Below are 60,948 nucleotides of genomic sequence, written 5' to 3'. Positions count from 1 at the left end.
TTGATATGAAAAATATATTTTGAATTAGAAAACAGGGCTGTCCTTAGCTCATTGCATGCTTCTTAAAAGTTGCAAAAACGCATTTTATTTAAAGAAATTTAAATATAGGTATTTTTAAAAAGCCCAGGATTACAACAGAATATATGTAGGTTATTTCTGGAATCAAAATTTGACTGAAAAATGTATTTTCACACTGCACATTAAATTTTTTTTGGGAATTTTAAAATTTAATAACTTATATTTTTTTGAAAACTTTAAGAACTTTGGTCAATTTTTGTTTTATTTGTAAATTTAATCAAAAAAAATTTCATCCAATTAATAAGGTTTAAAAACTCAATATTAAGAACTTTTTTCCTTAAAATTATAAATTTGAATTAAGGGGATTGAAATTTGTAAAAACTACAATTTTTAGAAGAATTACCAATCTTATAGAAATCAGGTTAAAAAGAAATTAGTTATACATCCTTACTCCCCAAGATTGTTTTTTGTTAAGCAACTGCTAATAATTATTACAGATTTATATTCATAATTGATTCCTTGTCACTAATCAAACATGAAATTTTGCTGTAAAACTTTACAAGCGACTTTTTTCTTTAATTAATTAATAAACCCAATTATTGCTTACGTTCAAATACTAAATAGTGATGTTAACATAGAATTAATATTAATTAAATTCCATTTCAATTACAATATTATTCATTCAAATTTTTCGTTGAAATTATATTAATTATTTTTAAAATTTATAAAAACTGTAACTAATGTACTAAAAATACAAACATTTTATGTAAAAGAAAATATCAAATTTGCAACAGGTGTTTATATATTTTCAATTATAATTCAAATCACACCTGTATAAGTTTATATGCATATATACACGAATATCAACTTATATGTACATTTATGTGATTGTAATGTATGCACAAAGTGCTTGCAATATAGCAGAGAAATCACCAAAAGCAAAATCAAAATACAAACATTTTCTTGGAAAATTTTCAAAAGTGCAACATACGTAAATTCTTTTACATTAAGTCATAATACAAGACCTCTATTTTTTCGTAAAAATTTACGTACATGCTATGCAGATAAATATTTTTTGCTACCAATTTTCTTTTTATTACAAAGACAAATTGTAGCACATTAAGTATCAAACTATAAAGATTTACATATAAATTTGTTTAAATACATATTACTCATTTATGTATATAAAATAATTTTGACATTTGTACAACAATTAAATGAAGGATATTAAACATAATTTAAATATATCCTATAATATTCATTCTTCTTATTTTTCATAAAGATACTTACGCATTTCGACTGCACAAAAAAGAAATTGAGCAACTTTTTCAACATAAGAGTCGCCATCACTTCGTTCGGGTGCGGCTCAAGCAAAGTGCATGAAAAATCTATAATTTGCATTGGGAAAACATCACTACACGGAACTAATGTGCACATTTCAAGAGTAATGAACTCTTTAAAAAATAAGGCAATTTTCATACAAAAAATAAAGCAAAACTTACGACCTTTTTAAAAAAACAAGCCCTTAATATACTCTTTTAGCACTTTTAGCACTTTACTCCCTCAAAACCCTAAAAATGGGCATTTTTAACTATTTGCAGCAATGAAACCATAAGCATTTTTCAAATTTTGCAAACGCAGAAAGGCAGTGGCTTGCTTCTCCTATCGTGGCATACTATAGTATAGTTAAACAAAATGGACGTTCAAATTTACCGTTATCTAAAATTCGGTTTTTTTCCAAATTTTTGATGCCGTTTTTCTTCCAGACCCCATGTTGTAGGAGCCGGAAATTTAAGCAGCTTTTAGAATCTAAATTTCTCTTACTTTCTCTTATGTTTTAGTTGGATTATTTGATTTTTTATTCCATTTTCTAATTTAATAACAAAAAAAGGAAAAAAATTAAGGGATTTGGAAGGAATATAAATAAAGTTGGGTTAACATAAATCAATGGTTTGTATTGTAGCACTTTTCCCTGCTTTTAAATACAGTCTATGTATACCTATTCAGCTAAAAATTTCAGCTATCTATCTTCAAGGGTGTAGAAGTTTGTAAACATGTCCAGGGACGGACGGACGGACAGAGTAAAACTGATTAGCACTTTTTATAAAATTTTTTTTGGAAAAGTGCTAAGAAATGACATGATATTATAAAGAGTAAATATCAAATGTAAAGTATGTATACAATATTTTCTTTCATATTGTGATGTTTATATGTACATATATTTGATGCGTATAAAAGAGTACTCATCTAAAAGATTGTATGAAAGTGGCTTTGTTTTCTTTCATTCTTTCTTTAATAATATAAAATAGAAAAAGGATAAATATAAATAAAACAATAAAAAAATTCAAAATTTAATTACAGATAACAGGTATGAATTGTAAGACTGGTATATTACTTTTTGGAACACAAATTACTGAAAATGATGACGTTATCATTTTCATAATATTTAAAATTTTTTCAAGTTTTGTAAAGTAAAAGTTAGTGCTTTAAAAACTTTTAGCTGTGAAAAGATATGTTTTTCTTTTGTATTCACTGTCTATGTTTGATAAATATTTTGACATGATTTATAAAACTTTTATGAGTTTTTAGTTTTTTTCAAATTTTCTCAATTTAGATAAAAAGCAGACCTGCAAGAAATAATGATTCTGAGAAATACAGAATTTAATTTAGCTATTTTAAATAAGAATATTATATATTGGCAACTAATTGAAAAAAACTGAAATAAATACTAAATATATTACGATTTCCAATAACGTTTTATGGAATAAAACAGTTTGAGTCACTTCATTGATAACACTTCAACACAAAATGAAACATAGTTACTATAAATATTGCAAAAATTTATGCACCTACATACATAAGTATGTATATGTATATGTACATACAAAATTTGTTTTGAAAGCTACTCACAACCAAAATTACATTTTTTTTGTTTTAATTATATTTAATTATTATTTATTTTATGTAGAATATTTTTTTTTAAAAGCGTAATAAAAACCGAGAATTATTGTGTGTTTCACTTGTTTATTTTTCATACTTTTCTATTACCACCATTTAAACTTCTTCACCTATATGAGTGTTTAAATGTTTATTAATACTTATCCATATATGTATATATATATACGCATATGCATACAACACATTAATAAAACCGGCAAAAAAACAAAGAAAAATTGCAATTACAAAACAAAAGCAGATATGTATGTATAGGTTTACTTCGATTATTAATTATTTTAAAAGAAATTTCTTTTTTTAATTCCTACGCATATGTTTTCAAAGTCCTTTTAAAATCCAACACTTAAATGTTTTTTTTATACTTAAAACTTTTAATTAACTAAAACTAAAAACTTTTAATTTGTATAAAACATTAAAATATTTGTTTATGATATTATGGCATCGACTGCGATTTTAAACTTCACGACAGCAGCACTAAACAGTACTCTCTCTACTCTGACTTGCTCGTCTCATATACACGACAAAGTAGTATGATTTAAGTATGTATGTACACAACCATATATAACCAATTTAACTCCAAATCTGGATTTTAATTCCATTTTATATACAAAATCACAAAAAACATACTCCTGATTTTGCTTTTGACAACTCAACTTTAACTTTTTCTCTTTAAAAATAAATATGGACGTATTTCAAACTACTTCGTTCATTTTACTTTCGTTTTATTCTTCGTTCAATTTGGTTAATAAAATGAAGAAACGCTTTATTTCATTTTAATTCAACAATGGCAGGCATCACTATTTAAAGTGAAAACTTAAAAAAGAGATGTCGCAGGTCAGACTTTGAAATTTCGTATTATGCTAATAATTATAATAATTTATGTAAAAATAATGAATAAACACAACTTTTTAATCAATAATACAGTAGATGTCGCTGATTTGTAAACGAATATTATAGTTCATGTCTAAACTAAAAAACGCTTCAATACAGATGTCACTCCGTAATTTCGTGTTTGTTAGAAAACTTAATAACAAAGAGAGGGCGCTGATGATGTTAGAATGATGATTGAGCAGATTATAAAGGTCCATTGTATGCAAAAAAACACTTGTTCACGAAAAAAACAAAATCCATACATTCTCGTTGTATACACAACGAGAGGGAAACTTTAAAGCAAAACAACAAAATTATTTTGATATTTTAATGTTTGAGAAATTGGTTGACGGTCACTTTCCACAAAAATACCATTCAGTTGTTTAATTTTAATGGGCTGTTTCGTATTTTTGTGGGAATGGTCGTTTTGTGGAAACGGTATTTTTTAGGGACATTAAACTTAAATTTGATAACATTTTACATTTTTTATAATTTTATCAAATACAAAATAATAAAAAATAATTGATGATTTAACTGCATAAAGGCCAAAATTTAAATTTAATTCGTAGTGTAAGTCCGGTGCTGACACCTGATATCCGCTTTCCTGGTGTGGAAAGTGAGGTATTTTGCGTTGTCAGACAAGGCTTATATATAAAATTAATCTAAAGTTAGTTTGTTACATATTTTCTTAAAAATGATAAAAAATATAAAATTGACTAGTTGTAAAATCTTCCAATTGTCGATGATTTAAAGAATATTTGTGAAAATCGGTTCAGTCTAATTTGACATACTGATCTGCGCAAACAGACAGATATTTGTGATTTAAAAGAAGTTTGTTTAAAATTCTCTGTCAAGGAGAAATGAGTTCCAAATGAAAATTGGATTTGCAAAATTCGGTACGTGTTAATAAAATTGACAGTCACTTCCCACAAAAATATCATTCAGCCCATTAAAATTAAACGACTAAATTATTTGTGAACCAACAGATAAACTCAATTGCTTTGAACAAGCAATTTTGCATTAAAAAATCAAAAACAAATTACAAACACTTTGTGCTTCAATTATTTTTAAGTCACTTTATAACTTTTTCTTTTTATTTTTTGTTATTCCTTTTACTAATTTTTAACAAGAATAAAATTTATGGAAAAATAGAAAACTTATCTTAAATGAGGAAAAGAAAAACTATAGAACATAAAAAATTTTTGTAGTTTATTCAGTAATTTTTATTTATTATTTTATAATTATGATAGTTGTGTTTTTTAATCAATTAAAATCCTCTTAAAATTTAATGTTATTCAAAAGTTTAAAAACTTAAATAAATTTGCTTAGAAAAATATTGAAAAAATAAAATAAGATATCAAAATTAATTTTAATTTAACTTTTACAACCTTATACTTTAACTTTTTTTAAATTTATGTGTTAAAAAAAGTGTTCAGCCTTTAAAATATGGTTTTTAAGTAATAAATTAAAAATGTTTCAAATTATAGATTACAATGGTTATTTAAGTGATTCTTCTATATTTTACATATTTCCAGGCAATATAACACTGGTTTGCTTTATTTGGCTTTATTAAATATGAAAACATCTTTGGATATCAATTCTTCAACATTCTTTGGACATGTTCGTAAATTCTAAGCATAAAATGTAAAACAACATTTTAACTTAAAAAAAAAATGCTTACGATTTGAAACAGATTTTAAGAATATTTCAATTGTATTGATAATTATTCAAAAAATTCTCAAATTTTTATCATTTAAATTCGCTTTTCACATACATAATTAATTAAATAATTCAAATGTTATTGCGTCACGTTCTTTGACTAGACCTAATATTTGGTTTACTACTATTTTTACGCTTTGATGACATCAAAGGTGCGCAACCACCTCCAACACAAGCAGCGCCGCCAACTCCACCATTGCGTCCTGGCTTATTTGTCCTACAAAGTAATAGATTCCAATAGGCTTGACGGTATTCTGATGACATTACAACATAAATAATTGGATTGATACATGTTGTTAAATAAATTAATAAATATCCCATAATATTGACAATATGAATTTTTGTAACATCTTTCCATATTTTGGTAACCGTTATTGGTAAATAACAAATAACAAAAGATAAAAATATAACTAATATCATTTTTAATAATCTTCGATCCTTTTGACTCATTCTTCCAGGATATAAAATTGATGCTGCTGATGTATTATTCAAAAATGTTGATGCTTTACGTTCAGATTTATTAGTTGTTAAGCGATTGATAGAATTTTTTATTGATTTTCGTATAAATCGACGCCTGAAATAGAAAAACCAGCAGAAAAAAATTAATTCTTTGTTTCAAATTTAATGCATTAGAATAAAATTGTATTTTTATTTAAAATGCCAACTTATTCTTTACAGCTATAGTAGCTTTCCAAAACCAAATTATTTTAATATTCACAGTTACATTTGTAAACATTTAAACATTTTGAGTTCCAGCTTCTGTCAAATAGGTATTTCGCTACAAATCAAGAAACAGTCTTCAATAAAAAAATTTGATCTTTTTCAAAAACTTTAAAAACAATGCCAAAGCAAAGAAAAATTGATACAAAAGATGAAACTTTGATTGTTGGCATGTTAAAATATGGCTTTTTATGGATACGCAACAAATTTTACTACAACAAAAGTGCGATGGGAACTCACTTCTCCATGGTAGGGAAACCTAAATAAACTATTTTTAGCAACCTGTCGGTCTATCGATCTGTCGGTCTATAGGTTTGTGTATGTGCGCGTGTACCTTAAGTTCAGCTAAAACGACTTTTGGAATATATCAGGCCTTGGAGACTGAACTGGAACGTATGCGAAATTTCCTAACTTTTGGAAGATATCAGGTGTCAGCACGTTCACTATATTTCAATTCGGGGTGTTAAACAATGAACTTACAAATTTTTGAAAAGACCAAGACTCGGAGACTGATCTGGGGGCCAATTTTAGATTTTTGTCATAATTCGGACGGCATAAAATGAAATTTTACTAAGAATCATATTTACATTTTTCTAGGTATGTTAACTAAAAGCTTATTAGTGTCTTTAAAATTATAAAGAAGTGTTTAAAGCACATTCTCATAATCTTCCGAAATACTTTTACTAATCTAGACAATAGCCTTGCGGTCGGTTATGTGCTGAGCAGATCAGATTTTTTTGTATTTAACTTACACCTTTAATTTACAGGATTATAAAATTTTTACTAAGCACGGCAGAAAAATATTTAAAAATTTTATTTTTAGTCAGGCGACGATTAGACGCCCTTATTCTTTCCAAATTACATCTGAGCTGGTTTTAGAATAACCGCAGAATTTTGTCGAACTGGGTAGGAAGAATGAAGTTGTTCCATTGAGGGTCCCGACTTAAACAGCAATGAGAAGGCTGATGGTCTTGCAAAGGAGGTCTGGAAACGCTGTTTTAATCCCAGAGCCTGTTTTTGGTTTGTCAAAATACTATATATGTAAGACAAATTTACAATTTCTGAATGTCTTTTCTGAGTGTCCTTTTGAAAAAAAAATGTTAAAAATTATATCATATGAACTAAATAATGTTATTCCAAGTTTTTAAAAATTTTTGAAATATATATTATTTATTATAAGTAGTATGTGATGATGTGTATTTCTAACAAAAAATTTGTGTTTGTGTTTTTCATAAATATACGCACTCTTAAAAATGCTTTTTATTCAAGCGAAATTTCTATTTTTCAGTTTTTTAAAAAGAATATTGGGTCAAGTCAGAAATTATAAATTTACTATTTGGTTTTTGTACCTACTTGAATATTTTCATTTACTTTGTAATTTTCAGTATATTTTTCTTATAAACTGAAAAGTAATCAAGTTGGGTCAAATCAATGGTTTGTATTGTAGCACTTTTCCCTTCAACAAGTGAAAATGCTGCTTTTAAATACAGTCTACGTATTTGTAGATTTGTATAACGGGGCAACAGTGCACTGCGACCAGTATAAGGATCTATTGTGCGCCCCCATCCGAGTGCGGGGCATGCCCTACAACACAAGCTCGAGACCCACCCTCCTGATGAAGTGAAGCAACTTGTGGTGAACTGAACCAGAAGACCGTAACTTCGCCACCGTCAGAGCAAAGCCTCCCAGCAACACCCCCCTCCTACGAACAAGAGCGTCACACTTCCCCAGGAGGTGCACCGAGGTCTCTCCATACTCCCCACAGAATCTGCAAGCATCCTCATTTTCGTTCATATAAAATTATTTTCGTTCATATACGAATTTCAATTCTATTTCTAGAATTGCAAACATTTAGGATGAACGATCTATGCAGTCTTTTAAATAAAGCTAAATTAAATTTAAAGAAGGGTTAACATAATGCTCGATTTTAAGGGTTAATTGTGTGATTTAAGAAAAATAATTATGTTTTTTAATGGCATGGAATTTACCGTTAGCTTTCAGCGTTTATAGAAATAATGAAAAAGCTTGTGGTTTCGGAAATAAAGGATGCCAAATATTTAGATTTTATAAGTTTCTCGAGCTGATAACTTGAGAGGGGAAAAAATTTCCTTCTAACGAAATAAATTATTTGTGAAACTAATACGTACTTTTTTCAAAAATTTTTTGGTTAAATTCAAATTTCTTATCCAAAAAACTGCAAATTTAGAATTTAAAAAGCTGGAAAGCAGAAAAAATAAAATGTTTACGTTTTTTGTATGAATTTCTAAGTCTATATAATAGTTTCTGGTATTGTTTAGGAATATTTTAATTATTTGTTTTCGATTTCTAAGAGTTGTATTACAGTAGTTTTTTGTTCAAAATAAAGTGGACAAAATTTATTATTTTACAACCTTTCAAAATGTAAAAAAACTCACTTATTTTGACTTTTTTCAGGTGAATCTAATGGCAATTCCCCAACACCAGATGTTGATGATGGTTCAATATGAATTGGTTCACCTGTATCAGTAATGCCGCCACACCTTTCACCGTTTTTACCACTACTACTATTTGTAATGTGATAGACATTGTTACTGCTGCTATTTATTAAACTATGAGAAACCGTTTCATATGCTGAATCGTCATTTTTTATTGCAATATCTTTATCATCTCCACTAATATCTTGCTGTATCGACTCAACACCTGGAGTACCTTCACGTCTTTCCCAATATTTATTATTATTAAAATTTCCGGAAACAGAATTATTTTGTGATGGATTTAAACTTTCAACACTTGTATCAATAAATTTTAAATCTTCTTCACGTAATTTTGTTAAATACGGTCTTATTAGGGGTATCTTTTGTTGCTGATGTTCCAGATTTTCTTTAATAATATTGTGGTGATTTTTATATTGTTGTTGCTGTTGTTGTTGTTGGTTATGCAATGATGTCATTAGAGGTGGTGCATAACCACTACCGGTACTAGTGCCACTGCCACTAGCTCCACTGTTTGATGTAGCAGATGATGATGACGTTTCTTCTTTTGATCCTTTACCAACTTTTTCTAATAAGTGTCGGTCGGCATCTTTATTTAATGATTGCTGTGATTTACATAATATCTTCACAGAATTTGATGTTAAAACGGGATCATGACTTTTCATTGCTGTTTTTCGAACAATATAAAATATTCTGGCATAACAAACTATTATAAATATGCATGGCACAATGAATGCCATAACAAAGAAGAATTCTTTTGGTGTAACACCATTTTTGTCCGGTAATATAGTACATGAACCAATTTCTTTATCTAATCCGAAACGACCCCACGCACCACGCCAGGTTGGTATCAATGAAAGAAATGCACACACCCATATTGATATTACCATAACACCCAGTTGCCAACGTCGATATATTCTGCAAATAGTTTGAAAATTTAGATTTTTATGAAAAAAATCAGGTTAATAAAAATAATTTTGATTTAAAAAATTTAATTATTTTATGCATTTCATCATATATACGCAACTACAGGAGCTTGAAAATTAATTATCTTAAAAATTAAGATTATACAACAGGAAAGATTAACATGCTTGGTATTGCAACTTTATAGTAATTATATGTATACGTTTTTATTTTTATGACATCTTATGAAATGTACATAAGTTCATCTTTACAATTAATATAACCATATAGCTTTTCATTTATTAAAATCAAAAGGGAGAGAACTAATTGATTGGCTAGCAATTAATCAAACTGCTAGGCGACTAATAAATGACAATGTGTTAAAATTATGTAAATTGCCAAAATTTCAACAATGATGAGGAAAACCCTAAAACCCTAAAAATGCCATTTTTGAACTATTCAGTGCAGTGAAACCATAAGCATTTTTCAAATTTTAGAAACGTAGAAAGACAGCGGCTTGTTTCCCCTAGCGCGGTATACTATAGTTAAACTTTAGAAAAACAAAATGGCCGTTCAAATTTACCGTTATCAAAAGTCTTTTTTCCAAATTTTTGATGTCGTTTTTATTCTAGACCCCAGCCTGTAGAAGCTTGAAATTTTAGGAGCTTTTATACACTAATAAATGCTTCATTTCGTTAGAAGAAAATTTTTTTCTATCTCCACCCCCTCTCAAGTTATCGTGTCTTGTTATATTTCCGAAACCGCAAAATTTTTAAAATTTCTATGAACGCAAAAAGCTAACGGTAAATTCCATGACATTAAAAAATATAATTATTTTTCTTAACTCACACAATTAACTCTTAAAATCGAGCATTATGTTAACCCCACTTCATATTAATTTTTGCTTTATTTCAAAGACTGCATAAATCGGTTATCCTAAATATAGGCAATCCTAGAATTAGTTTCGTTTATGAATGAAAATAATTTTAATAGTGTAGTGGATATACATAGACTGTATTTAAAAGCAGAATTTTCACTTGTTGAAGGGAAAAGTGCTACAATACAAACCATTGGTTTGATCCACCTTTATTATAATGTAAAAAAAGTTTAAAAAGAAACGGCAAATCCCTTGAAGCCAGCATAGAATATGATTTATATGCTGCAACAAAAGTTGTTTCCAGCATAAACCAAAAAGTAATAATATTTTTCTACCCATTGAATTTTTTGTGTGAAATTTTGTACAAAATGTATATTTATATAATTTTATTAAAACTGATATTTTTTATTTTGTCCATTAATTGAATAAAAATTTGAATTTTGTAAAAAAAAATGTTTCTCCACAAATCATACAAATTTATCATTATTTCGTTCTTTGTTGCTAGGGGATGTTTAAAATTTTATACTAATATTGGTAATGCAAATTTTCATGAAAATTTACGTTTCGTTAGACGATTTGTAAAATGTGAAAATTTTTTTTTTTTGTTTTTGAAAAAAAAATATCTCGCGGCGTTTTTTTTAAATATAATTTTTTTTAGACCAAGTAATTTTCGGTGGCGAAAGTGCAATAAAAAAGTGCAGTAAATAAAAAAATCTGATGTGGTCAGCACATAACCGACCGCAATGTATATTATCTAGATTAGTAAAAGTATTCCAGAAGATTATGAAAACGCGTTTTAAACACTACTTTACAATTTTACACTAATAAGCTTTTATTTAACATACCTAGAAATGTGTGAATTTGACTCTTAGTAAAGTTTCATTTTGTGACCTCCGAATTATACGAAAGGTTCGTTAGTAACTTCTGGTGACAACCAGAACTCAAATATTAAATTTCAAGATAAATTGCATCAATTCGTTCCGTAGATATGGTAAAAAATTGAAAACTGGCACCCAAATCAGTTTCCAACCCCTGATCTTGCCAAAAATTTTATAGATTCATTGTTTTAACACCCCGAATTTAAATATTAAATTTTAATGAAATCGATTGATTATTTCTCTTTATGCAAAAAAGTATATTTGGCCTGTAGCAAACGTATAGTTTCTGCACTTGATTTCTTCCAAAAGTTAGGACGTTCCGCGTATGCAAAATTTGTTGCCATCACATGACCTATCTTAAATGTGCACACAATGTGGTCGGTAAAAATATACGTAAGTGAAAAAGTGGTTTGTTTTTTTTTTTTTAAGTTAAAAAAGTGTGGCCGTAATATGAAATTAAAAAAAATATTTATCGTTCGATACAGTTAATAAAGTTTTTTATTATTTTCTAAATAAGTATAATACAAATAAATATAAGTAATATATAAGGAGAAGAAGTGTTCGTCAAAGTTTAACGAAATTTATACATTTTTCTGGTCAATGATTTTTTGCACTTTGTACTTTTTTTTCTTTTTAATTTTATTTAATTTGATTTGGTGTGTATAATCTGTAATATAGTTAACTACATTATAACTACATATTGTGATTTAGTATTATAACTACATTATAAATATTTAATTTAATATTATAACTTTATTTATTAAAATCTTTAATTCATACCATGTTTTGTAAATTATAAAATTAAGTATGTATAAGTAAATAGTATGAATGAATTTTAAAATTTTTAATTTTTCAGAAAGTTAAAATTTTTGTGGTTTTAATAGTATTAAGCAATTGTAGCTTTAAAAAATAATTCACGGATAAATAATTTGTGGCATTTACACTATTTTTTTCAAAAATAATAATGCCATATATCTTATTCTCTTAGTGTAAGCAAACTTTGCAATAATATAGGGAATAAAGTATGAAATAAATAATAATAATAACGAGAAAAATAGAGTTCACCGTGTCAACTCTGTAATACCCGTCACAAATATGTCATACCTATGGAACTATGAAATAGTCTATCACTTTAAGGGTCCATATTACCATATTAATTTATGCAAAATTTCAGTACTGCGTTTTCAATATTTTCTGAGATACAGCCAAATAACTTTTGAAATTGTATGGTAGCTACCAGAAGGAGCCAAGCAATTTCGACGACGTTTATCAAACACATTGGTCCTACTAATATATTCACTTGTGTGAAATTTCAATAACACAGTTTTTATAGTTTTTGAGATATAGCCAAATAACTTTGAAAATTGTTGCTGTCAAAAAAAGTGATAAACAGAATCCTCATTGAAAAAAACTTCTACACAAAAAAATTATCATTGCCAAAACTTAAATTTAAGTCATTTGTGTTAAATTTTGAATAATAGTTCCTGTAGTTATTTATTATTGTTATTTTTCTAGTTGTCTGTTATTATTATTCATATAATTTTTTTTAACAATGAATAAGTGTTACATATTGTTCTTATGTATTAGTTATAACAAAAAATTTAATGTGATCAACACACCATATGTATTAACTAGTTTAGTGAATTTGTAACAGAAGATTATGAAAATGCATTTTGAACACTTCTTTTCAATTTTGTGAAAGTTAGCAAGGTTTTAGCTGACATACCTGGAAAAGTGTAAATTTTTCACATTACTCGAAGCCACTGAAAAGTTCACCAGCGAGTTTCGATAATAACCTGAACATCAATCCGTTCCGTAGATATGGTAAGAAATATAAAATCGATAACCAATATGGTTTCCGAGCCCTCGAGGCCTACTCTGTAGTGCCACTTTCGCTAAAGGATTCACGCATTTTAAATTTTGACACTCCGTGACTTCAATAATGCTTTATAAAAAGTTTAAGTACGGTATTAATATGATTGTATTACTGTCTCAGAGCTTTCAATACCTTTTGATACAATTTTACCAGATTAATACGTACTTTGACGTTTGCTTGAAAATTTTAATTTAAAGCTCTGTGCAAATATTAATTTTTAACAAACGTTACCACTTCATTAAAAACATAGTATTTTTATGCTGCATTTTGCGAAAAAACTTTGGTATAAGAAATGCGTGCTCAATTTTTTCGATACCCAATTTACTTTTATTTTACGTCTCCATTACGTATAGAACGCATTTAAGAAAAGTGTACAATGTCAACAGCTTTTACTACACTTTTTGGAATGTGATACTTTGTAAAGTTTACGTATTAAGCACATCACGGACTACATATGTAAATCGAATATTGCAAATTTGTGTATGCGAATGTAGCAAAAGTGGCTTAAAAGTTTTTTGTTATCCATATTTTTTTAAAATATTAACAATAATTGCCTACTTAATACACATACATTTACATGTACATTTATATATTAAGGAGGTGATTTTACCACCGAAAACTCGACATCCAAAATTTGGTGCTACCACACAGAGACGGATCTCTCATATATGCCAAGTATGCATTTGCAATTCTAAATTAAAAAAAAAAAAGAATTTTTTTATCCAAAACAAGGATTTTTTTATATATTTATCAATTTACAGCGAAATTAACTTGAAAAAATGTACCTATATACAAACATAATAGACCTTTTCATAAAGACAATATTATGTCGTGACATGTAGCGAGCGCTCCGATATATCTGTGTTCATAAACAAATGTTGCTAATCAAGTTTGTTCGCAAACATTGCTAACCTATCACAAAAATATGTATGTATTTTTTATCATGGCTAGTGCAGTTTTCTTTTTTCATTTTTTGTTCATGAACACAATACATACTGGAAATTGAAAATAGAAAAAGTTTTTAAACAACTGTTGAAAGTATATTGCGTATGTAACATTATTGTTATGCAGTATTGAGTTTATTAAAATGCCTAAAATGTCAGTTACGCAAAACACTAAGTATTGATTGATCTACGTATATTTTTCTTTCCATACTACAAAAAATGTTCATAGAATTAAAATTATTCATACACATTTTTGCTCTACATTACTCTTTCATTTTCATTTATTGTACGAATCATAAACTCCTATAATGTAATATATAAAGATATCTGTTGTACTACAGAGCCTTTAGAATAAAGATGTCCGTGAAGATACGCAAAAAATAAAAATATTCAAAAATACACATGTACACATAATTTATATTGTCTAATATGTATAAGATCAACACTCATGCGTACACATATAACTATACCACAAAGCAAGATTTTTATTATGCTGAGTGAGCGACCAGTCAACACATGTCCTATATTTAAATATATACGAGCCTTTAAATTATTTAAATTATTGTTTCATATATGCAAAATTTCATTTATGCTGAGTTGTCGGCTGTCGCCCAGTCAACAAACAAACTTATATACATTATTATAATGTATTACATTTTCTGTATACTATTGCATTAGTAAAAAATAAGAACAAAAAAAAACAAAAATGTAGAATGAGAATAGAAAGAAAATAGCGAAAGAGAATGAGAACAATATTCTAAATAATGGAATACATAGTTTTGTATTGAGATGTGTATGCCAATATTTTTTTATCGACCGTATTGTGTATACAACAGGTAGGCCATGCGATGGCAACAAATTTTGCATATCGGTCTGTTGGTCTGCCGGTCCGTCGGTCTGTCAGTCTGTCGGTCTGTGTGTACGCGCGTGTATTTCAAGTTCGGCTGAACTGATATTGATGAAATTTTATATGTAAGTTTATTTCGAGTGTGGCACGGATTGATCAACTTTTGGGATATATCAGACTTTGGGAACTGCAGTTTCTAGCGAACCTGTTTTACATTTTTGATCATTTTAAGGAAAATATTCAAGCGATTTACTTGAAATTTCATATATAAGCTTTGCTCGACCGTCCGCGAAATTTCCTAACTTTTGGAAGAAATCAAGTGTCAGCAACTGGACGTTTACTACGGGCCAAATATAAATTTTTGCGTATACAAAGAGAAATAATCAACCGATTTCATTAAAATTTAATATTTAAATTCCTCGTATTAAAACAATGAACATATAAATTTTTTGGAAAGATCAGCGCTCGAAGACTGATCTGCTTGCCGATTGTACATTTTTTACCATATCTACGGACCGAATTGACAGCATTTCTTGAAATTTGATATTTGAGTTCTGGTTGTTGCCGAAACTAACTGGTCAGCATTTCGGAAATTTCGCACAAAGCGAAACTCTACTAAGGGCCAAATTTATATTTCTTTCTAATTTTACTAATACACTAAGAATTGGAAAGATATATTTAAAAGACATTTTTATAATATTCTGTAACACTTTCACTTAACTAGACAATACACATTGCGGTCGGCTATGTGCTGATCACATCAGATTTTTTATTTAATAACCAAAAATTTTGAATGAATTTCAATTAATTTTGAATTAGTTACATGATTGTTATGAATTTTTACTACCACGTTTTGCTTTCGTATGAAAAAATTGTTATCAATTACAGAATTGAATAAAAATTGGCAATATCTACTGCTTATATTGAATTGAAGAAATTTTGCTTAAGAATCAAGTTAAGAATGTTATGTTGAATTGAAGTTGTATTTATCACACAAAAAATAAAAATAAAATGAAATGGTGCATAATTTATTTCATACATTTATCTCCAAAATTAAAACAGTCTGAGCGATTTTCCGAAATTTCAAAACCACAATTTATCATAAGCTCATGTAGATAAAAAATATAATGAAAAATATAAATAAAAACTTATGAAACGTATGAAATGCAAAATTGCACAAAGTTAAAATAACAAATAAAAATTAAGTTTCCATTGCAAATATAAAATTTCGTAATGTATACAATCATTTAAGTATACAAGTAAATAAATTTTTACTTTCTTTTATATTCAACTAAGTTTTGAAAAAGTTCGTTTATTGATATTATTTTTTTAGAGCAGTTTATAGTTTAGTTTTACTTATGCCAAAAAGTAAACTTTTGGTTGTTAAAACCAAAAATTCAAGTTTAAATTATTGAAATAAATCTGATCATAATTATATAAAATATAGTTAACTAAATTACCTTGTTGTTGAATTTATAAAACAAAAAACTGAAAGTTTAGTTCCGGGCTTTAATTCTATAATTAATGCTGCATTTAGCATGGTAAGGTTACAAGAGAGGGATTTATGGTGCCCAATATGCTGTGCTAATTACATTTTGTTCTCAGTATTAAAAGAGGTGGAACGATGCAAAGGGGCGCACTTTTTAGAAACCGTTTAGGACGACGAATAAATCAGATCCGGGCCTGCCAACACATAACCTACCTCATGGTATACAATGCGGTAGGTAATAAATGAATCGTGAAATGGCTCGTTTTTATTTTACTTTTTCAAATGTAGTTCCAAAATTCATTTCGGTTAAGCATTCCTGATCTAATTTAAGATCCCTATGAACACTCCTGATCTAATTTAGAATTTTTTCCTTAGACTAGAATTTAAGCTAGTGCAGACCTTACGTCAACTTCAATTGCACGACTAAAATTATATTGGCTTAGTAACAATAGACCGGTATTCGAAATATTAGATATATTATACAAATTATATATACAAATTAGAAATTGTTTGTAACCGATTTCTGATTGGTTCTCCAATATTGGGTTAAGAAACGTAATTTAAATATAAATTTTTATTAATCTGACAAGTTTTCGTATATATGAATATATGTATAACATATTTCGCTTTGAATGGTTGTTAATTAAATATTTTATTTAAAACTTTACCTTTTTATAAAGTTTTGCAGTTTCCAACATTGAATTTGAACAAAAATTCTTTATTTGTTTCCTCATTCCGTTTACTCTTCGGAGGTTTAAGAAAATTTTTAAATAAATACTCGTAAGAAGCAGATAATCATTTGATTATTTCGTTCTAATTAATTATTACAGACTACAGTCAATGAAGGGTTTTTTAAAATGCTTGAAATTATTTTTTAAAAACGTTTTCAGTTAAAACAATTATCAAATTGCAAATGTGTTATGATACATTCTTCTAATTGTTGTACCAGTTTTGTATATAGGTACACATATAACGTATATACTTGTAAGTAATTAAATTTATATTTTTATTAAGTTTGCAATGTCAGCAATCGCATTAATAAAACAATAACGTAGAAAAGCATAACCATTATACAAGGATATCAACTTTCCTTTAATTTATTATTTATGTGGTATTATCATTAAAATGGCTTTTATTTATTAATTTAAAGGATTAAAAATTTATTCATTCTAGGTTTTGCATTTCAGTAAAAAATTTTTTATATTCTGTCATGAAATTTTCGGGTAAACTCAAGTAGTCAAGAATATAATAACTTTTATAATTTTAATGAGCTGATATCCAGATGTGAAATAACGAAAAAAGGTCCTTAACGTATTCTCCGATGTTGTATTTTTTTGTAAAATAAATTTTTATAAAAGTTAAACCCAGATGAAATTTCATTCGGTTTTGTTAAAATTTTTTGATTGAAATGTGTCACTTTTTCACAAGTATAATTAATAAGTATATATAAATGAGTAATAAATATAATAATGTATACATACGTTTCATAATAAAATTAAAGAACTTGTTCAAGGATGTGGTAAGTCTATGTTAGGAGAATGACTTAAATTTGCATTTACTTACTTTAAATTTTTATTTATTATATACATGTTTATACTTATAATAATTTTTAGAAATATTAAGTTATGCAAGCGGCTACATTTGGCTCATACTAAAAAAGCAAGCGATACATTGAATTTTGCAATAAAATTTCTCTTTAAGTAGAATTTGTGTTGCTTGTATATTAGAGAAACTAGTAATGTCAATTTTACTATTTTAGTTAATTATTTTTAAATTTCAAATTAGTAAAGTCAATTTTTTATATCTCAAGTTAGGCTGAATCGATTATGACGAAATTTTATATGTGAGTTTATTTTGGCAATGGCATGGATTGATGAACTTTTGGGATATATTAGGCCTCGGGAACTGGACCTTTTAACGGGCCTGTTTTAATCTTTTGATCATTTAGAAGAAAATATTCAACAGATTTACTGAAAATTTCACATATGAGCGGATTGTCCTAACTTTTGGAAGAAATCAGGTGTCAGCAACTGGGAGTTTACTACAGGCAAAAAATACATTTTTGCGTATATAAAGAAAAATAATCAATCGATTTAATTGAAATTTAATATTTAAATTTAAGGTATTAAAACAATGAATCTATAAACTTTTTGGAAAGTTCAGGGGTTGGAAATTGATGTGGGTTATCGATTTTACATTTTTTACCATGTCTATGGAACGGATTGATCTAATTTCTTGAAATTTAATATTTCAGTTCTGGTTGTTTTCAGAAGTTACTGAGGAACTTTTCGTTAAATTCGGACGGCACAAAATAAAGCTCTACTAAGAGCTAAATTTACATTTTTTTACGGTTGTTAACTAAAAGTTCATTAACGCCTTAAAAATTTAAAAGAAGTATGTAAAACGCATTTGCATAATATTCTGGATTACTTTTACTAATCTAATATAATTACTAATTTTTACTCATTAAAAATATAATTACATAGGTTACTTAAGTAAGGTTTCTAATATCAAAATAAAAAAATAATAAAAATATTTAATAAATTATTAAAATAAACATAATATTACTAAAAGTTATACAAATCTGGGTTATAAATAAAAGAATTCAGAAACAATTGATGTTTTGTCAAAAAGTTTAATATTGGCAATTATATTTAATTGTTATTATCGTGACATTTAAATATAAAATATGATTGTTTATAAGAATTCACCTTTGATATATTCTTGGATGTCCTATCATAACATAACGATTTATTGTAATAGCAAGTACAGTAAAATCAGAGACTGCCAACAAACCGTAACGCATTAATGGAAATAAACGACATAATGTTTCACCATGAATCCATGCATGTCTCCAAAACGTTGATGATGCTAATGGAAGATTAAAACAGCAAAATAATAAATCTGATAAGGAAAGATTTATTATGAATGCCGCCGTTGCGTTTCGAACCTGTAAGGAAAATCATAGAAAAAATAAAAATAAAAATTAAATATTAAAAAAGGGATCTCAAAAGCGTTTTATAAAAAAAACTTAAAATAAAAAGCTGTTTATCGACCCAGAGAAAAATTCTGGTAATTTGGTACTTTTTCCTGTTTCCTCGCTTTAGTCGCAAAAAATACTATTTCTTCAAAATTTAGTTGGAATATTGTAAACTTGATTCGGTAAAAAAACAAAAATTGATTTCACTATTGCTTCAAATCGAGTAAGTTATATATTCGAAATAAATTTCAAAATAAATATGAGACATAATTTTTTAAAATTTTTAAAAAGTTTTTGCATTTTACAATATGAATAATTGTTGTTCATATTCTTCCAACGAAGTGAGGCGATCATATTCGGAGGAATATTGAAATAATCTTGGTAAAACATATTTCAAACTTTCAACGCTTTTGTCTATAACTTCAGTAAATCCAAAAAAAGAAATGTAAACTAGCCTTTGAAAAATTCGAACTTATAATAAAATGAAAAAAAAAACACTAAACTCGTTAAGACGACAACTTTTCGAATAAAAACTTATTTGTTACACTTCATTGTCAAAATTTTAATTTAAAGATTCCAGAAATTAATGTGGTTATTGAAAAATTGCAAAGTTATTCCAAAACCTGTTTGAATATTTAATTTGAGTAGCTTTTAGAAAGAGTTCACCTACAAGCACAAGCATAATATACTACACAACTGTATCGAACCGTTGCAATCAGATTTATTGGAGTTATATAATTAGACAAGGGAATTTTTTGAATTCACATATACAGAATTTGAATTTTACTCTTATATTAACTTAATTTGAAAATTACTGATGTTGCCTTTTTTCTTGTTGTCAAAATTTTTAAATTTTTAAATTTTAATAACTAATTTCAGGTGATCTAGCGAGTTGGGAGTGAACTCGTTGAAAAGGTGTTGATGGCTGCTTTCCTTTTTTTTACACTTAAGTTTACTAAAGTTTTGCAATTGCGATCTGTGGGTACGTATGTCTTCCCCTACCTACCTTAATTTTATTTCGTTGTATCATATCCTGATATATCTCTCACCCTTAAAAAATTTCTAGCAATAAAAGTGGCACTTACAGATACAATGTATATGATATGATCATTTGTACAATGTAATATGATGTGAAAGGTGTTAATATTATACAATGAAATAAAATTTCATAGACCTACCTACCCGAAGATTATGAAAGTTTAGTAAACCTAATTTTAACTTTCTGTGTTAGAAAATCTAGTCAGTGGCGGCTTAAATCCTCTGGGGTGTTTGTTAAGGGGCTAGAGGGTTGGCCCTTACTTTCTATCCTAAAAAAATTTTTTATCATTAACAATTACTTGGGAATTAAAGAGGGCGATTTAAAATTTAATTTTCAGCTACAAAACTTGGTCGCAACCATTTATGAGTAGTATATTTAAGAGTATTTTTGCCAAAAACGGATTTTTTTGTTAAAGCAGAGAAATCTAGTTCTTCGAATAATGGACTTTGAAGCCTTAGGTGTACTCAACTGGATCATTAAAAAATACAATTTTTTCTAACCTTCTTAAATATTTATTTATCAGATTATTTGGGGAAAAATATTATAATTTAATTAAAGGGTAAATAAATATTAGGTAAGTATGAAGTGACTTAATCGTTTTAATTTGAAAAATGTTTTGCTTCATTTTCGAAATTTCCTTTTCGCCTTAAAGCTTATATGTATATTATGTGATAGAATTTTAAAAATATCCAGCATAAGTAGAATTGTTTTATAAAAATCACTAAAAATGGAAAATTACCGATGAAAATGTAGGGTTTAATGCAATTAATACGATAATTTATAACAAACATCAATCTTTCATTTTGTTTAGGCAAAGTTTTAATAACATAATTTCACAGAGGCTGCAGAAAGATTGATTCCCGACTCCTTTTAGTTCGTTATCCTAAAATTTACGTGCTATCCAGATTTAGAAAGATGACGCAGATTACATGACATAAAATAGTTTTTTTTTGTATTTTTTGTGCTATTATAAATTGTAAAAAAACATTATAATTATATAAAAATAAAGTTGGGTCAAACCAACGGTATACAATGCAGCACTTTTTCCTTCAACAAGTGAAGATACTGCTTTTAACGGGAATATGTAAAGTTGAAATGTTAACTTTGGGATACCCGTACGTTTTTAATAGTTCTATTATACTATAATTGTCACATTGGGTATAGTTGGAAAGTAATCGAGTAAATAATCGAAAGCACCGATGTGTAATCATGTAAAAATCACGTACGAAAATGCATCAATACGATAATACTTTAAAGTTTGGTGTCCAAAAATGTGAAAAATAAGCATCGTTTGCGCATCATATTAAACCAGCTGTGCATCAATTTTTCTGCGATTTTGTATTGATGCAAAAAAATTGGATAGTTTTTAAAATTGATATTTTTAAGTGATAAAAAACTTGATTATTTTTAAGTGGAAGCTGAGAAGCAAATAATTTATTATTTTAACTCAATAGCTAACAAGGTTATTATTTCTTTATGCACGGTATTCATATTTTTAAAGGTTCCATTATATTAAAATCTCCAAAACTTAATTGAAATTAAAAAAAAAATTTTAATAGATTTCCAGTTGTTAATAATTTTAATACTTTTATACAAAACCGTTTCAAAATAAACGCCAAAGTCCAAAATAGAAAGTGTCCAAAAAGTAAAAAAAATATTGCATCAGCAAGGTAAACGCATCACATCGGTATAGCATTAGCAAATGCTTTTTGCACCGACGCTACATTGATGCACATTTTTGATTTCTTTCCGATTATACCCATTGTTTTACACGACCTCTTGTATTTTATATAGTGCTATTTTAAACATATACATACATAATATGAATAAGGTAATTTCAATTGTTTCCATACGACCAAATGAGTTTTGAAATTGTAAATTGTAGGCAAATTTATATACGTTCGTACGGTTATAAAAACAATCTAAGAACATTATTTCATTCATATACGAATGTGAATATATCTTAAAGATTGCATACCTTTAGAATGACGAAAAAAAAAATTTAAAAATTGAAAGAGTCGTTAACATAATGCTCGAATTTAAGGGTTACTTGCGTGAGTTAATAATTATCCTTTTTTAATAATATGTTATTTACCGTCTTCAAATTTCGAGGGGTGATAATTTGGAGGGGTGGAAAAAACTTTCCTCTAACGAAATGAACTATTTATTAGTATCTAATAGCTGCTAAAATTTCAAACTCCTACAATAAAAAAAAAGGATTTTAGATAATTGTAAATTTTAATGTCAATTGTTTTTGTAAAAATTGCAAAATTTGAAAAATGCTTTTGGTTTTACTATAATAAACAATTAAAAAATGGCATTTTTAGAGTTTTGGTGGGCTATAACTTTTAGAGGGGGAGACAGGTAAAAATTTTTCTCTGCGGAAATAGCTTTCCTGTAAAGATCTACATATATACATATGAAATTTTTTATTTTTGTCTTTAGAGGTGTAGAAATTTTGTAAACATGTCAACGGGCGCATGGATAGATGAACGGAATAAAACTAATAAGCACTTTTTTTCAATTCTTTTTGAAAAAGTGCTAAAAATAAAGAAGTGGATAACTTTTCGTATTTTTGTGTATGCAGATTTTTTTTTAAATTGATTGAATACATTTTATTCCTTTTAATTTTTTTGTTTTATTTAGAGTACGACAAGAAACGATTGCAAATAATAGTTTCCTAAACAAAAGAGAAAGAATCAAAATTCGAAAGAAAAATATAAAAATTCAAAGAATCGTTTTTTGTTGTATTTTTTTTTTGTGTGTGACTGTTTTTTCCTATATGGCTTTCGGTGTATTTTTTTTTAAGATTAAATTTTAATATTCCAAAAAGGTTCATGAACTCATAGTTCAATTAACGGTTCATTGAACATAATATTTTGCTAATAAAATAAAAATTATTCTTATCATATTTGAATATTTTTACTAATTTATTATAACATTTATACTGCAAGAGGAAAAAAACAAAAATTTGAGATACAAATAAGATATTGAAGCTTCTTTAAAAATGCAATTGTGTATATATAGTGTTCTTTTAAATCATGCTAACCAGTCTTTCAGAATTTTATACTAGGTGAGAACAAATTGTAATTAATTTTGTTTTCAAGTAATGTTTTTTTTAGCTTTGAAGGTATGAATCGTACATAAACTATTCTTGTGTGAAATATTGATGTGACTTTTAAATTTTGAAGTTTATTACCTGAACAAGTGAGTCCAAGTTTCTTTGTTTAACATAGAAAATTAGAAACGTTAATTTTGGAATAATAAAATTGTCGAATTAATGCGGATTTATTTAATGTTTTATTAATTCTTATTAAATTATCATATTGCACCCTGTTCAAGTAAATCTTTAAGGTACACTTGTGTTTAATTTAAATTTATTTCCTTTCTGGCTGTTTGTTACATATGTATATGTGCGAAGTTTCGTACCGACTATTAATTAATTAAGAAACAAGAATTTAATAAAAATACTTTTTTATAGGTTAAAAAATATGAAATCGATAACACAGGTGTTTTTTTTTTTAATATCCGTAACCTCGTACATAATACAACGCCGTTGGCATTATTTTCACTTTAAATCAAAAACTATTTTACCATAACGCCGTAGTGATTATGAGTTATAAAGCTCATTCGTCGTTTAATTGTATATTGTGTATAAATCCATATCTAAGCACACATAAAACATCGTTAAAGGGGCACCAATGGGAAAGGGTTTTTCACAACCCATAACCATTTATTTTTACACTTTTCAATAAAATGATAAATTTTACACGAAAAAACTATGGTATTCAAATAATTAAACGGCAACACATTGCTTTCCACATTCATGAACACCTTCTACATATACAATCTATGGAAATTTCAGTATGAAGCGACTAAAATAAATAAAATTCTGAAAAAAGTAAACGTTTGCATAAAAAAAAAAAAAAAAAACTAACCGACCGCAATGTGTATTGTTTGGTTAAGTGAAAGTGTTACAGAATATTATAAAAATGCGTGTTAAATACTTCTTTCCAATTTTTAGCACATTAGTAAGCTTATTGTTAACATACCTAGAAAAATGTAAATTTGGCTCTTAGTAGAGGGTCGCTTTGTGCTACCCAAATTCCCTGCTGGCTAGTTAGTTTTGGTAACAACTAGAACTCAAATATTAAATTTCAAGAAATTCCATCAATCCGTTCCGTAGATATGGTCAAAATTGTAAAATCGGCCCTCAGATCAGTTTCCGAGCTCTGATCATTCCAAAAAATTTATATGTTCATTGTTTTAATACGAAGAATTTAAATATTAAATTTCAATGAAATCGGTTGATTATTTCTCTTTATATACACAAAAATGTATATTTGGCCCGTAGTAAAAGTCTAGTTGCTGCTGCCTGATTTTTTCCAAAAGTTAGGAATTTTTGCGGACGGTCGAGCAAAGCTTTTATATGAAATTTCAAGAAAATCGGTTGAATATTTTCTTCGAAATGTTCAAAAATGTAAAACTGGTCCGCTAAAAAGTACAGTTCCCGAGGCCTGATATATCCCAAAAGTTGATCATTCTGTGCCATGGTGGAAATAAACTTACATATAAAATTTCATCAAAATCGGTTCAGCAGAACTTGAGATACACGCGTGCACACACAGACCGACAGATCGATGGACCGACAGGTTGCTAAAAATAGTTTATTTACACTTCCCTACTATGGAGAAGTGCATTCCCACCGAAAACTCCATATGCAAAATTTGCTGCCATCGCATAACCTACCTAGATGTACACAAAATACGTCCGTCGGTCTGTCGGCCTGTCGATCTGTCGGTCTGTTTGTTTACTACGGGCCAAATATACATTTTTGCGTATATAAAGGGAAATAATTGACCGATTTCATTGAAATTTAATACTTGAATTCCTCGTATTAAAACAATGAACATATAAATTTTTTGGAAAGATCAGGGCTCGAAAACTGATTTGCGGGCCGATTTTACATTTTTCACCATATCTACGGAACGAATTGGTGGAATTTCTTGAAATTTAATATTTGAGTTCTGGTTAACTGGCGAGCATTTTTGGGAATTCGGGTAGCACAAAGCGAAACTCTACTAGGAGCCAAATTTACATATTTCTAGGTATGTTAGCTATAAGCTTACTAATGTCCTAAAAATTAAAAAGAAGTGTTTGGCAAACATTTTTAAATTATTTTGTAACCCTTTCACTTAACTAGACAATATACAATGCGGTCGGTTATGTGCTGACCACATCAGATTTTTTTTTTTAATGTAAATATGTTATGTAGTTAATAAAAAAAAGTAAATTCAAAATTTTTTTTTCAAAAAGAATTCTTATCATGTATGTTTACCATTTTTGTTTTACCTAAAAAACAAAAGAAATGACCTAAAACATGTTTTGTTACCTGTAATTCATTATTCTAGTTTATAAGAACATGAAATTTAATTTTATTATTATTTAAATGAAACAAAATAAATTCTGTATATATTTTGTATTTAATCGTTTTTTATTCGCCAAACATCTCAAATCACCATGAACATTTTTAATTCATACGAAAATACCTAATATAACAATATATTTCTTAACAAAAAGTACAATGAGCAATTTTGAATATTCTGTAATACCTGTGGTATTATCATAAACTCCTTTAATGTTTAAAACATGTTAATATTTTTGTATTTGTGCCTACAGAATAACGTTTTACTGGTTGTACAAAAAATGAGACTTTAGCATTTCTTTAATCCATATATGAATTTCGTATGGGAACGCTTTGTCGAGCAGTAAAATTTATTTGCTGTGTAAAATTTAATTTTAATTTATATTTAGTGAATAATTATGTTAATTTTTTGTGTTATTAAATAAAATGAAGATTTATAATTTATATAAATAAATTTTTTTTTCTTCGTAATATTTGGTATGAAACAAAGGTGGATTTTGAAAAATAGTTTTAAAGTTTATTTAAAAAGAAAAAATCACTTAATAAATTAGTATGATTTGGTGTACATTTTAAAGTTTTTATTGTAGTCATATTTAAATAAAATATAATAGTATATTTGATTACCTTCATATAAATAGAAATGCGCCGAAAGTGTTACGTCGAAGAATGCAGAAGCAATAGTCTATGAGAAAAGGAAAACGTGAATACTATACCTACATAATTTACTTTGACAAAGAACGAGATCATCAGGGATAAATGGATACAAGCGTTAGGATAAAGGGATTCAACACCAACGAAGTATTTTTAATTTGTAAGAGCTTTCAATTTTATTCTGTTGCCTACGACAAATATAATTTAATCAATTACCTACCAATGTTAAGATTTTAACATTTTAAATAAGTAAGTAATTTAATCTATTATATAAAAGAAAATTAAATAATTGGGTGTAATTTAGGTGAATCAATAGATATATTTATATGATAAAATTTATAGGGTTTGTCATTAAATATTACTAGTTTTAAGAAAAATGAAATAAAAATTTAATTTTTTTATGTAAATTTGTTATGTAGGTAATAAAAAATGTGAATTTAATTTTTTTTTAAACAATTGTTTTATGTATTTACTATTTTTGCTTTACCTAAAAAACTAATATTAAAAACTTTATAGCTTACAACATTTAGCACAATTCATCTAAAAAGTGAAATATTAAGTAAATACAAAATTCCTTCGATATTGCATAAATTTTGGAGAAGAAAGCCATTTCCGTTACAAGATTTTAATTGTATTCAAATCAATAACCATTTGAGGTACATGCATATTCTTGTGTGAAAAATTAATTCTGAATTTGATATTTAAGGTTCACTTAATTTTTTAAATTAAACGAAATCGGCCCCCGTTTTGGTTTCCGAGCCCCGATCGTTCAAAAAAATTTTATGTTCCTTGTTTTGACACTCCAAATTTAAATAATAAATTTCAAGGAAATTGGTTGATTATTCATATTAGCAAAAATCGAAAATTGACCCGAAAAAAATTCCAGTTTTCAAAGCCGGATATATATCTCAAAATTTGATCAATCCGTGATATAGCCAAAACAAACTCACATGTAACATTCCAGTCGAACTTGAGATACACACATCTAAAATCTACACATCACATCAAAAAACAACTACATACGTACTATATCTAACATACTAACGTACTATATTTAACAACATGTCTAAAATCTACAAATCACAAAAAAACAATCTACATACGTACTATATATTTACATGACCGTAAATTTAAAAAAAAATCTCGCCTTAAAAACAAGTAAGTCGACTTGTAATGGATACAGTAGTGGTTTATTTTTATTTTTACCGACCGCATTGCGTACAATAAGGGAAGTTATGTGATGACAAGTTTTGCGCATCGAGTTTTTGATGAAAACGCACTTCTCCGTAATACTGAAGCGTAAATAAACTATTTTTAGCAACCTGTCGGTTAATCAACTTTTTGGATATATCAGGCCTCGGGAACTGCACTTTTTAGCGGGCCTGTTTTACATTTTTGACCATTTTGAAGAAAATATTCAACCGATTTACTTGAAATTTCATATATAAGTTTTGCTCGACCGTCCGCGAAAATTTCTATTTTTTGGAAGAAATCAGGCATCAGCAACTGGACGTTTACTACTAGCCAAATATACATTTTTGTGTATATAAAGAGAAATAATCAACCAATTTCATTGAAATTTAATACTTGAATTCCACGTATTAAAACAATGGACATATAAATTTTTTGGAAAGATCAGGGCTCGAAAACTGATTTGCGGGCCGATTTTACATTTTTCACCATATCTACGGAACGAATTTATGGGATTTCTTGAAATTTGATATTTGATTTCTGGTTGTTACCGAAAATAACTGGCGAGCATTTCAGGGAATTCGGGTAGCACAAAGCGAAACTCTATTAAGAGCCAAATTTACATTTTTCTAGGCATGTTAACTATAAGCTTGCTAATGCACTAAAAATAGGAAAGAAGTATTTAACAGACATTTTTATAATATTCCGTAACACTTTCACTTTACTAGACAATACACAATGCGGTCGCTTATGTGCTGATCACATCAGATTTTTTCATATTGTAAGTCGACTTACATATAATATTTAAGAATAGGATGTGCGATTTATGTTATATAAAGTGCACGTTTATGCTTATATATACATATGTACCAATTACATTCAATTCATTTGCGGAACGTTCGTTTTTAAACATTCAATTTTCGTTTTTAAACATTTTAAACATTCAATTTTGTTTTTAGAGGCTTTTGGATACTAATAAATGCTTCATTTCTTTAGAAGAAAATTTTTTTCCATCTCCACCCTCTCTCAAGTTATCGCCTCTTGAAATTTGTAAAATTTGAGTTTTTGAAACCTTATATTTCCGAAACCGCAATATTTTTAAAATTTCTATAAATGCAAAAAGCTAACGGGAAATTCCATGATATTAAAAAATATAATTATTTTTCTTAACTCACACAATTAACTCTTAAAATCGAGTATTATGTTAACCCCACTTTATATTAATTTTTGCTTTATTTCAAAGACTGCATAAATCGTTCATCCTAAATATATGCAATCTTAGAATCAGTTTCGTTTATGAATGAAAATAATTTTTATAGTGTGGTGGATATACCTTGTACTTAAAAGCAGTATTTTCACTTGTTGAAGGGAAAAGTGCTACAATACAAACCATTGGTTTGACCCAACTTTATTAAGATAATAAGTACACCAAATTTGAAATCTATGATTATTCTGATACAGTACATTTGTCCTATTTGCACTATTATTAACAAAGATAGTTAGTTTTACAGATTTCTATAGATTTTGTGAAGAAGATTAAAATACTTGGATGCATATTTTTTTTAAGTGTAAGGCTACTTTGATCAACAAAAAAAAACCATTAGTGAATTTGTTCTGGCTGCAAAAGGGCTTCGAATAACTCACCCCTGCAAAATACTCAAATATATTTAAAAGAAAGGTCGAATATATTGAAAAGATGGGTAGTACCCTCGATGTCGAAATCTTACGCTATTCGCACAAATCTACAATCTGTAATCAAGTTCAAAGCAAAGCACATTTTATTAATGTATTTCTCCAAAAATATTCAAAAAGGAAGTTATAATAATATACTTAGTTGTACTTTCAAAACAATTCTTTGTTTGCATAACTTTATAATAATTTGTTCTAATTATAAGAAGATTTAAGAAAAGTAAAATATTGAGTCAGCGCAAAAATTCAAATACGTTAAATAAAAGGTCAATATCCGACGAAGATTCGGTTTGTGTAATGATTGAAGTATTAATAATTAAGCAGTCATAAAACAATCTAATTTATGAATTCTGTCAATGAATGGGATGAAAATATTTTTTCAATTTGTAGGTAAGAGAGCGAAAATAATTTAACAATTTTTTATGTATGGACATATAAATTCTTATCGTGAAAAAATTCGGCAATACGAACAGACCCAGAATTAATTGATTTACACTTGTACATAAAGCTCAATAAGTTCATCCATAATAAGATACATATACTTTACGATTGTAAAAATTTAAATTAAAGCAAAACAGTTCCCAGTTAGAGAAATTTATTCCAATTATTAGTTTTTTTGATTATACTATTTATTTTTCACTCGTTTTGTAACTCAATTTTAAAATTACACAATCACAATGAGACAAAGAAACTTTTATTTTTTTTATATTTGTTAAATTAAATTTTTGATTGCGGAAATTACCAAATTATAATTTATATCCTAATTTTTCTTTAACTAATTGTTAACTATGAGTAAAACGAAGAAAGTAATATAAAAGCATTTAATTTAAGTTTTATTTCAAAAATATATTAACATTTTAATGCTTTTCGAATTAACTATAATTTGCTGTCGACAAAAAAGAAGAAAATAAGGCTAATTTGTTTAAAAGTTTAATTCTGCATAATAATGTTCTGTAATTGGAAAAAAATTGCATTCTTTTAGGTAATTAATTTTGTTTTACAAATTAAACTTAATTAGGAATAAAATTTTCCTTTAATTTTTGTTGGAAACGAGATTAAGTATCATTCAAATGACAGGGTTCTTTAAAGGAGTTTTTTTATTTTTATTTCAAAATTTAATAAAGATTTTTGATATTGATAATCCTTGAAAAGCGTAATTTTAAAATCCTTAATTTATATTCTCTTAGCGCTTTTAGACCCTTATTTCTTATTATGTTATAACTCTTATTTCTTAGCCCTTCGATATCTTTATATCTACGAAAGAACTTATAAAAACTAATATTTCGTAATAAAGACATAACACATTGAACGTGTTGGTTATGTCGAACGTTCGATGTGTCATCATGAGAATAATGAACTTTCTGTGAAAAAAAGTTGATAGTAAAAGTGAATAAATTATGTACATAGATGAAAAATATCCATATAATTTGTATTTCCATACTAATTCGTATTCCATATTTTGGAAAAGTTGGCCGGTTATTTGAAAATTTTAGGATCTGTTATAATAGCGATATACTGATTTCCAATCATATTCATGAAACAGGATTGGAGAAACACTTAAAGAAACCATAATCCTCACGAACAAAAATGAAACATTCCAAAAAAAGCAAGCATTTGCACAGTTACGAGTATACTATACATATCTGCAGCACTTACTTGTATATCATTAGGTATGAGAAATAAACTATTTTATATACCGCAAATATTACTCCCCATAATATCGTAATTATTACGCTATTATAGTAAAAATTCAAAATATGGCTTCTGAAAGCGCTTTGCATAAAATTGAATTAAGCTCTGAAAATATTAAGAAGCTATGACAAAGAAAATAGATTTGGAAAGTTGTTTTCAGTTGAATTTAATATAAATAGAAATAATAATAACATTTTATTTCGACACCAATTGTCACCACTTTATATATTCAAAATTATATTTTAAAGCTAAGGGTATGAAAATGTCATACAAAATGGGTTATTTATGGGTCAAAAATTATACGATTTTTCTACGACAAAATCTGAATAATAAAACCTATTTTTTTATAATTTTGCTTTAAATTCACTTTTTCTTTTACCTTTACTCAAATTTTTTATTTTTAAACTCACTTACAAGTATTTTGCTTTATTTATAACTTTAATAATATTGAAAAATTCCACAATTTTTTTAATTAATTTAATTTTTAAATTCATTCTTTCTCTAAACTCAACTTCTATAATTAAGTTTTTATTTTTATACCCGTACGAACGTATGTTCGAAGGGTATACTAAATTTGCCTTACCGTTTGTAACGCTAAGAAATAACGGTGTTAGATATAGACTCAAGTGTATGTTTTTGATCAGCGTCAAATTCTGAGTTGATTTAGCTTTGTCTGTCCGTCCGTCCGTCCGTCCGTCCGTCCCAACGATAACTCAAAAACTAATTGAACTAAGTTCACCAAATTTTCACAAATGATTTATTGTAGTAAGTGCCAGAACCCTATTTAAATTGGACATGATCGGGGTACCGGTTCGGGTAGCTGCCATACAACCTCAAAAATTATTTGGCTATATTTCAGAAACTATAAAAGCTGTGATATTGAAATTTCACACAAGTGAATATATTAGTAGGGCCGATGTGTCTCGTAAAAGTCGTTGAAATTACTTGGCTCCTTCTGGTACCTGCCATACAACTTCAAAAGTTATTTGACTATATTTCAGAAACTATTAAAGCTGTGATATTGAGATTTCACACAAGTGAATATATTAGTAGGGCCGATGTGCTTCACAAAATTCGCTAAAATTTCTTGGCTCTTTCTGGTAGCTGCCATACTACATCAATAGAAGTTTGGCACAACCAGTATTTTGAATAACACATTGTACTGAAATTTTGCATAAATTAATATGGTAATACGGCAACTTAAAGTCATAGTCTGCCCCATAGTTAGTTATGGCACATTAGTTATTCGCACATAGGATAACAAATTCGTACGGGTATCACAGAGTTGACAGGGTCAACTCTATTTTTTTTCTCGTTTTTATTCTATTTTTTTATGGAGCACATTATCTTGTTCACAAATTTTTTGGTATAGTACAATTCTATATAATAAGATTCAAAAAAACTACATTTTTTCGTAAACTATTATGCTATTCATTAATAATTATCTTTTTATCTAATTTGTTACAAAATTTTACAAAAATGTTATTAATTTTTGAAACAATTGATATTTATTAGATTCTAGAATTCTAGAACTATAGATTTTATAATTCGATATAAATATTGTAAAAATTATCAGTATTACACTGAAAATATGAAAATGATCATTTTTACTGCTTTTATAAAGCGAAAAAATTACCTTAAATTAGCTAATCTAAATTTAAGTTATTATATAAAAATAGTTTATGTTAATAATCTATCATATCTTTTAATCTATAATATCTATCTATAACCTATAATAAAAGGGATAATAAAATAAAGTTGGGTCAAACCAATGGTTTGTATTGTAGCACTTTTCCCTTCAACAAGTGAAAATTCTGCTTTTAACTACACTATGTATACCTATCACACTATTAAAATTATTTTCATTTATATACAAAGCTATTTCTAGGATTGCATATATTTAGAATGATGCATACATGCAGTCTTTGAAATAAGAATGTAGAAGTTTAAGAATGTAGAAGTTTTGTAAACAGACACACGGACAAACGGACGGACGGACGGACGGACGGACAGAGTGAAACTAATAAGCACTTTTTTTCAAAAAATTTTTGGAAAAGTGCTAATGAACCTTAATAAATTATTATACGTATGCAATTAATATCTATAGCCTACGAATTAAACTTGATCTTTTAGGAGCTTTAATTAGTTATTATAACTTTGAGGTCCACATAGTTGTTTTTTATGAGATTTGGTTGCTCGAACATGGTTGCTCCTCATACTAAAAAAATACTAATTTTTTTAGTATGAGGGAATATAGTTCGTGCTTTTCGAATCAGAAAGAACCATATGGTATGGGGTTGCAACATATGTGCATGATAGGCTCGATTCTGAATTTGTTCGAAATGGAAGATTTTCCTAGAACCAACATTTTAGTTGTTAGATTGAATACGCTTAATATAATAAGACTATATCGATCTCATGAGACAAATACAGACGATTTTATAGATAAATTAGATGAAATAATTTAATACTAAATTACGAGTAGAGAATAAGAATTATATCAATAAAATTAAATATAATACAGGCAGCAATCAAAGTGCAGATACCACAGAATTTAAGATCCTTGAAATTGCAGGTAATGTAATTCACAATGAAGATGAAATATTGAAGAAAATGAACTCATTCTTTGTAAATGTCACTCTATCAAAACTTCGACGCTACCAATTGATGTTAACTATTTAAGTAGTCCTGAGTCGGTCTGTCTATGTGTGTACGCGTGTATCTCAAGCTCAGGTTTATATTGATTTTAAAGAGCTTCATCTACAGGCTAATGATCTTTCCATTTTCAACATAGAAGAATTTAAAGGAAAAATACTGGATATTTTCGAAGAAAAACTAAAAGATGCTACTTGTCGATATAAAATGAAAAATGACTTCTGTGGCAACTGCATTAGGTATTTGCTTCAAAAGTTTTAATTTATTCAACATGGAATATCCAAAAAAATGTTATTTAGTTTGGTTTTTTATACAAAAATATTTTTATAATTTAAAAACTAAATATGACAAAGAAAGTATTCATGTTAATTGTCTTATTAATGGTCTAAAATGAGTGTAATTTAATTTATATTTTCAAAACTTAATTATTTTTAAAACTTAAGTTTATAACGAATATTAAAAAATTCTACATACATTATATAAAAAATATTTGCTGAGAATATATGAAACATAAATATAAAAAATGTTTGATTAAGACATGATTAATTTTAAAAGAAATATTTTATTAAAAATGAAATAATAATAATATTTTTATTTTGATTTTCTACAATAAAATAGTTATGTGTTTAATATTTTATATTATAAATTAGTTAATAACTTTAAAATGAAATTAAATTTTTGATTAAATAAACAGTTTTTTTTTACTTTGACTTTACTTAATAAGTTGACAAATTTGTATTATAGTAGATAAGATACCATTTTTGAGAAAGACATGTTAAAGTAACATGTTTAAATGTTGTTTTTTCAATTGAATATAATTTTCATTATATTATTAAGAAATTTGATTAAATCAAATTTGCTTTCTTAAATTGAAAAATGAATTACTAAATTTTTGAAACATGCTACACAAAGTCTGTTATTAATAAAAATTGAAAAGCTAAAGTGTTCTAAACTTTTGGTAATTCAGTTTTAGCTTTCGTAGAAAGGAATTAAATTTAGTTAAGATATTTTTTAACAATATGATGAAAATAATATTCAATATGAGAAACTACATTTGAATAAAATGTTTGTCAAAATAATCAAATAATAGTCATATTGACGAAAATGGGACCTCTAAGGGATTTTGTCACTAAGAAGAAAATGTAATCGTAATGACGAAATTACGATTTAGTTACTATAAAGAAATTTTCATCTCATTGACGAAAAATCAGATGGAAAAATTAATATTCATTATGAAGCAATTTTCTTCCCATTGAATAAAACTACGGTGACGAAACAAATCGTCATCTGAAATAAAAGGAAATAGCTAGTCATCAATATGACAACGCTTTCGTCATCAGAAATACATGTTTTATTGAAGGACCAAATAACTACAGTTTCGTTACGACAATATACGATTTCATCGTATATACGAAAGAATTTTTTCAGTGAATTGTTTTATGTATTTACTATTTTTGTTTTTTCTAAAAAATGTTTTGTTACCTGCAATTTATTATTCTAGTTTGCAAGAACATGAAATTTAATTTTTTATTATTTAAATGAAATAAAATAAATTCTGTATATATTCTGTAAATATATTGTTTTTGTTTTCCAAGCATTCCAAATCTCTATGAATATTTCCAATTTATTCGAAAATATCTAATATAAAATATATGTCCTAACAAAAATCAATCAATTGATTTGATGACACGATGATCAATTGTCAATATACAGTCTATGTATGTACTAGTAAATTGTGTATTACGAAGTCTTATATAAAGATGTCTCTGGTAGATCAGATGGATGACGTAATCAAAGGAACGAGTTAAAGGTAGAAAAATTAAAAAAAAATTTTTCTCGAATTGTACTCGAACCAATGACTTACCTCTTTCTAGGCGGACTGCCAACTGAGCTACAGAGGTATGCAAAAATAAAACTATTTTTATTTTATTCTTACCTTTTTACATCTAGCTAAAGCGATTATTGTAATTAAATTTCCTGGAACACCGATTAATATAAATATAATGCAACATACAGATGCAAAAGTTAATAATCCTTCTGAGTATTCTTGAAATAATTCATCTTCATTCGGTGATGGTGTTACTGTAGTAATGCTACTCAAAAATTGTGTTGTCCTATCTCCTACAGTATAAAAACCACTGTTGCCTAAGAAACCATTAGCATTTGGACCACCACTCACTCCACCTTCACGAATACCACCGCCTCCATCGCCAACAAAATCTGTATATACATATATTGAAAACAAAGAATAAAAATGCAATAATGTTCGAAAAAAAAAGTATTCTTGAAATCTAACTTTTCTTGAATATTTTTTAAAAATTTTTAATTATTAAAATTAAAACTTAATTAGTGAAATTATTAAAATTAAGCATATTTAATGTATAGTTGAGGTGAAGAAAAAAAAACAATGTATGTATGTAAAAAATTGAAAAATAATTAAAATTTTCTAAAAAGATAAACGTAATTATTTTTGTGAATTTATTAAAATGTTTTATTCCTCACTATTTTTCTCTTCTCTGTATTTTTACTTTTGATTAGGAATGGATTTAATTAAATCACTCAATTATTTTTAAAACTGTAATCAATTAAAACTTTTTCAAAGAAAGAAGTTTCAAATTTTAATTATTTTTATTTTTAAATTTATTAGCATAAATTTCTTTTCTAAGGATCTATCAAAAAAAAATGAACAGTTTTAGATTTCAAGGAGAATTTTTCATAATTTTCTTTAATTTAAAATTCCTTTTTACAATTAAAGTTAAATTCAAAGAAATATTTTAATTTACGCCTCAAGTATTTGAGAAATTATTGCAAACATTTTAGACGTACTTTCTTTCGAATTCCAAATAAATTTTTGGCAATTTGTAAATGAATAATAAAAATTAATTTGTAGCAAATTATATGATTGTTACTCAGTTTTTAAAAATCATGAACGTTTCTAAAATATTCCTAAGAAATTATAGCATAACGTTATTTCAAGAAAAGAAATTCATGATTGTGAAACAAAGTATTTCGAGTTAATCAAATTCAAAGTTTAAGTATAATTTAAAAAAAAATGGTTTTTTTATACTTTTCTCTACAATTATGAAACAAAATGAGATGTATCTCTTTGAAACTAAATGAGCTAAAACTTTGATGGAACATATATTGAAATAAGAAAAATTCGAATTTATAACGAAATTAAACACTGCCAAATCTGGCTTAGAAAGTTGTTGCTTACACAGAAATTCATTACATTAAAATTATTCAATTTTTAACTAACAAAATTTAATATTCTCTTACCTTTAAATACATTTGTTGAACTAATATTTGTATTGAAATTTAATAATGGTTCAAAATCATTGTTGATGTTACCAGTTCCATGTGATACATTTGGAAATCCTGTTAATCTTTGATAATAACTATCCATATTTGTTTTTTCCATTTTTTTAATTTAATTTACATTTATCTATGAATTTCATATAATTTAAAATTAACTATATTATGTATGTATATTCGTTATATGTTTCCTCAATTAATTTGAGTAATCAACTTTAATGATGGCCGCAAATGTTTTATAATATCACAATTATTTGAATTTTTTTGTATGAAATTTCATTAAGTTAAATTTTTGTTTTTTTGTTTTATTAATTCCAATTATTTTTGAAATTTAAATTTTGGTATCATATATTTGTATTATATTGTGAAAATGTTGAAAATTTTTTAATTTAATTAATTATTTATAATGAGAAAATTTAATGGAGAATATTTTTTTGAGAGAGTAATAAAATTGGCTTGGATAACAAATTATTTTTGTTATTATAAATGATATTTGAAATTTTGGCAGTATTTTAAAATTGAAATTTTGTATTCATACTGAATATTTTTTATTTTGATTAAAATTATATATCTATTTAGATATTCAATGCGTTGTGAGTATATGGAACTGAAATGAAAAAAATGAGATAAAATATTAATTTAATTACTTTTTCAAAAAGGAATTAAAAAATGCAAAAATTACATTAAAAAACGAAGAGATAAAAATTACCATGTGATTTAACATAAATATCAAATTACAAAAATAGGGAATTTACATAACAGATCAACAGTACTGAAATTTTGCATAAATTAATATGGCAACTTAAATTCAAGAAAATAATTTTTTGATTAAGGAGCTTTTATGTATTTTAAATTTTTGTTGTACAAGCTAGGTTGAGAATTATTATTAATATTAATTGTCAATTATTTTTAATTTAAGTAGTTGCTTATAATTAATTATAAGAGGTACTTGATTTTTGTTGCTTTTATGAAAAGAAAAGAATTATTGAAATTGAAATTGAATTAAAATTGAAACTTTTACTCATAAACGTCAAATCTACCGATAAATATTCATACCCGTACGAACGTATGTTCGAAGGGCCAGAACGTATGTTCAAGCGCCAATGTGTCTAATAAAAATTGTTGAAATTGCTTGGCTCGTCTGGTAGCTGCCATACAAGTTCAAAAGTTATTTGGGATTATCTCAGAATTTATTCAAGTTGTAATATAGAAATCTCGTGAAAACAAGTGTGTGATGTGGGCTGTTATATGTGATAAAAATCATTGAAACTTCTTGACTCGTTTCTCATAGAAAATATTGAAAACACAGTACTGAAATTTTGCATAAATTAATATGGCAACTTAAATTCATAGTCTGTTCCATAGTTAGCTCAGGCATATTTATTCGCAAATAGGATAACAAATTCGTACGAGTATCAAAGAGTTCACATGGTCAACTCCATTTTTTATCGTTTTTAATATATTATTTACTTCATTAATGAAGTATATTTTAAACACAAAATTGATAGTGTTAGAATATGTATTATGTAAGGTATGTGCATAGTATAAGAGTCATCATAACATACATTATACTCCTATATGGCAGTATACACGTACATATATAATACATCGACCATGTGTGTAACCTTGTGTATACATATTTTTATTTCTATTGACAAACAGAAACAAACATATTTTGAATTTAATTTATATAGAATATTCTCCTTTCTTATATTTTCTCTTATAAGCCGAAACAGAAATAGCAACAACCTCCAATAATAAATTATATGCATATATATGTAGTTAATAATAATGCTGGTCCTTATATTGTTCTATTAAGAACAATCTTTCTAATGTTAATATAAATACTGTAATCCATGTTAAATTATCCGTACAGGGTATTGTAAAGAAGTTTTAAATGTAAAGAATGTTAGTGCAACCATATATGTATATGAATACCACAGATGTCTTTATTCTACATTATAGAAGTTTATCATGAATACCCATTTATATATGTATAATGAAAATATGTGGTATAGATTTATTTATTATTTTGCTGCTTGTAATGAGCATATAGAAAATGGTATAATATTATAAACACTATTATTGTTTATTAAGAATTAATTATAAACACACACGAAATGTAAGTGTTGTTGGTTGTGTTTCTTTAATATTTCATTTCATTCCATTTTTTGCTTCCGAAAGGCTACAAGTACATGTACATTTTGAATATTATTAAATTATTTATAAATGAATACCTACTTTCTAATTACAGGAATTATAATTTTTATCTTTTACACAAGTAAAAATTAGCAGATAATTAATATTTGATTAACTTTAATCAAATAAGTTATTTACGCTCTTATGCATTTGATTTGAAATTGTTGAAATTGCCCATTGAAATTACGTTATAGTAACAAATTTAAAAGTACGTTATATATTATAGAAACTAATGAAACTATACAGTGCTAAAGGTACAGCAAATGTATAAAATAGCATTATGTATGTATATAAAAACGAGAAAAAATAGAGTTGAGTTTGTCACCTCTGTGATACCCGTACGAATTTGTTATCCTACGTGCGAATAAATATGCAATAACTGACTATGGGACAGACTGTGACTTCAAGTTGCCGCATTACCATGTTAATTTATGCAAAATTTCAGTACTGTGTTTTCAAAATACTGTGTGTGCCAAACTACTATTGAAGTTGTATGGCAGCTATCAGAAAGAGCCAAGCAATTTTAACGAATTTTATAAAACACATCGGCCATACTAATATATTGGCTTATGTGAAATTTCAATATTACTTTTGTTTTTGTGTTTTTGTGTTTTTTTTCAATATTACTTTTTGCTTTTGTAGTTTCTGAGATATAGCCAAGTAACTTTTGAAGTTATATGGCAGGTACCAGAAGGAGCCAAGTAATTTTAACAGCTTTTATCAAACACATTGGCCCTACTAATATATTGTCTTGTGTGTAATTTCAATACCATAGCTTTTCTAGTTTCTGAGATATAGCCAAATAAATTTTGAAGTTGTATGGCAGCTACCCAAACCAGTTCCCCGATCATGCCCAATTTAAATAGAGTTCTGGAATTTACTGCAATAAATCATTTGTGAAAATTTTGTGAACTTGCTCAATTAGGTTTTGAGTTACCGCTGGAACGGACGGACAAACAAAGCTAAATCAACTCAAATTCAATCAAAAAAATACACTTGAGTCTATATCTCAGACCATTATTTCTTAGCATTACAAACAGTAAAGCAAATTTAGTATACCCTTCGAACATACGTTCGTACGGGTATGAAGAACACTTATAAAAATATACTCGTACATATATATATGTACATAAAAACAGTGAGGCAATTTACATACAACTTTTAAAATCATTCATTCATACAAATTGTGATGTAAAGTACGAATGAATGACTTTAGTTAATTTTCAGTAATATGTAGTTGTAGTTTTTACAATCTATTGCAAATACACAATATTGCAAATATGTATAATACAAGATTGTAGTAAGAAAGTGTAACTATGTAAAACCATAGACATACATATATTATGTTATGTACGTATGATTTTTTGTATTATATTGTGTTATATATAATTAATGCAAGTGATATTATAGATAGAATCACATTGATAATTTTATATTTTTTACCAAATACTCGATTGAAACAAATGTTTGTACTACAGCGATATTTCATTCATAAACTAGATATATGTATGTATATAGTTGTATGTAATATAGACACAAACTTCATATAAAAAAGAATACATAAACGATTATGTAAAGACTGCAAGGAATCAAAATAAGAGACTAAAAGGTGCTAGTATGTAATTTTTTTTGCTGTAATAGTTTAACAAACAAGTTTGTTTATACATATTAGATTGCTTCACTGCTTTAAAAATCAACTTAACTTATGAATATGAAAACAAAGATTCCATAAAAGCTTCCTGAAATTTCAAACTACTAAAAGAAACTAAAATTTTATTATTGCAAGATTTTGTGTTTCGCTATTTTATAATGCAACAAATTTAAAATTTAAAAATAGTTTTGTTTACATTACAGAAACTCGAAAAATTAAGATAAAAAGCAAAATGGAAATAATAAACTTTAACAAAGTCAAAAAACATTAACCAAAATTCAGATATCTAGAAAATTCTTTTTTTAATAAAAAACATTCTGCTAAAAGTCAAATAAAAATTTTTCATCATTGAAACAGTATCAGAAATAAGTAAGAGATACTATGAATTGAAACATTTTTTGGTTAGATACACCGAAATCAAATTTTCCAGAAACTAGAAACAGAACTATTTCTAGGATTGCATATATTTCGGCTGAACGATTTATGCAGTCTTTGAAATAAAGCACAAATTAATATAAAAAGGGGTTAACATAATGCTCGATTTTAAGGATTAATTGTGTGAGTTAAGAAAAATAATTATATTTTTTAATGTCATGTAATTTACCGTTAGCTTTTTACATTTATAGAAATTTGAAAAAGCTTGCGGTTTCGCAAATATTAAGCGTCAAAAATTCAAATTTTACAAATTTCATGAACCCATAACTTGAGAGGGGGTTGAGGTGGAGAAAAATGTTCTTCTAACGAAATGAACTATTTATGAATGTCTAACAGATGTAAAATGTCTAACAGATTTCAGGCTCCTACAACGTAGGGTGTTGAAGAAAAACGTGATCAAAAATTTAAAAAAAAAAACTGACTTTAGATAACGGTACATTTTAGTGGCCATTTTGTTTTTTTAAAATTCAAGTATAGTATGCGGCGATAGAGGAAGTCAGCCAATATATTTCTGAATTATGTTGTAGGGAAATAAGTTTCTGTTCTATAAGATCTATGTACGAATAAAATTTCAGCTTTCTATCTTCAAGGGTGTAGAAGTTTTGTAAACAGACACACGGACGGACGGACGGACAGGGTGAAACTAATAACCACTTTTCTCAAAAAATTTTTTGGAAAAGTGCTAAAAAGGGACTTTTTTTCTTTTGGGCACAAAGTAAACATAAAAACAAAAAGTAAAAAAAAAATTTAATTTTAATATTTTGAGGATTTTAAAAAAATATTCAAACAATTTTAAAAATGATTTTGATGAATTTGATACTAATGATGTTGATTATTTTGTCTTACATTTATTTCAATTTTATTTTTTTTAGGACTCTTCAAAAATTTTGAAAGTAAGTACTTATTTATAACTTATACAAGTGCTTTAGAGTTTCTCTCTATCCGTCTATCCCTCCGTGAACCTGTTCGAAAAACTGCTACACCTTTGAAGATAGAAAGCCGAAAGTTCATAATATATAACTGGATCTTTACTAGAAACTTACTTCCCTAGAAGAAAAGTTTTAACTATCTCTCTCTTTCCTCTGAATGTTGTAACCTTTCAAAGAGCCATTTTAAAGAAACCATAAACATCATAAACATGCAAATGCAAAAAACTTACAGTGGGCATTTTTTACAGCGGCACAGCATAACTGAATATCAAAACATATCAAATCAAATAAACCGTTCCTTTTTAAATTTTCTTCTATAAAATAGGATGTAGAAGTCTAAAACCTTTCTAGCTTTTAGATATTGATAAAAACTTTTTTCCACGTCCACGTTCAAGTTGATGCTTCTTCAAATTTATAAAAGTTGAATTTTTGGCAGCATATATTTCCGAAACTGCAAGTTTTTTTCAAATTTCTATGAATGAAAGCTAACAATAAATGACGCAATCAACCCCTGTATTCGAACATTACGTTAACGCCTCTATTTTAAAAAAAAAACAGTATTCTCACTTGGAAAACTGCTACTTTACAAACCATTTAAAATTTGAACCAACTTTATTAATTTTGTTAGTTAGTTTTAATAAAAAATCTTTTCGATTTGTAAATAACTTATTTTGTTTATAAAAAACAAATATCTATGTGTGACTGTCTACACATACTATGACAAAATATATACATAATAACGCAGTCAGTATTATTAATAATAAAAAAAAAATAGTGTCGTTTTGAAAAAAAATGTTGAAAATCAAATCATATGAACTGAATAAAAAGATTCTAAGATTTTAAAAATTTTTAAATTTTTGGAAAATTTTTGAATTATATATTTATTATAAGTATGTGGTGTTATGTATTTCTAACAAAAATATTTGTATTTCTATTTTTTATAAATGTACGCACACATAGAAACGCTTTTTATTAAATTTCTATTTTTCAGCTTTTTAAAAAGAATATTGGTTCACGTCAGAAATTATAATTTTAATATTTGATTTTTGCACCTACTTGAATATTTTCATATACTTTGTTATTTTCAGTATATTTTTCTTAAAAACTGAAAAGTAAAAACTTCCCATCCAAAAAACTGAAAAGTAGAATTTAAAAAGCTGAAAAGTAGAAAAATAAAATTTTCGCGTTGTTTTATATAAATTTCTAAGTCAATAAAATAGTGTCTGATAATACATCTGATCTAATTTTATTTTATTAAGAACAAATTGTTTTAAAATATATGCAGGTTAACCTTATAAAAAAAACTGGATATGAAATTTATAATTGGATCGAACCTCATTATGTGTTAAAGAAAATTTTTTAAAATTTTACATGTTTAAAAAATAGATGGCACTGCGAACATAATGCCATCTGTTAAAATTTCAAAAATGAAAGAAAATTAGTACAAAAACAGTAAAAACGTTTCAGTCGGTATAAACCGATTGAATTATACCCTGCACCTTCCGTTATTGTGTAGCTTTACTCGAACCTGTGAAATCATTCTATAGAAACTTCACGGATATGTCTGACCTACAGTTGGACATCCGACTGCCAAGTTTCATGAATCTGACTTTATAATTTTTCCAAATATTTAAAATTAGCCTTTGGAGTTGTATGGCAAGTACCTTAACCTGTCAAGCAATTCCATTAAAACTTCACAAATACATCTGATCTATAATCGGACACACAACTGCCAAGTTTTATGAATCTGACTTTATTATTTTTTCAAATATTAAGAATAAGCTTTTAGACTTGTATGAGATCTATTCGAACCTGTCAAGCAATTCCACCAAAACTTCAGAAATATATCTGACCTATAACTCGACACACAACTGCCAAGTTTCATGAAACTGACTTTATTATTTTTCCAAATATTTAAAATTAGATTCTGGAGTTGTATGGCAGGTACCCGAACCTGTCAAGCAATTCCGCTAAAACTTTAGAAATATATTTAACATATAATTGGACATATTACTATCAAGTTTCATGAATCTGACTTTATTTGAGTTGTATGGCAGCTACCTGAACTCTTTGTCCGAATTAGTCCAATAACAATAGGGTTCGTCCTTGGCACAAAAAAAAACAACTTGTGAAAGTTTGGTGTCGATTGCATTATTCGTTTTTGAGTTATCGTGCGATCGGACGCACGGACGGATGGACGGGCGGAAGGACATGTCTAAATCGACGCAGAATTTTACGCTGAGCAAGAATATATATATATATATATGTCCATGTCGGAGATGACTTCTTCAAGTAGTTACAAACTCCATTTTTTTTTTTTTTTTTTCCTTCTTCACTCCTAGGAGGAGTATAGGGCTAGTGCATGATTTCTCATGCACTAGTTTCATAGCGTCATAGGTAGGTGACTAGCCTACCGTAGTTTTTATTTATATTAAATATTTCAGTTTATAATCTTTACTGTTTATTTTTCTTAGTCTTTAGTATCGAATATTATGAATATGTGAAAATTATTTGTATATTAATATTGTATATTAAGTTATATTATATTGAATATAATTTTTATAGTGACCTGACCGGGGTTTGAACCCGAGACCCTTCGGTTAAAGGGCCGGGGCCATAACCACTGCACCAATGGTCAGATAACAAACTCCATAGCAAAGTTAATATACCCTTCACGAAATGCAGGGTATAATAATGGGAAACTAAACAAGTAATATTAAAAATTTTCATTCTTCTTCAGTCCTTCTTAAAATAACTTTCATTAAGAATGTCAAAAAAGCACAAAAGAAATTGTTTTCGAATTAATATTTTTAAAATTTAGAATAATAACTAAAATACATAACTAAAACAAACTAAAACAATAGAAACTAAATACGTACATAATTAAAACAAAAACTAATGAATGGCGAATTTCTGATAGGCTTTCAATAGGCATTCCCCTATATATAATGGATATAATATGTGAACGCCTATTGGAATTTAGAAATACCTTACATATCAAATAAGCTGATGAATATTTTCTATAATTTACACGTTTTCATAAATGTGATTACCATAATCAAGATTTTATTTGGGTTAAAATTTTAATTTCTGTCACAGTAAACCCTACTCAGTATGATACTCCAAATTGTATTTTTTTTTAGTATAATCAAGGTTAAGACTGAGTACTGGACTAATTTAAAAAGTTGTTTCAAATAATACTTAAATCCAAATTTTGTATCTATATTACAAGAATTTCAGATCAATTTAATTAAAATGTAATTTCAAATATTTGAAATTAGAAATTAAATTTTGGGGGCTTTTCGAAAATTTAGTTGTAATTTAGATTTTAATAGAAATCATATTCCTTAAATCAAAACTATAAAATCTTCTAGCGTAGCATGTTTGATAAATTTTTAATACCAAAGAAGCACTAGCATGCTTAAATAATTTCTAAAGCATTTTTAAAGGTTTTTTTTTTTAAATACGGCAGAAGTCATAGTTTTTATTAAGTTTGAAATCACATAGAACAGTGTTAGTTTTTAAAAATCTGAAAAATTAAACTACTTACTACCTGAACATCTGATGATGATCCAAAAAAAGATTTTTAAAATTTAAGTAGGAAATTAAATGCATATCTGAATCAAAGTATATCTATTTAAGAAAAAGTTCGACTCGTTCCAAGTTGTTTGCTTGACACTTCCACTATTCTCAAAATATTCAATTTTTAGTAAGAAATTTAGATGGTAACAAAAGTTATGTAGGCAAAGACGAAACAAAATATATAAGTGCATAAAAAATAGCGAATTGAAATAAAATTAAATTAAGTTAGATACAAATTTCTTTATTTTTATTTTCATAAACAAAATTTATTTTTTATTATATTTCATTTTTCACATACGCTATATAAACTTTACTTCACGTGAAGCCGATTTCACTCAAGTTAACAAAAAATTTTGCGTACTTGACTCGAAATGTTAATAATGATTTAAAAACTAATAGCGAAACGTCGTTTTCGGGTTTTTAAAAGGACATAGCAAAAACGCAGTATGAGTTTGGAGCCGATCAGAAGGCAAGTAACTCAAGCTGCAATATAGACGATATTTATACCTTATGAAATACCGACGCGTGTGTATGTATTCTTATAGAAAACAGTACAGAATTATTATTAATATTTCTGTGCTTTTTAATTAGAAAAAGGTGCGTTTAATTTTATAATTTTATAAATTTTGAAAATAAATTCATTGGAAGCAGCATTGTTAAACATAGGATGGATATCCTGATAAAATCCTAAAGAGTTAACCCAAGATAAAATAAGAACGAAAAGAGATAAAAAATTACCTTAATTTTCCAATCAAATGTTATCCTTTGAAATTTGTCAGAAGTCTTATTAATTATACAGGTCTGGCCCAAGTGTTAAAGCACTCAGTAATTGGTTGGAGTTTTTAGAGAAAAAATCGTATTGGTCGGAGGTGGGCAACTTGGACTTCTAGAGGTAAATAAAGTAATTTTCTAGTTTTGTATTTTTCTTTATGACTTTGGTATATGTATGTATATTATCAATTTTTTTTAAAACGATATTCGAAATTCTTTTGTATAATTATAAATGTATTTAACATTTGTGTCGAGCCCAAACAAAAACATAAAGGATAAAGAAAATTTTTTAGAAGCAATTACACATCAATTTTCATCAATGCAACATATGAATAAATACGCACAATAAGCAATAAAATCGATACAAAATGTACTGTAACAAAATTGGCTGCCTCTAATGAAACTGTAGTAGCTGACAAAAATAAGTTTTCCAAGAAACCTTGCAAAATATAGTTTAAATTTTTTATGTTAGATATTTTGTTGCAAAATTTTAATTCGAAAATTTTTTCTTTGCTCAATAACTTTTTATGAAATACTTTTTTTTTGTATTTTGGTGTTGTTTCTTTTCTTCTAAAAATTTGTTAAAGTTGATAGCATATTATTAAAAGTTGGATAGTCTCCGGGAAAATTTTTTCGCTTTTAACTTGCGTTTTATATTTCGGATTTTTTCTATGTCGTGCAAAGTCTAAAATAAATAAGAATGTGTCAGTAAAACTGGAATAATTATATGAGAAAGAAATAAAGAACTGTTAACAGAATTATAAAGGAGCATAATTTAAAAATATTGAAAGAACTTATACAATTTTAAGATTAGAAAATTTTATAATCATACATATTAAAATTATGAGACTAATTATATTGGTGATTTTTTTTCGAATTGATTGATGAAGTGTGATAGAATATATAGGTACGTACAACCTGTAAAAATTCAAAGACATTAATTTATTTTAGAAAAGAGAATTATTATACTGAAACTATGTCCAAATCGCGTAATTTAACACTTTCGTTTTTGAGTCATATATTTTACTTTTAAAAATCAGATTGTATTTTGGTTTTGAAAAACAATATTGCTCATATTGGTCGTGAAATAATTGAGAAAAATTTGGAAAATTTCAGTTTTAAATTTGGCCTTCTAACTTATGATGGTCATACTTCGTCTGATATTATCTTCCAAACTTGAATGGCATAAAATTACCTTTAAGACAAATTAATTTTATTTTTAAGTTATACATTACGCCTTTAAAAACCAATCGATATTACAAATTAAAAAAAAAACAATAAATTTTTAAAACCACAGTGAAATATATCACTGTTGCAACAAATAATACCGCGTAACCCACAAAAACTAAATTTTAATAGTCAATAAATAGATCTAGGGTGTGAAAGACAATTATTTTTAAAGTTTAATCGAAGAAAATATTAATAAATAAAATTATTCTCAGGGAAGAAAATGTTCTTACGTTTCACTACCTAAAGTTGTGCTATATGAACTGTTTGCACGTGGTTCCGCAGTACAAAGCATAAACTGTTGATTTCCTACTAGAAAATTTGTGATTATTTGTAATATTCAAATATAAAATTTTAATAAAAAAAACAAAATTAACAAAAAATATATTTTTCATTGTTGTAATTGTTGTTGCTTAGCATTACAGCCCTCTATGAGCGAATGCTTCCTCACCTCCATTCTCTGCGATCCTGAGTCAACGTGTTATAATTTCTAACACTTATCACAGTTAAATCAGCTTCAACCATTTGCAATCATCTGCTAGCGATGTATGAAGATTCATTTCAATATGGTCTCGTTTGACATACGAATAATGTGGTCCAGCTATCTTATTCGCCTCGATTTTATGAAAGAAACAATGGTTCTATGTTGTAATAATGCCCCCAGTTTATGATTATGTCTTGCTCGATAAGTGTGGCATCAATTCTTATTGGTCCATACAATCTTCTTACAATTTTTCTTTCAAAAATTGCGAGCATCGTACAGCCAGCCAATTGTAAATTCCATAGTTTTGAATAGATTTATGAATGTTTAATATATTTTTAGTTTTGTAGACCTAGTTGAAAGTTTCGATTTTAAGAGTTTCGTATGGAAAAAAAATATGATGTGTTCAGCACATAACCGACCGCAATGTGTATTGCCTAGTTAAGTGAAAATATTACAGAATATTATAAAAATGTCTGTTAAATACTTCTTTCCAGTCTCTAGGACATTAGTAAACTTATAGTTAATACACCTAGAAAAATGTAAATTTGGCTCTTACTAGAGTTTTGCTTTGTGCTACCCGAATTCCCTGAAATGCTCGCCAGTTAGTTTGGTTAACAACCAGAACTCAAGTATCAATGTTCAAGAAATTCCATCAATTCGTTCCGCAGATATTTTGAAAAATGTAAAATCGGCCCTCAGATCAGTTTCCGAGCCCTGATCTTTCCAAAAAATTTATATGTTCATTGTTTTTGTACGAAGAATTTAAATATTAAATTTCAATGAAATCGGTTGATTATTTCTCTTTATATAAGCAAAAATGTATATTTGGCCCGTGGTAAACGTCTAGTTGCTGACGCCTGATTTCTGCCTTAGGAGGTTTCGCGGACGGTCGAGCTGAGCTTATATATGAAATTTGAAGTAAATCGGTTGAATATTTTGTTTAAAATGGTCAAAAATGTAAAACAGGCCCGCTAAAAAGTGCAGTTCCCGAGGCCTGATATATCTCAAAAGCTGATCAATCAGTGCCATAGTCGAAATAAACTTACATATAAAATTTCATCAAAATCGGTTCAGCAGAACTTGAGATACACGCGTGCACACACAGACCGACAGACCGACGGACCGACAGGTTGCTAAAAATAGTTTACTTACACTTCCCTACTATGAAGAAGTGCATTCCCACCGAAAACTCGATATGCAAAATTTGTTGCCATCACGCAACCTACCTATTGTATACACAATACGGTCGGTAAAAAGACCTTTAGCGGTGCCGATTCTCTCCTTCATCGTTATCGATGAATCACCTGAATTTGAAAAAATCACACAAAAATACTTGAAATGAGTTACGTTTCCAAAAGAGTACCTTCCGATATTAAGATTTTGACTAACTTTTGGGTTTCTGGTTTTAATAAAATATTTGGTTTTGTTTTCAACAATATCCAGTTCCATATTAGCCGCGTAAAAACTTCTTTTAAAACATTGGTGTTACGCGCGAGGATGACTATATCGTCCGCATAGGCACATATCTGGAATGATTTAATGAAAATAGTGGATCCACGCTCAGTTTCTTTTATTGCGTAATGTAGCATCAAGTTAAAAGTCAAAGTGGATAATGCATCTCCCTGTTTCACGCCACAATCAACGTTAAGCGGCTCAGTAAGTTTGCCTTGAACTAGTACTTTAGCTTTCGTATTTTTCCTCTGGTGATTATATTGAACGCTTGTTTGAAGTATAAACAAGTCTATAGTTTGAAGTCTATAAACAAGCAGTTAATATCTCTCATATATTCTTGTGATGTTTAAAAAATTTGACTTAGTGCGAAGCACTGGTCTATTGTTGATTTACTTTTTCTAAACCGGCATTGATATTTCCGAAATATTCCCGAAATATATTTTTTATTAATTAAAGACGAACAACTAATGCATTATGTTTTATTAAAAAAAATATTCTTTTTTATTTACTTAATGGAAATTTCTTCATACAACTGAAGAACAGATGCTTGACATTATCAAAGGAACGAGTTAAAGGCAGAGAAATTAAAAAAATTTTCTCCTCGAACTGGGCTTGAAAAAGTGACCTATCGCTTTCTAGGCGAACGTTCTACCAATTGAGCTACAGAGGTATTAAGAAATTGCCGTCAAAATGTTCTTCATATTGATTTTTACTGTATTCCACATGATTGTTTACATACTTCATTATTTTAATGTTCGAGCGTTTTAGTGGTAGCACGATCCAATTTCCAGTAAAAGGCGTTTACTTTAATACCACTCAGAATATATTCTATCCTTTACTTTAATATAATATCCACAATATAGAATTTTATACATATATAAAAATTCTGTTCCGTAGTTTTAATTTTATGTGGCTTACGAGGTTTCACTGAACAATAAAGATTCAGAATATAAAAGTTTAAATTTTGTGTTAACAAAGTGGTAACTCGTTAAAGCTTAAACGGGGTTGTACAAAAAATTTTGTTATTATTTTTAATGTATTTGTATTATTACTTAATGATTTAAACGGAAAAGTGCAAAAAAAAAGGATTTTTGAAAAATTTGTTGATACGCGGTCTTGTTGTTGCAACAGCGATTTGTGTATAGAATTGGATGAAAATCTGTGAGAAAAATATCCAAACTGTTAAAACTTAAATTAACTGTTAAAAATTAAACATATAAATTTATAAGCAAATTCAATTCTCTGACGAATTTTTGTTAATTAAATTTTAATATTTTGTGTTTATTTACCTACTAGATGGTTTACTTGAGCAATAAAGTCATAACGCAAGAAGGACCATATACCTGCATTGTTTGAATTATAAAAAGATATAATCCATTTTTATTTTTTTTATTCCAAAATTTGGGGTTTTTTTATTCCAAAAATAAACTACAATTTCTGTAACTTTTAGTTTTTATAATAATGCGTTGTGTGTTAAATAATAATTACCATACATGAAACTAAATCTGAAGTTTGACTGCTATATTTGCCATTAAATAATTCCTAAAATTAATTAATTTCTTAATTTGTATTTTGAAAAAATTAGATAATTCCATTTTGTTTACTCTTATTTTTTTTAATCATAATCATTGAGACAATGAAAATTATCACATATACCTGTCATTCCAAAAAAACAGAAAGCAGTCATACTTTATGAGTCTGTTCACTCTCATATATTTTTCAAAGTAAACTGATTACTAAGCAAACAATTTTAAAGAAAGAAGTAAAAATGTATGTTCAGTTTTTTTTATTTTTTTTTTTGTTTATCTAGTCCCATTTTCCTTAAATGCGTCCGTCATGTTTTTTTTTGCTTTAGTGAATTTTTTCTTTTCGATACAAAAAGCAAATTTTACTTATTTATATAAAAAGTCCTTTTAACAATTGCAACGAGTAAAAAAAATTATGTAAGTGAGCCATCTTGTCTGATTGTTATTATGCTATTTTTTTCTATTCTATATTTCATAATATTTTTGTCTCTTTCTAATAATTAACTTGTGATTTGGCAAATAACTTGTGATAATTTCTGAATTTCTTACTCTTTTTCCAAAAAATTTTTTGAAAAAAGTGCTTATTAGTTTCATTCTGTCCACCTGTCCGTTTTCATTTCCGTAGAAGAAAATTTTTACCTATCTCCCCCCCTCCCCCCCCCCCCCCTTTTTTTTTTCAAAGACTGCATAAATTGTTCAATTTATGCAATTTATGCAAATATATATATTCTGCCCCAGAAGAAGAATATTAATGTCATCGAACTCTTTATTTTCTTATAAAGCCAGAAGTAGCGGAATGATAATGAAAGTAGAAATATAGAAATGTTACCTAATTTTTAAAATATATTCGTACATGAATGAAAGAAATTTTAATAATGTAGTACATCACTATATTGTTTTTAAAAGCAGAATTTTTACTTGTTGAAGGGAAAAGTGCTACATTACAAAACTAGTAGTTTGACCCAACTTTATTACTTTTTAAGAATTCAAATTGACATTACTGTATTTCTTATGTGCTTATATTTACAATACCACACAAATATATATATTCTGCCCCAGAAGAAGAATATTAATGTCATCGAACTCTTTATTTTCTTATAAAGCCAGAAGTAGCGGAATGATAATGAAAGTAGAAATATAGAAATGTTACCTACATATGTACATACATATATGAATGTACGGAGCTTTTCAAGTTAGGTTATTATTTGCGCACATTTATAATGGTTCGTACAAATTCACTGTGGGATAAATTTGAAATATACTAATTTTGAGCAAAAAAACGGAAAAATTCAACGAATTTTAGTTCAAAATTCCAAATGCTATTATTCAAAGTTTAAATTTGAATTTGTTAAAAATAATTCTGTAATTCTGAAAATAAGAAAATTAGTAAGGTGGAGTTTGTACATTTGTATATTATGTTAAATATTCTTCATACATTTTATCCACAAACCTCCCGCAAAGTTAATAATTTGATGTCATAGACATTGTGTTAATAATTTTTGACATAAAATTTTGTTTTATGAAAATAAAAAATTTATGTCATCCAATTTCCATGAATTTTATTGACATTACGAAAACTAAAATAATTTTTTTTCTTGATTTTTATTTTGTGAAGCGTTAATTTAGTTTTAAAACTTTCTTTAATTATTTTGTGTGAATATTTAGTATAAAATTAATATCGATTTGTGAACATTATATTTTGAATTAATATTCATCAAACAAATTTTAAAGAAAAATTCAATTTTTAGATATATAAGCATCTACCTAATAATCAGCGTTTTAATTCATTGGAAAAAAAAAATTGTTCTAACAAAATAAATTACTCATTAATTACATATTAATTAAATATTTTAAAATTTAGAATCTCACAAGTTGAGATGAAAACAATATCGGAATTTTGAAAAAAAATATGTTTCAGGTTTATTTAAACAGTTATTTTGTCCTTTTGATGTTCAAATGTGTTGTGCCGCGGTAGAAGCAGTACTCTGCATTAACGGAATTTTAGAAATTTTTGTAGTTTCGTTAAAATAAAGTCAAAAAATGGCATTCTTTAGAAGTGGCGAAAAGATAAAAATTTTCTTCTACAAAAATAAATTTTTACTAAAGATCTATTTGTCTTTAAAATTTGAGCTTTCTATCTCAAAAGGTTTAGATTTTATAAACGGACACGAGGACAGACGAATGGACGGACGGACGGAATGGAACTTATAAGTAAAATAAGTGATTTTGTCTAAATTTTAATTATGCTAGTATAGCGAGTATTATAGAACTCTACTTCTGAATTTTGTTCACATTTTTTTAAATTTTTGAACAATAAAAAAAATTAAAATTTCTTTTTTTTCTAATTATTTTTTGTGTTTTTCTTTTGTTTTTAAATCAATTCTTTAAGACGTTAAATGCTCGTTTGTTCACATAACGATAGTGTGACGATTCTATTGACCTCTAGATGACGTTAACTATAATTTGATATTAGCTCGCAAAATATTTAATTGTTCTAGATTTATAGAAATTTTTGTAATTTTTTTAGTTCTTGTTTTTTGTTTTATTCGTTTTAGTTAAAGAATAATAATTTAGTTTTATTGATTTTTTAATAAATCACAATAATAACAGAGCTTTGTAATAATCGTATAATATTAAAAGGATTATATAACTATATTGTAAATTTCAAAGTTAAGGATTTTGGTTAAATACGCAATCATGCTATAAATAAGAAAATTAGTATTCTATGTTATAATGAATGAGTGTACAATATAAAACTTACAAAATATGTTAGGTTTCTGTATACATACTATAATATAAAATATGCTAAATAAATTGTTTTGAAATATTAGATTAAGTTCATTTGATATTTAAGAAAAGTGTATATTTTGAAAAAATTTAGGATATAAAATTAAGAAACAGGTTAGGAATTATTACAGAGACCAATTTAAATGTAAATTAAAAATGTATTACTCGTTCGAACGCAAATTTTGATACTGCCTTCAAGGAAATCGTAACGCAAAAAGTAGAAAAACTTTTATGAAAAAAAGTTAATTTGATCAGCAAATAACCGATCATAAGGTGTTGTATAGAGAAAGTGTTGCACAAAATTACGATTGCTCTTTTTAAATTTTAAGGAAGCTATTGTCGGCTTCTAGTTAGCATACTTATAGAAATATGTAAGTACAAGTTCTACGTATACTATCCGAGTTCTCTGAAATTTCGTCAGTTGCTTCCGGTAGCAAATAGAACTTAATTAAAAATAAACTAATATTAAATTTCGAAAAATTCCATCTTAGGTATGATATAGAAATGCAAAATCGGCTCTAATTAAAGTTCGCTTTCCGAGCTCTGATATTTTCAAAAAACTTATAATTTCACTGTTTTAATTCGCATAATTTATATATTAAATTTCAAGGTCTTTCTTAATATAAAGACAATATATATGAACAAAAACAAGTTTGGGCGATAGTAAAAGTCCAGGTGCCGATATCTGATTTCTTCCAAAAGTTAGACAGTGACAGACGCAGCTTATTTTTTAGCACTTTTCCAAAAAAATTTTGAAAAAAAGTGCTTACTAGTTTCACTCTGTCCGTCCGTCCGTCAGTCCGTGTGTCTGTTTACAAAACTTCTACACCCTTGAAGATAGAAAGCTGAAATTTTGTACGTACATAAATCTTTACTAGAAACTTATTTCCGTAGAACAAAATTTTTACCTATCTCCCCCCTCTAGAAGTTATACCCCCCAAAACCCTAAAAATGGCCTTTTTTAACTATTTGTTGCAATGAAACCATAAGCATTTTTGAAATTTTGTAAACACAGAAAGCCAGCGGCTTGCTTCCCCGAGCGCGGTATACTATAGTTAAACTTTAGAAAAACAAAATGGCCGTTCAAATTTACCGTTATCTAAAGTCTTTTTTTTCCAAATTTTTGATATCGTTTTTCTTCAAGACCCCAGCCTGTGGAAGCTTGAAATTTTAGGGGCTTTTAGACATTAAAAAATAGTTCCTTTCGTTAGAAGAAAATTTTTTTCCATTTCCACCCCCTCAAAAGTTATCGCCTCTTGAAATTTGTAAAATTTGAATTTTTGACACCTTATATTTCCGAATCTGCAAACTTTTTCAAATTTCTATAAACACAAAAAGCTAACGGTAAATTCCGTGACATTAAAAAATATAATTATTTTTCTTAACTCGCACAATTAACCCTTAAAATCGAGCATTATGTTAAAACCACTTTATATTAATTTTTACTTTATTTCAAAGACTACATAAATCGTTCAGCCGAAATATATGCAATCCTAGAAATAGTTTTGTATATGAATGAAAATAATTTTAATAGTGTGATAGGTTACATAGACTGAATTTAATAGCAGAATTTTCACTTGTTCAAGGGAAAAGTGCTACAATACAAACCATTGGTTTGACTCAACTTTAGTTTAAAAAAATAATTTATTTTCAAATTCAACTTTTACAATATAAAATGCAAAATTAAACCAATTAACTAAAGTAACACTTAGTCTAATAATATAAGACAATGTAAATGATGAATGTAATATAATTACCCTATCAATACGTCAATACATTATAGTTTATATAAATTGAGAAACAATTGTGGGATTTAAATTAATATACATAGGTATGTAAGCAAAATTAAATATAAATTGAAAATCAAAACAAAATTTAAAAAAAAGACTAAAAAGAAAACAAAAATAGTAAAAATATAAAAGGGAAAAAGAAAATAGGAAGGAAAGAGAAAAAAAAATGTGATAATAGAAGTTTGCAAAAGGTTCTTTATTATAAAATAACTTTAGATAAATTTTGAATTTCACGAAAATCAAAAATCATTAACCAAAACTTTACATTTTTTAAAAGCAAAGTAGAATTCCTCTCAGTCTGTTTGCAGGTGGCAGTTGATTAAAAATTCTCGGAGTCAAGAATATAAAAACCTGCTCAAAATTAGTAAAATGGGCTCTGTTTACAGAAATCCAAAAAAGATTATTATCTCGCAAATTATATATTGGAACAATACTAAAAGAGCTCTTCCTGACCTTAAAAAGAAAATTTTGAGCGTTTTAGAAAAATATAAATGCTTTAAAGGAGTTTTACCTAATTTAATGTGATATAAAGAGGGAAACTAGAAAACCGTCTATTTTTGTTACAATAACAATAATTTAAGAATGTCAGTATCAAGAATTTGAGAGTTTACGAATAAGCTACCAAATTAGAGTTAGATAGAAATATAAACAGAATGACAACCCAGCAGATCGTAAGAAAAAAAATTGTATATTACTTCACTTTCGCAATCTTCTTCGATTTCTTTTTTTAGCACTTTTCCAAAAAATTTTTTGAAAAAAGTGCTTATTAGTTTCACTCTGTCCGTCCGTCCGTCCGTCCGTCCGTCCGTCCGTCCGTCCGTCCGTCCGTCCGTCCGTCTGTCCGTGTGTCTGTTTACAAAACTTCTACATTCTTAAAGATAGAAAGCTGAAATTTAATACGTGCACAGATCTTTACTAGAAACTTATTTCAGTAGAACAAAATTTTTACCTATCTCCGCCGCTCTAGAAGTTATACCCCCGCAAAACCCTAAAAATGGCCTTTTTTAAATATTTGTTGCAGTGAAACCATAAGCATTTTTGAAATTTTGCAAACGGAGAAAGACAGCGACTTGCTTCCCCTTGCGCGGTATACTATAGTTCAACTTAAGAAAAACAAAATGGCCGTTCAAATTTACCGTTATTTAATGTCCTTTTTTTCCAAATTTTTGATGTCGTTTTTCTTCTAGACCCCAGACTGTAGAAGTATAGGAGCTTTTAGATATTAATAAATAGTTCATTTTGTTAGAAGAAAATTTTTTTCCATCTCCACCCCCTCTCAAGTTATGGCCTCTTGAAATTTGTGAAATTTGCATTTTTGACACCTTATATTTCTGAAACCGCAAGTTTTTTCAAATTTCTATAAACGCAAAAAGTTAACGGTAAATTCCATGAAATTAAAAAATATAATTATTTTTCTTAACTCACACAATTAACCCTTAGAATCGAGCATTATGTTAACCCCTTTTTATATTAATTTTTGCTTTATTTCAAAGACTGCATATATGCGTCATCCTAAATATATGCAATCCTAGAAATAGTTTTGTATATGAATGAAAATAATTATAATAGTGTGATAGCTATACATAGACTGTTTTTAAAAGCAGAATTTTCACTTGTTGAAGGGAAAAGTGCTACAATACAAACCATTGGTTTGACCCAACTTTATTATATTATGCTTTTTATTTTTCTGTTTTTTCTTTATATATTTTGATGTATAACAGAAATTAAAATCTGGTTCGATTTCAACAAAGCTCAATAGATGGGTCTGGCAAAAAAGGAAAAATCGTAAAATCTCTTAAATACATGAGTTTTTGGTAGTAGGTATACGTGGATTGTTTTTAATAGCAGTATTTTCACTTGTTGAAGAAAAAAGTGCTATAACACAAACCATTGGTTTGACCCAACTTTATCAATTCGAAAATAATTTTATATAACGACGTAATAGTAATATTGTCATTGGTAATTGAATTGTTAGAAGTACTTGCATTACATTACTAATGCTATATTACTGCACTGTTGGTAATGAAGGTAAACTACTCGTAAGTGGAGTTGATATTTGAATAGCACAAGAAAGTCGATGTAGCTTACTACAATTATTGCATTTCAAAGGAATGTTGTTAGAATGCATATAGTCAACATCAGTATATGTAGTGTTTGTGGTAACCTATTGCTAGCATGCAATAGGTTACCACAAACACTACATATAATTGAAAGTTGCAATTTCTCAACTTTGCTTTTACAAGAGCAATAGATGGATTGCATGCTGTATTAATGCCAATTCACTACGTATACTTATACCAAATATAAATATATATGTGTATCCGCATGCATGTATATGTTTTGATTCAAGATCAGAAAAATAGCGCCAAAAGTAATTATTATAAAAACAAAAACTAGTTTTACTCTAAGTTCTTAATTTTTTTTCCTTTACTTATTTTCAATTATTTCTTATACATAACAAAAAAAAAGTAGATGTAAATAAGAGAAATAATTTTTTTTTTATTTTTTTTTTATTATATTATACAAGCCATATTATATATGGCGCAACCATCGTGTATTTTCGCTTATATACGGTATTCCTACTCAGTAAAAACAAAATGTATCCCATTTCGAGTAAAAAATGTATCTAAAATGTATCCAACTTCTTAAAATAGAATTATTATACTAAGTAGTCTTATTTTGTGCAAATTAACTCATAATCAATATTAATTTGCTTTCTTCAAAAATGTGACTTTTGTTATTATAGTAAATTCCTTAAGAAACCAGATACACTTTCTGTTGCATTTTAATTGTAAAAATTAAGGTCAGAAAATATACATTGTGTATAGTTGCTGAACTATGGGTAAACCATGAAAACGGACAAATTTTAAAAAATATGTGCAGCCAACGCATTTTCTATTACATCTAGTTTGCACTAAAATATTTCTGATACGTTCTTGTCTAAATGTTCTAGATTTGAATCATTTAATGAAGGATATTTCTTATTTTGCTCTAATAAAAAATTGGGAAATCTGCTTGAAAAAGCCAGCAGGTAACAGTTTTTGAAGACAAAGCAATTTTGCAATTTAATATTAACAGCCTTTTAACAGTTTTGTAATATTTATTTAGAATTTGACAAATAAATGTATACATATTGCAGCAAAATTTTCAAATTTAGCCAATTTCAGCATTTTATCAGATTTTAGTATCTATCTATCCAAGCTAAATTTAAAGCAAAAATGTATTCAAATGAACACAATTGTATCCAAGTAGGAACGCTGCTTATATTCTTCACCTTCGAAAGAAAAACATAGAAAAAGAAGACGAAAAAAAAAATTATTCTAAATTCTCCCAACAATTTAGGGAGAATTCAATTTTATTATCACACTGCCCAGGTATAGAGAGACAACTCTTATTTTCCTTTTATAGTTTTAAAAATGCGTAGAGTCCACCGCAATAAAAACAATTTCCGAACTGCTTAATATCGGGTCTACTTCGATATCAATTTCCTCAATTTATTATCTATTAAAATTATTTTTTAGTTTGAAAAAAACTATTGAAGAAGCATGTCTTTTTCGTTTGCTTAATTTTTTTTTATTTTTATTTTATTTTTAGCACTTTTCCAAAAATTTTTTGAAAAAAAGGGCTTATTAGTTTCACCCTGTCCGTCCGTCCGTCCGTCCGTCCGTCCGTCTGTCCGTGTGTCTGTTTACAAAACTTCTACATTCTTAAAGATAGAAAGCTGAAATTTAATACGTACATAGATCTTTACTAGAAACTTATTTTCGTAGAACAAAATTTTTACCTATCTCCCCCCCTCTAGAATTTATACCCCCCCAAAAGCACTAAAAATGACCTAACCTATTTTAACTATTTGTTGCAATGAAACCATAAGCATTTTTGAAATTTCGCAAACGCAGAAGGGCAGTGACTTGCTTCCCCTACCGCGGTATACTATAGTTAAACTTTAGAAAAACAAAATGGCCGTTCAAATTTACCGTTATCTAAAGTCCTTTTTTTCCAAATTTTTCATGTCGTTTTTCTTCTAGACCCCAGCCTGTAGAAGCTTGAAATTTTAGGAGCTTTTAGACATTAACAAGTAGTTCATTTCGTTAGAAGAAAATTTTTTTCCATCTCCACCCCCTCTCAAGTTATGGCCTCTTGAAATTTGTGAAATTTGCATTTTTGACACCTTATATTTCTGAAACCGCAAGTTTTTTCAAATTTCTATAAACGCAAAAAGTTAACAGTAAATTCCATGAAATTAAAAAATATAATTATTTTTCTTAACTCACACAATTAACCCTTAAAATCGAGCATTATGTTAACCCCTGTTTATATTAAATTTTGCTTTATTTCAAAGACTGCATAAATGGTTCATCCTAAATATATGCAATCCTAGAAATAGTTTCGTTTATAAATGAAAATAATTTTAATAGATATGGTGGATATACATAGACTGTTTTTAAAAGCAGTATTTTCACTTGTTTAAGGGAAAAGTGCTACAATACAAACCATTGGTTTGACCCAACTTTATTATGTTATAAAAGTAAAAGAGAAATTAACAAATAAAGGCATTTTTATCCTTTTAAGGCTTTTCTAATTAAAATCTTAAAAATAATTTTTTTCTTGATTATGGCTGATCTTTATACAACTCAAAGTTTATTATAAATATTTCAAAAACAAATGAAGGTCTAAATATGAAATTTTGTATACGTGTGTCCAATTACATTCTACAAATGCCCTGAAAATTTTAATGAGATCCCTAGTCCGGTTTGGGTGGCTGTCATACAACTCCAAAAGCAAATTTTAAATAACTAGAAAAATAATAAAGTCAGATTCATAAAAGTTGGCAGTCGTGTGTCCATATATAGTAGCTGCCATACAAGTAAAATGGATACAGGACTGTATTTGTAATTTTAAATATTCTAA

At 27.3% G+C, this 60,948-nt stretch overlaps 1 protein-coding gene across 1 annotated transcript; it reads right to left on the bottom strand.

Moving 5' to 3' along the window:
• Positions 1–5,179: 5,179 nt before the first annotated feature.
• LOC129613392 (G-protein coupled receptor moody) lies at positions 5,180–37,426 on the bottom strand. Its single transcript, XM_055527464.1, has 5 exons — positions 37,169–37,426; positions 35,826–36,109; positions 19,279–19,517; positions 8,697–9,671; positions 5,180–6,136 (listed from the first exon to the last, which is right to left on the bottom strand). Exons 1-5 carry the CDS (start codon positions 37,308–37,310, stop codon positions 5,650–5,652), a joined length of 2,127 nt encoding a protein of 708 aa, XP_055383439.1. The 5' UTR covers positions 37,311–37,426; the 3' UTR covers positions 5,180–5,649.
• Between the last annotated feature and the right edge of the window lie 23,522 nt (positions 37,427–60,948).

Source organism: Condylostylus longicornis, unplaced genomic scaffold (genome assembly GCF_029603195.1).
Source record: "Condylostylus longicornis isolate FDR11 unplaced genomic scaffold, ASM2960319v2 ptg000001l, whole genome shotgun sequence".
NCBI classification, from domain to species: domain Eukaryota; kingdom Metazoa; phylum Arthropoda; class Insecta; order Diptera; family Dolichopodidae; genus Condylostylus; species Condylostylus longicornis.
The sequence above is the reverse complement of the archived record's forward strand: the minus strand, read 5'-3'. Positions and strand labels throughout refer to the sequence as shown.

Bases quoted from the DNA above. Each gene is read 5' to 3' on its own strand.
- LOC129613392 (XM_055527464.1), bottom strand. From the start codon at position 37,310: ATGGAAAAAACAAATATGGATAGTTATTATCAAAGATTAACAGGATTT. The intron at 36,110-37,168 runs GTAAGAGAATAT...ATGTATATACAG, and splicing joins TTCAACAAATGTATTTAAAG to ATTTTGTTGGCGATGGAGGC. The intron at 6,137-8,696 runs GTGAGTTTTTTT...TTTCTATTTCAG, and splicing joins CCTGAAAAAAGTCAAAATAA to GCGTCGATTTATACGAAAAT.